Genomic DNA, 68,230 nt, shown 5'->3' on the forward strand with positions numbered 1-68,230 from the left:
CAAGAAAGAATTCAACCCATTGTGAATCGTATTACGTAAAATCCCATCTCATCTACAGATCAGGACTTACATACAATAAATGTACTAAATTGTAATTTCCCACGCCAATGATTTCGATATCTTGACTTGATGAAAGGCGAGAGAAACTTCTATTTCTCTACTCATAGGTCACATTTCGCAATATTTAATCTCATTCATAATCAAGGATTCATGGATGATATTTGTATAAAATTTCAGTTTTCTGTACTAATAAAATTGTGAGTATTTTCACCTACCTGTCAACTCGAGTAAGTTGTTTTAAACTAATGTAACGAATGCCGTGAATAGAGTTATTTTCCAAATAAAATTCAAACCATGATTTAGAGCTCCTACGATGAGAATCTTCCTTGTTTTCATTCTTTCTGATTGGACAAATAGAATGTTTTTGTCTTATTCCATTATTCTTGTGATATGAAATAATTTTATCTTCGTAGGATGCCATCCTCAACCAAGAAATATAATTGAAGAGTTTGTATACTGATACTTGAGCACACTAAGACAGTCAATCAGAGAGCTGTGAAACTGGAGAATCCTTGTAGACAGCTTTTGGCCAAAACAGTTTCGAAACAATGTGTTGTCTTCTTGGCCAACGTTAAGCTTACCAAATATGCGTTGCTAACAATGTGTAGTCTTCTTGGCCAACGTAGAGCTTACCAAACATGCGTTGCTAACAATGTGTTTTGTTCTTAGCCAAAATAGAACTTATCAAACAGGCCTTGCTAGCAATTTCATTTTATCAAATCCATCATTCGTCGACATGCCAATTTAATTTCCTGCAGTTTGCTAAAACAGTTACTAATTGGAGACTATTAATGATGCGTCATCAGAGGATAACAATGTTTGCTACTTGTCCAAACATAACGCTACTTGATGTTTGATAAAGATAGGAATTAAAACGTTTGTGTTCAGTTTCCATAAAATTAAACAACACGAATGTATTCTTGTTAGGAAGCTACGAAACGTTCAATCAACATAATGGATGTGTGTTTGATATTGAATTCCCTCTAAAAAAAAAACTGTATTCTTGTTTTTGTTTTATTATTCTTTCCCTTTCACCCTTTCTTTCCTTGTTTGGGGAAGAAAATTAAATTGAAATAGAATATTGATTTCTTTCCATCTGAACTATTCCAATTCTTCTGAGTCAACATAAACGTTAATTTCATAGTTGTTAGGTCATAAGGAAATTTGTAAGGTCAGAAACTACGAAGCCTATTTATAAAATAACTTTTAACCATGAAGAAAGCTAAAGTTTTGTTCCCCTTCATATAATTATAATGTCACTTTTTATTCTTTTAATCTGATAATTCATTTATTAGCTTTCCAAAATAGATTTAATAATTCGATAATGTCCAAAAAATTAATAAGTATGGTACAGACAGTTAATTATCGCTCGACTACAGATTTTTAAAAAAACGAGAGTTCTTTACTAAGCTACGCTTCATGTACCTGTACATCATTTACGACACAAATGAAAAATAAAATATAAAAGAATTACTTCTTTCACAGCAGGTTTCATACCGAAGATTTGACGAATAACCTCCTGGAATAATAATAATAATAATAATAATAATAATAAAAATAATAATAATAATAATAATAATAATAATAATAATAATAATAATAATAATAATAATAATAATAATAATAATAATAATAATAATAATAATAATAATGATGATGATGATGAAAGTGCGGGCAATGGCGATCGCCCAAGAAAAATGATAGTCTCTTACTGATATATGTAAAATTTATTGAACTAAAAATTTTAACATAGTCAATGATTTATCTGTTTTCAGTATAAAAAATCCAGCAATAATACAGTCTATAGCAGTGTTTCTTCCAGACATGTTTTTTGGGGGGCACAGCCCCCCGGAGCTCTGAGAATTCCCCGCGCACGAGACCAAAATAACACGTCTATAATATAATAATAAATAAAATAGTACCAGAAGTGCCCCCCGGAATAGCACGTGTGCCCCCCGGAACATTTTTTTCTGAAAGAACGACTGGTCTATAGTCTTTTAGATATTATATGAAACCCAAACATACTGTTTTGATCGGCATTCCCAATACTTCTTGGGAATAGCGATCACAATAAACTTGCTTATTAACACATAATATTTTGATATTGCCATAATATTTTGATATTTTCATAACATTTTGATATGTTCATAACATTTTGATATTTTAAATATCTAAAGCAGCTTGTCTTTAATTTTAATGGAATTATTTGTGATTTCGAGAACACAAATCACATGTGTATCCACTTGCAGAATCATAACCACTACACTCAGCGTGAACCCATATTGCACATGTGGTGCAACAGTACAATAACTCATTATCTCCTCCACAATCATCACACAAGAGACACTTCAGCTTCTTCGTGGCTAAGCGGTTAATGTACGTGCCTTTGGCGTGCGAGACCCAGGTTCGATTCCCGTCGGGAGCTCATGTGGTTCGGATTCCAAGTTAATCAGTAGGTCCCGTCTGATATGGCCTTGCTGCTGAAAGGGACGTTAAACTCAAATCAACTCAACAAGAGACACTTGTTATTTTGTTCAACACCTGGCCCCATAGTTCTGAGAATTAGAGTATTTTTCAATGATCACATGGTATTCCAACGGTATTCTCGAGGGGTTCAACAGTGTTTTGGGGGAGCCTGCTCCCCAGGCCACCCTCTAGTTGCGCCTATGCTCAATATGCATTTAATGTTTGTAATTTCCTCGAACTATTACTTTCATCAAAATTGTTTTCCATTGATAATTTAAGTTAAACACCTAGTCTCTATAATAATAGATTCTCATAACTTTAAATCTTAATAGTTTCCGTATTGAGGCTTAACTTTTTTAATATACTTACTATAATTATGTATGTTTAATTATGAGCACAGCAAATAAATAAAAACCCATTACAGGAATGGTGACCATCCCGAAAGGGAAGCCGATCACGCTGATCGCCATTCCCAACAACAAGCCATTTTGAAAACAGTTCAAGTTAGTTTCTCAGTAGAGATCTGCATAGGCTCGGGCTCCTACCTACAAAGCATATATCACTTCGGGCCCGGGCCGGGCTCGGGCAGTGAATTTTTAAATATACAACCATATTTCTCGGGCCTAACTTTGTAAATATACTGTAAAATGATATATTTGCACCGTTCTTTCAGAACTTTTAAAGCACAAGTATAAAATTAAACGTCTAGTTGCTGTAAATAAAAATACAATTTGCGTTAATTATTAAGTTTCTGTAATTCGGGCTTATTTCGGGTTCATTTGATTAACGCACGAGCTCGGGGCGGGCTCGGGCCTAAATGCTAAAACGTATTTCGGACTCGGATCGGGCCTCATTTTATAAATTCATGGGCCAGGCCGGGCCCGGGCAAAAAATTACGACCTGTGTAGACCTCTAGTTCTCAGACACAATTACTGTGTGGATTGAATTACAATCATAGCCAATATATGACATAAATCACATTTGTGTGGAACTATGCACATACAAGATAGTAATACACAAAATAGTTATACCTTGCTTTCAAATCATCCGTTTCTTACAAGGAAAAATGAAAAAAAAAAGTCGTTGCTGCTGATTTAGCACTTCATACATTTGCCATAAGACTGCAGAATATTCCTTAGGAGTGACAGATCGTATTACTAGTCATACATTGCTATCGCGTCTACAAGAACAGAAAAAGGGGTTATCGGTATTTTCAACTGATCGGTAATAGCTGCGCCTCTCCCACTGGCGGATCTACGTGGGGGGCGGAGGGGGCGACCGCCCCCTCCAAAGATCTTTTTTTACTTCCAGCATTTACCGTTGGGAGATACAAATATGCTCTTTTCCAGACCGATCCAATCTGTATGACAAGCCTAGCAGAGCCTAACCAAAATTTGTTTTACTTAATAGTACTTAATACAGACATATTTGAATTGTACTACTTCTGTCCTTAGTTCCTTGAGACGGTCACCATAAGCTCCAAAGAAGCGAGGATATGATTCATTCGTTGGACGAACAGCTGTAGTAAGGAGACTAAGACGACTCACTCTTTGAACTAGAAATGTATATTTTAAAATTGTGTCCTAGAAAAAGATGTGGAAATGAAATTCGGGTCCCGAGACTTCAATTACTTTTATCTTGAATAAAGAGAAATATAGATTCTTCAGCACTCCTTATTGAAAAGCTCTCTGAAACTGAGACATTTCGGTTCGTTGATTGATTGATATGTATTTATGTCATTTGTCAAAAGCCATGCTTTACAGAACGAGTACTAGAGTTTAAAGTTGGGTCTGAACTACTGTAGTGCGTTCGATGCTCACTCACCGGGAATCAAAACACAGGACCTCATGTATCCAAGATCAACGGTACATTTGGTAACTACTAGATCAACAGAGAGCCGTGACTTTTGGGGTTCAACACGTAAACACCAGGAAGGCACCATGGATTCATTGTGACTTTTAATGGCACTTCATCTTTTCTTGTGAAATAACACAAGCTGTTATTGTAAAAGACGAGGTCCTGAGTGAATAACTGATCTTCGCAAGGCTAAACCGATTAAGCTAGAAACTTGAAATTCGAACAGTAGATAAGATTTGTGACGTAGGGTATCACTAAGAAAGGATTCTTTTTGGAAATTCGAAGAAATTAAGGGAGACGGAGTAGAAATTATTTTAATAAAATTGCCATCTTCCCGAATTTCTTAAGGTTAGATACTTGAAATTTGGAATTTCGATTTCTCATTTAAAATAATTTGACACGCATTAGTAAAATGGGGAAAACAGGTGGAAAGAAAAAGGGGCGGGATTACAATTATTATAATAAGATATCAATATGTAAGAATCTTTAAAGGTTAGAAACATGGAATTCGTCAGGAACAAGGTAGATTTGAGCTTGTGCTGTAACATTCAGAAAGATGGACTGCAAGGTGATTAAGAGCGTTGTGTGGTTGTAATCTAATCTAAACCTACACCTCAGCGCATTACTTAGTATTTGGACAGGGGAAATTTGACACTGGTCTGTATCTTCAGATACTAAAATTAAAATATACATAAAATTAATAATTTTTTCGAAAAAAATAAAAAAAGAAATAAAGAAAGAAAGAAAAAAATAGTTGATGAATTTAATAAGATTGAAGATTAGTTAAAATATCTCCTTTAAGAATTGCTGTCCAGAATTAAATATATCTTTTGAAGGTAAAAATATGTTTAATGTTAATTATTTATTTGTGGCAGGAGATATGAAAGAAATAAAAATGTATTAATTTTAAAGTTTAGGTCGGAGAGACTTTTCTCTCACTGAACCGTTTCTTCCACCGACCAATAACAAGGATAATCTAAATTTTAGAATATAAAGTAAATTTTATATGTTACAAAATTTTATATCTGCGAATATATCCATGAAATCCAATATATTTAATAACGAAGTGAAATGGATCTGATTTTATAGAATGTACATCGTGCCGAGAAATATTGTTTCGTTATTATTTTCTGGAACAAGTTTATTTTAATGGTTCCAAACTACATACGTTTGTATGATCTTCAATATGACGGATGAAGCCTCGCGTCTCCGTATAAGTTATTTTCTTATAATTAATTATAGTAATATCGTGTTTGTAATCAACGAACCTGAAGTTAAAGAAAATAATTTTAATAGTATGTTTTAAAAAAATAAAGAAGGAAGGAAGAAAGGAGAATAGAATGAAGAAATAATAATGATAATATATATATATTGAATGAATAATGTATTAATTAATATGCAGAAAAATAATATATAAATGATGAATAAAATAATGTATTAATTAATTGATGCAGGGAAGGTTGAATCATAATAATTACGTTATTAAGGATATGACTCTAGAAAGGACGCGATGTGAAGAATCCTGTCAAAATCAGAAGACACAAGGATCATTAAGATATATGTATATATTTATGAAATATTTATAAATCAAGTTTACAATAATTCTAGTGCAAGTTTTATTTCAAATATTAAGAAGATTTAGTATAACATATCCATTTTCTCAGTTTCGCCGAGCTACGCTGTTTTCATTCCCAGGTGTTATTTCACATGTTATCCATGAACTTGTTTAATCTTTGTATCCTTCAGGTATTTTCCCGTAACACAAGCTAAATGGGATGGCGACCGCTGCGTGATGGGCCAACGCTTCAGACGTTTCCAACGTTTGTCAACACGTAAATGTTCTTCAATACAAGCTATTGTTGTAGTATAATAATAATAAAGGATTTCCGCATAACAACAAATCACATCGATGTAAATATAATATATATATATATATACCACAACAAGTAGCGAAACAATAACAAAGTATAGGAAAGAGCTAACTCAAGAGAGGGTTGATTTCTTTTGTCCTGTACAATATGGCGACCCAGCCAGGATTTGAATGTAAAAGAAAATGTGTTGATTGGAAGAAATATGAGAATAACATGGGGAAACTTTCATATAGTCTGTGTATGTTTTACGTTTGAAAAATTCTAGAAGTGTTTGGAAAATTGTATATTATCATCAAGCTTTAATATATATGTAATGTGAAGAAATAAAAGGTGGTAGACGGAACAGGGAAGAGCATAAGGATCTTCCAAGCTGTAATAAAAAAAAGACAAATATGGAAGAAGAAGAAAAAGTAATAAAACATGTTGTTAAAGATGAAAAGAAGAAAAAGAATAAGATAATAGTAGAAGATAAACTAGAATATGTATATGATGAAGAAAACAGAAAATATAGGCACATAGAAGGAAAAAACGAAGAAAAAGAGAAGAAATTAGTAAAAGATAAAATAGAAAATGTAAAAGATAAAGAAAGCAGAAAATATAGGCACATAGAAGAGAAGAAGGAAGGAAGAGAAAAGGAAATAGTGAAAGATGTAACAAGACATGTAACGGAAAAGAAGAAATTAAAGAAAAGTAAAAGTGATACAGATGATACGAAAAAGGAGAGAAAACATAAAAGTGAAAATAAGGAAGATACAAGAGAAAAGAAGAAATGGAGACACGAAGGTCATAGTAGAAGTGAACCAAAGGAGAAAGTCAATGGAAATCACAGACACAGACAGAAAGAAGAAAAAAATATAGAAGAGAAGTACCATAAGATTAACAAGGAAAAGAATAGAGATGGTAGAGGTAATGCACAAACAAAAGAAGCTGATCTTAGTACCGTGAAGATGATGTGCTGTCTTGCTGAACAACGTACGCAAGTTCATACAGAAATAAAAATGTATATGGACCAAGCGTTTTCACAACTTGCATCTCGATTACAAACGAAATTGGATAATATCATAGATGATTTTAGAAACCATTTAAGGAAGGAGATTGCAGAGTTCGATCATACTGAAGTACAAACACAAGTGGTAGATAAAGTGGAACAACAAAGTAAAAATCAAATGGAAGTGCTTAAGTATCAGGAAGAATATATTGAAGATAGAAAAACTAGGAAGGATACCGAACTAGTAAATGAATTGTTAGGAGATAATTCGGAGACTCCAGTAGCAAACCAATATATTGGAAAGGAAGAAAGGGAATGTGGAGAAAATATATGTGTCATGCCATTAGAAGAAGAACAAGTTTTCAGTGTAAGCATTCAAAAGAGTTTATCAGAAGAGAAAGGCGAAAGTACTGGGAAACATAAAATAGAATATGATCATCAGAACTCCGGAAAATCCCTAAAGCTAAGTAATCATATAAGAAAATTGTATTGTTCGGTATGTCATCGAAAGAGAAATGGTAGACATCAATGTATGAAAAGAAGAAACAAGAGAAAATTTAAAAAGAAAAGGAAAAAATTAGCATCTGGTAATTTAGTAGAAGAATATCGAGTCCGAGAACAAGAAGAACGTGGAAGGAAACTAGTCAGTCAGTGTAAAGATGACATAAGTCAGAGTAAGAAGTGTCTTTTAGAAGAAATGGAAAGTATGAGTAACCCATCTGTGGCAATGTGCAATCCGTGTGGTCGAAAGAAAAACGAAGTGGAAAAAGACAGAAATGGAAGGATTCGAAATAGAAAGAAAGAAATAAAGAAATCAGGAATCGGAACCCAGGATAGAAATAAAAATAAGAGGAAGAAACTTAATCTGAACGAAAGATGGAATTATCGGAGGAAGAAGAACCAGAGAATGGGAAAAGAAAGAAGTGGGAAAGCTCGGAATAAAAAGAAAGAAAGAAAGAAACAGAAGAATAATGAAAGAAGAAGTGACAGAAGATGGTGGAGAAGGAAAAAGATAAGAAATGAAAGACACAACGAAGCAAAAGTTTGGACCTATTTGATACCAAAGGCGCGGAAAGCAAGATTCCTAACAAGAAGAAGAAGAAGACGGAAAATGAAACAAGTAACACGATGTAAACGGAAAATTTGTAAAGCAAGTTTTATGCCTCATAAGAAGAAAAGGAAGAAAGTTCACATTAAAAGATACAAGGATGGTTGTGAAAAGATGAAGAGAGAAGAAACCATGAATGTAAAAAATATGTTATAGTGGATAGTTTTTGTTTATGTTATCTAATGAAGAGTTTAATTTGAGAAAATCATTAATGATTTCTTTAATGTTTCGTTTCGAGTTAATTCGTTGTTTTTTATTTTATTTATTTTATATTGCAAGCAAGTTTGATTACTGTTGGGAAATCAACGAAATTTTTTACAATGATTTGGTCCCTATATAGTTATAGGAATTTTGAGAAATGATGACTGAAGCAAATTTCGTGGACATTGAATCTTCGAAAATTTTATGCGGATGAAGAATATATATATATATATATATATATATATATATATATATATATATATATATATATATATATATATATATATATATATTAACTTTGGAAAAATTTTATTTAGTGACAATTTTTCTTTTAAACAAGGGGGAGTCTGTAATGCGCCGCTAATCTATACCTACACCTCAGCGCATTACTTAGTATTTGGACAGGGGAAATTTGACGCTGGTCTGTATCTTCAGATACTAAAATTAAAATATACATAAAATTAATATTTTTTTCGAAAAAAAAATAAAAAAAGAAAAAAGAAAGAAAGAAAGAAATAGTTGATGAATTTAATAAGATTGAAGATTAATTAAAATATCTCCTTTAAGAATTGCTGTCCAGAATTAAATATATCTTTTGAAGGTAAAAATGTTTAATGTTAATTATTTATTTGTGGCAGGAGATATGAAAGAAATAAAAATGTATTAATTTTAAAGTTTAGGTCGGAGAGACTTTTCTCTCCCTGAACCGTTTCTTCCACTGACCAATAACAAGGATAATCTAAATTTTAGAATATAAAGTAAATTTTATATGTTACAAAATTTTGTCTGCGAATATATCCATGAAATCCAATATATTTAATAACGAAGTGAAATGGATCTGATTTTATAGAATGTACATCGTGCCGAGAAATATTGTTTCGTTATTATTTTCTGGAACAAGTTTATTTTAATGGTTCCAAACTACATACGTTTGTATGATCTTCAATATGACGGATGAAGCCTCGCGTCTCCGTATAAGTTATTTTCTTATAATTAATTATAGTAATATCGTGTTTGTAATCAAGGAACCTGCAGTTAAAGAAAATAATTTTAATAGTATGTTTTAAAAAAATAAAGAAGGAAGGAAGAAAGGAGAATAGAATGAAGAAAGAATAATGATAATATATATATATTGAATGAATAATGTATTAATTAATATGCAGAAAAATAATATATAAATGATGAATAAAATAATGTATTAATTAATTGATGCAGGGAAGGTTGAATCATAATAATTACGTTATTAAGGATATGACTCTAGAAAGGACGCGATGTGCAGAATCCTGTCAAAATCAGAAGACACAAGGATCATTAAGATATATGTATATATTTATGAAATATTTATAAATCAAGTTTACAATAATTCTAGTGCAAGTTTTATTTCAAATATTAAGAAGATTTAGTATAACATATCCATTTTCTCAGTTTCGCCGAGCTACGCTGTTTTCATTCCCAGGTGTTATTTCACATGTTATCCATGAACTTGTTTAATCTTTGTATCCTTCAGGTATTTTCCCGTAACACAAGCTAAATGGGATGGCGACCGCTGTGTGATGGGCCAACGCTTCAGACGTTTCCAACGTTTTTCAACACGTAAATGTTCTTCAACACAAGCTATTGTTGTAGTATAATAATAATAAAGGAATTCCGCATAACAACAAATCACATCGATGTAAATATAATATATATATATACCACAACAAGTAGCGAAACAATAACAAAGTATAGGAAAGAGCTAACTCAAGAGAGGGTTGATTTCTTTTGTTTTGTATATGGTTTCCGCCCGTCGTGGTCTTTGCCCGTAATTATTTTCAACTCGTGAGTATTCCCAGAAAGTTATGAGTCTGAGTCTAAAGTTGAACTCTTTGGATTTATCAGAATCGCAAATAAAATCAAGAAAGGAGGATGAAGGAACTCGAAAAAGATTTTGAAATTGCTTTTTCTAAATCTTTAAATGAATCAAAAGGGCACAAAAACAATCGTAAAAAATGTGTATATATTTTAATAAACAATTATACGTATATTATAATATGACATTTGATTTGTTTGTTTAACGTCGCACGACTGTGCCAGAACGGCTAAAGAAGACGTGGATCTAATCATTATAGTGGAATCCGAACAATTTTTTTTTTCGTTCAACTGTACTCCCACCGGGAATCGAACCCGGGAGCACGCGCACCAAAGGTAAGCGTGTTAGCCATTTTTTTTAAAGTTAACTGATCCACCAAATGTGCCTCATTAACTTGCTTAACATTAGGTTTCTATTTATTTTACTCCTTTTCCCATTAACCTAGAACAACAAAGACGCGAACGCAGAAACATCGAGGACGATAAAAATTGCAAAGGCTCTCCCACCGGGATGAGAATGTTTCAAAATTAAATTTTAATTTGCATTTTTTTTTCAAATATTTGATATTGTCAAATATTACCAGTCGGTATGTTAAAGGAAATATAGTTTGTGTGCAGTAATGAACGAACATAGACCCTATCACTTTGGTTTTACATTTCTGATCTTTCGTTCATTTTATCGTAGGCTTTGTTAATCTTTCAAGAGGTTTCATTTTTTTTTTGTACTATTTATGCATTATAATGGCTTATATTGTAATTCTAAATAATTTTAATTCATATTTTAATTCATGTAAAATATATACACAGTTCGTGCTAGATTTAACAAAATTTCTGTTGAGTTTGTGTAAGAGAAAGTTTAATATTGATATTTTTTGTTATTACATTATTTGCAGTATTTTATTGAATAAATTGTGTATTTACCTAGTAATGAGTCATATGGTTAAGGAATATGCCAATATATTATATAGGATTTATATTCACAATTCATTTCTTTATATGTTACTGCTGTAGTTTGACTTCAAACCGTCGCTCTGGGTCCCTGTTAGCAGTATGGTACAAGGTTTAAATGCAGAGATGATTAGTATTGTGTATTTGAAAGTGTATCCATTTCATTCTCCTGTGCTTGATCTGTCACCTTGAATGAGCAGGCCTGTTCTTTGAAGGGAAAACAACAACATTCTTCTTTCGGGGGAAATTCGAAATTCATGTTCGGGCAATCACCACGGAGAAGAATCACGGAGCCACTAAAACAACCATTGAGTTCAGTTTGAATATTTTTCTTTTCAATTTTCAATCTGTTGAATTATATCCTGATGTACAGTAAATAGAAATGAAAGTAATATCTAAAGCTTGCTCCCGTATATTTTGAACTATTTGGAACAATATATGCTATATACTATCAAACATCACTTTATAATTAATTATTGTATTATTTTTAAGCTACCAAGAAATGTAAAGTATGGGACAAAAATAAAGACCACAACACCATTAAAACTAATGGCGATTTTGGTCATTAATTTTTGTCCTTTACATAGAAATATCATAATGAATTTTGTTATTTGTTGACATTTTGTATTATTCTTATGCATGCATACCTTTGCTATCTATTCACTGTACAAGACAGCGCATCTGATATATCGCGGTAACTATGTGTGAAGTGAATCATGATACCTCCATACCTCCGAAACGGAAGTGCGTATTTGATCTAAATCTACAGAAAGAATATACGTTCATTTAAAAAGCTTACAAATTCGGGTCCCAAAATGGAATCTGAGAATCAAGTTTACACGCTCCTCCAGCCCCGGATTCATATGCGTCTTATTTTTACAAACTAAAATTCTGGTCACCTTGAGGCTACACTTATCTTCCAGGAAGCGAATCGACCCCTCCAAACGATCCTTCTGGATCCGCTAGTGGCCTCTCCTAATAATGATGATAATAATAGTAATAATAATTCAATCATGTTTCTAGAAATTGTTAATAGGATTTTGTCAAACTCTTTTCTTATTTTTAAACAGGAAACCAATACCAACCTGATTCTATACAACATGCTTAATTTTCTGAAAAATAGTTTATAGTTTACCGTGGCTGATACTGCTTTCAAACCCTCTGACTCATAAATGTACCGTTGAAATGAATTTTATCTTGTTAAAAAACATAGTCTTTACATCCATAATATGCTTTACATTATTAAGCCCTATATGTCGAAAATATGGATACAAGTTGATTTTTTTTTTTAAAAAAAAAAAGTATATTACATTATAAGTGTTAACGGGAAAATAATCTTCGAAGGTGAGACATATTAATCGATACATCTCACTGAGCTATCATATTTATTGAAAAAATACAGGGAAAGAACAATTAATTTGTTATACTCAGGGGTAAAAATAGATCAGAAAAGGTAGGGAGACGCATGACTTCATGCTATCCCCCGTGCCTATATTTACCCATTGTAAGTTTTTTTTACAGTGAGGGACGCCACATATATTTTCTCGAAGTGGACGGACGGCGTCCCCTCGCGTTCCCCCCCCCCCAATTTTGCCCCTGGTTATACTTAAAATTGATACTATACGAGAACCATGACATCTATTGTGGAAAACTCATACAGAAATATTTCCTTATTAACTCTTAAATACACACAAAAAATTGCTTCTATATATATATATATATATTTCTCTACATTCATATCGGCATTTTCTGTTTCATGATTACCTGAAAATGGGCGCCTTTTTAACATAAATTTTTAAACGTAGCAGTAGGCTCGGGCCGAATTTTTATCATGTTATTTTGTACTCCCATTAAAGTGCTAAGGGGAGAGGGAGGAGGAAACCAGCAATAAAGTATTTCACATGCCTCTCATCCTAGGAAGATGAAATTTGACATATAAATTCCTCTTTCAAAATATGTGACAGCGTGTTCCATGTTTTCGAAAATTTCATCTATGCGGGCGGGAAGAGGGAAGGAGACAGTTCCTCAAACATCTTAATAAGCCATTTTTTTGTTCAAAAAAAGAGCCAAAGCTGGAAAATATTTCAACCGTTTAAAATGAACTTTTGAACCTAGTTATCACTTGGGTTAACCTGAGTTTTCATCATTACATTTTGAAATATATATCTAAAATTAAGGAAGGGGTTTAAAGTTTTCCCAAAGAATAATTTCGTAAACGTATTCTTCCTGTGTGAGAAATGGATTTGTTAGCTTTTCGATCTATGTATAAAGCTTAGTGTTCCTTATTAATACCGAGATAAGACGCGCACCTATAGTTTAAAACGGAGTCCAAACCAACGTAACACGTTCAAATTTTAATGCTCTTTCATCGGGAATCGAACCGAAGAACCACTGCACCAAAGGCGCACATTGTACGAACAGGGTCAACTGGGAGGGCTCTATTTATACCTAGACATATGTTGCAAAAATGAAGATTTATTACATCACAGCGAAAGAAACAGCAAAAGTGTTTGAAACCTTTATGAACATAGTACTTACCTTGAATTGGGTTTTTATCACATCATTTTTAACAAGAATTTTAGGAATTATAAAAAAAATGATCAAAAGATTGCGATCTTGATCAAGAATTTTAGGAATGATAAAAAATGGATCAAAACATTGTGATCTTGACCAATAATTAGTTTTTGGATCAGGTGCCACAAAACTTTTGAACGGCCCCTAAATCAAGTTTTTACTATTTTTTACAGAATAAGCACATCATACTGAGTTAAGTGATAGTTTGGACTTGGCTACACTATATGTAGTTCTCCAGATATAGGGTCTAAGGCCCACAAGGAAATTTTTGACAGAAATATAATGGATATTTTGATCCAATAAAATGTGTACCCCGAGGGGAAGTGGCTTCAAAAATTTATGCCCGAAATAGAGTACCTCAGGAACCTTCCATGTTAGGGAGATGGAATTAGGTACATAAAGTCATCGTTAAAAGAAAGCCGACACGTGCCGACGTGTGTCCCAAAATTGCGCTTTTGAGAAGGGAAGGAGCAATTTCTACACCTTTCTTCTCATAAAATCGACATTGTCTATCTCATCGTCATGGAATATAGCTGGAATGAGTAAATGATTACCGTGTATGTAACCACTAGCTGAATTAAATTAATTTTTTGTACTGTCCCACCGAGAATCGAAAGTAGGCTAGTGATTTACGTAGGCCAGTTCCTGAAGATATTCCAGTATTTCGAACTGAATAATTGTTTACCGATTAATTAAATTACCTATTGTGGTAAAGTAAAATGTAAGTTTATTATACAAAAGAGACAAAACGTGTCATTAAAACATCGGGACAAAATTTTATGTTCTCAAAACGAGACAATCCCGATTAATTGAGACTTACGATCACCCCTATCTGTGAGTTATTGCAGTCTTTTCATGATAAGGTACTTATCAGTACCTAAACTGATAATGCATCAGTTGAGAAAGCTAACCACACCCATATAAAATGTATTATGCGTTATCATCCTTTTTAAATCAATGTTTTATTTTCATTACCTTTCGTGAGTTGCCATTACTTAGGGTTTATGAAGTGAACCACATTATTACAGTTATTAGTGCTTTCTCCAAGTATTTCTAAGTAAGGGCTTACGCACTCAAAATTTGATGATAACTGCCATCTACTATTTTCGCTGCTTTTTTAAACACGGATAGGTGCTGATTGCCACGGGTGCTGACTGCCACAGCCAATTATTGGTGCTGACTGCCACGACTGTCACTGATTGCAAATATGAAGGTACAGGAATTGTATTAGCTTGTTATAATCAGCATGAATTGGGACTTCAAATAGCATGCTTAGTTTCTCTGCAGGCGAGCGCTTTCTCCTGAATTTCCCTTGTGAGGGACAGCCAGCAGTGCTTTTTTGATGGGACTTTCAAGAGCTGCTCGAAACAATTTGCACAGCTGTACACAGTTCATGCTGACATAGGGAGTTCAAGTGAGAATACATAAATCGTACCAATTTTGTACGCACCACTCCCTGACAAAACTGAAAGTACACTCATGTCCAAAATTATTGTCGCATATCTATAACTGTCTTCTTGTAAGAATATAATTTGATAATTTTGCAGATTACTTTTAATACTTATATTATGTGTATATCTAACCAGAAAATTTATATTTGTGATAAATTTCATAGGAAAGGAATTATAAATACGAAAATCATAATGAGTAAAATAAAATGTAACTAAATGGACAAGAAAATTTTATTTTCCTTTTATTGTTCTTATTTACTGCTCTTTTGACATGAAATTTACCACATACTTGTCTTTGCCGATTATACACATACTAACATTATAAGAAATACTGGGCGAATTCGTTATCAAATTATATTACTAGAACAACATTTATAATCACGTGACAATAATTTTGGACATGAGTGTACATACAGAGACCTGTTTACCTTTGTTAGGAGTTGGTCTGAACAACACGATCCTAAGGATCATCTAGTTTCTTTCATGCTTCTGGTGTCCGGTAATGTTACGTCTAGCAACTTTCTCTCAGGATCGTGGCAGTCAGCACGCCATCGTGGCAGTCAGCACCTTGATATTGGCAATCAGTGCCAGTCGTGGCAATCAGCACCAATAATTGGCTGTGGCAGTCAGCATCCGTGGCAGTCAGCACCCCACCTTTAAACACAAAAGTAGGGATTTCGTCAATAGCAGTGGAAATTTTATTGTTTAATTTTGAAATAACAGATTCTACTTCCTTTGAAGTAATTGGTGTTAGGAACATAGAATACGGTCATAGATATAGATGTTAATAGAGGGCTATGTTTTGGGAGAGATGTGTGATTGGGGAGCATTTTAACAACTGAACTGAAATGCTCGTTGAAATGGTCCGCAATCCTAGTTGGATTATTTAAAATTTCGTTTGAATTATCTATGTGTAATTTTATGTTTTCTTGATTTTGTTCATGTCTGTTACTCTCTTGATTTATTTTCCATGTGGCTTTACTTTTATTATGTGGCTTCAGTATCAGTGAATCGTAGTAGTTTCGTTTGTTTTGGCGTATTACTTTTTTTTTTGGTATATTTTCTTATACCTATCTTTTGTAAAGATCTTTAACACGGTTATCATTTGTCTTTTTACACTTGACGTGTAGTTCCTTTAGGGTTCTATTACTGGTGATAATACCAAGCAGTGGTAATCCACGGCTTTTTTGAGTCTTGTTTATTTTTTAAAAATTTTGTTAGGGAATGAAGATTCAAATATTTCATTTAAACTTTGAAATGAATGTATCATACTTTTCATCAACTGTGTAAATGGTAGATTCAGTAAAAGACCAATCTTCTTCAAACAACAATTTTGAAGAAAATTATTTAAATTGTTATCATTGAAGTCCAGTAAGTACTCCAGAAATTTTTACTTGGGGGGGTGTTCAAAATTAGAGGAGGAGTGTGCTCTCAGAATAGTGATATATTTTTTAAACAAACTCAAACAAGAAATCAGTATATTTTGTTACGCAATTATTTCAATACTACTACTACTACTACTACTACTACTACTACTACTACTACTACTACTAATAATAATAATAATAATAATAATAATAATAATAATAATAATAATAATAATAATAATAATAATAATATCAGCTCTTCGCAGTGGTAGGTTAAAGAAACTAAGTTCACACATTTGAGCATTTATTATTATTATTAAACTAAGTAATACAGTGAAACCTCTCAAAACGGACATCGGTGGAACCGATTATTTGTCCGTAAATGAGAGTTGTCCCTAAAAGGAAGGGTTCTTTCTCATAACACCACACCACACATATTTATGGCATGGAAGAATAAGAAAATTTGTCCTCTTATGAAGATATCCACTATTGAGAGATGCCCGTTAAGAGAGGTTTTACTGTATTAGGAATTAACCTCCATTATTTTACCCAGTGATTACATGAGAATTGATTACATACAAACTATTGTAATTATTTTGCAAAATTCTGCTATTATTTCAATTTATTCACCCCCAGCAAGTTTTAGTGCGTGATTTTTTTTTTTTTTTTTTTTTTGTCAAAATATTAATTGGAAAAAAATTCCCTCGTCCCATGCTGAAATCACATTCGTTTAGTAATTAATACTGTACATAGTTCCAATTTCATTATTTTAATATTCTAACTCTGTTGTTAACGTTAATCGTTGTAATATTATTGATCTCTTAATATCCGTTCCTGCCTCTTCCTGGCTGCGTTCTTGGCTCTGAATATCTTTCATAAGAAAATTATTTATTGATTTAGTTGTTTTTCAGAAATCCAGTTTTTCAATTTACAAATATTTTGTATCTTTCTGTTTTGTTTTCTTTAATATACCCTAATTTTAATAATCCCAGGGCTCATAGTGGTCTAATCTCTTGTAAATGGTTGAAAAGTGACCAAAAATGGCCAAAAGCACACGAAAAAGTGACCAAAATCTTATCATGCCCCTTTTTTCCTTGGTCAATTTCTCCATCACCTCTCTCTTTGTTTGTTGTTTTGCTTCTTCTTTATTTCTTCTTTCTAAGCTTCCTCCTTTCTTAGGTTTTCAGAGTAAGCTTTGTAGTTACGGTAAGCAGACTTAGCAGAAAATCACTTTATCTCTCAAAAAAGTAACTTTTAGTGACAAATTTGAAAAAAAGTAACTTTTAGTGACCAACTTGAAGAAAAGTAAATTTTAGTTAAAAAAAAAAGTGACTCGCTATGAGCCCTGTTCCGCTCAATGAATTTATGTGAATGAAAATATACTTCACAAAAAATTAAGCTAGCGCCAAATGCGTTCCTGTATAAGGAGTGCGATTTAAGTTAAGGGAACTTTGAATTTTTGTAATAACTTTTTTATTTCTTGAGAAATCACAACACATTTTAATATAATAAACAAATGATATCTGAAAAAGGAAGTAGTTTACTATTTGACGCTGTAGACACCCTTGCGGCCGATTTCTCGAAGCTTGAACAGGAACTTCTGGAAAAGCGCTTGTCCACTACTTTTTGCCACTTCTTTTGATATTTCCGACCACTTTGTTTTGCATATCTTTCACATCCTTGATGAAAGTAAGCTTTTTAGCCATTTCGTGTTTAACTAGAGCCCCAAAATGCTCAATGTTTCTAGCCTGAGGAAGTTCTGGCGCGTTCTCGTTTTTACCGACAAACCCAATACCAGCATCAGTAAGCGCGTCTCGCACTTTTTTCACATAATGCGAGGACATAACACAATGTCATGACCGGTGAACTCTTTTTGTATCCACAGAGACAAAATCTTTTCAATGTACTCTAAATACTGGTCACCGTTGATTGTTCCACTTCGAACAAGAACAGACGAAACTTTACCGTTTGCCGCGATCGCTTGCAAGATCAAAAACTTTTTCGTATACCTGTCTTTAGGTTTCACAAACTTGCTAGGATAAACTTGATGTTTACCAGTGTACGATACATAGTTGGAAACAGGTGCGAACGCTAAATTTTGGTAATAGTAGGTTTCATCATCCATGATCCCAATCTTGCTCGCGAACTTCTTGTCGGAGAGTTTGCGGCAGTTGATCTTAGAGCGCTTCTTCTGTTCGTCTGTATAAAGTGGTGCACTTTTACATGTTTTAACCTTGAATCCGTGTTCTTTCTTGATTATCCTTACACTGAATTCAGGAATTTTATACTTTCGTCCTAAAAGACGGTTTGATAAATTAGGGTTCTTCAAGAGTTCTAGTCTAATCGAACTTTTCACTTTTTGTGTATATTTTGAAATTGAGCAACCAGATTTCTTCTTTCGTGATGCTTCACCAATCTCCAGATAAGTTTTCAACATTCTATGCACTGTACTATAAGGATATTCACACTTAAAATGGTTTAAAGGAGCCCTAAAATCACATGTCCACTGGTTCTCATAGAATTGGATAAGCCTCTCGCGGAGAGCCTTGCCATGTTCGGCTGTCATTCACTTCCCGTTTACGTTTACGCGCTCACGCTTAGCATACACTGGTGAGATACTATGGCAAGCAAAAGGTGAAACTTTCATTGAGATCGAACGAGTGGTTTTCGTTTTATGAATGCTTTTTGCCAGTAACCTTAACTTAAATCGCACTCCTTAACACTAGACTCAGTCTAAAATATATGTAATTCTTACTTCAATCGATCTCTTCATTTCTATATACGTTTTGACTACAACCTTCTAACGTCCGTCCGTTGATACACCACTTGCAGAGCAGGCTCGAAACCAGCCACAGAGCTTTGGGGGGCCATGAATGTATTAGGAGGGGCCAAGTCATTAAAAATTCTCTTACAAATATCTAAATTGTGCATTTTGTATTGAGGTCTGGAGGGGACATGAAAAATTTCAGTAGTAGCACTTACCAACTGAATCTGGTATAGGCTTATTACTATATTGTCACATTTTTCCTTACTGAGGAGGAGGTAGGTGAATGACCGCTCAAGACGTTGCCAATTTCAGTCATCTGCATCTGTCCATCAATCTCTTTCCTCAGAAACGACCGCGGAATCCAGCAGGGTAAGTATCAGCGATCTGTTTTGTCAATTGTTTCGACCGAAACAAGGATCTTATGAAATAGAGGATCTGCTCATATGTAGCTTCATCCTATAAAATAAATTAAGCCAAAAAACAACAGAGCATCGGCACGTCTGATTGGCTACTCTCGTTTCCGCCATCGTCTGATTGGCTACTTTCGTTTCCGCCATGATTGTTGGCTCAAAACATTGCGATCCTATAGGGCGTAGTGGGCAGAGTAGGGGTGGCGAAACTGTGACGTATGACTTCAAGATTTTGTTGTAAGGGCAGATCCTCTATTTTATAAGATCCTTGGCCCGAGACAATGAGGTCATGTAGTTCTCGAAGCCGTACATGAGAAAGAGGTTGCTTCGCATTTTGAAGTGAAAAAAATAAATAAGAATATTGCCTTCCTTCCTAAACGCTAAACCTTTTTTAACTTGATGTAATAAATAACCTATATGATACCGATTGATACAATTGGATTTGGCGGAGTATTCCTTTTCCATCCAGGGGTGTGTGTAAAGAAATTTGGAGGGGTGTTAGGGGGGTGTTGGGGGGTGTAGATTACTCCCTGGAAGTCTCGTTTGTTGATTAAAATGTACAATCTGTTTGAAGGTTTGTTGCGTTTTCCAACCTCTTTCCTATCAATGTGGAGGAATACTGCGTCATGATGTGAATAACCGAGGCTTGAAACTTAAGTTGAATATTTCCCATTTTCTACATTAATAATAAACTGGTCTAAAGCTGTTTTATCTTGCCGAGTGGGAGTATTTATGATCGCAGTTAGGTTGAAAGTGTTTAAAATCAATTCAAGCTCAGTTTTCTCTTTTGAAGTTGTTAGCCAGTCTACATTCAAATCACCGCATAGTATGATGTTATCAAACGTTTTCTTTAGAAATGTAAGTAATCAAGGGCGCCCATGTTGTGGTTTCCAGGGGGGGCAAGTATAAGCGACATTTCAAATAGAGTTTCAAATTTTACTGTAACTAAAGTAAAAATTCTATTGGGTTTTCGATATTCCCAAGTATAATTTCCTCTTAGGGTGCAAACGCCCCACCTTGCCCCCCCTGATGGGTGCCCTTGTAAGTAATGCATCTAATTTTGTATAAAAAAAAAGTTAGGCTATTATTTCCATACGTGGATCTATATAACTCAACTACACAAATTCTAAATACATGTAAATATACTGCTACGGCTTCTAAGTGTATTTCCGATACAAACTTTGTTATGTTTATTTCCTTAACCTAGGCATTTTTGCGTGTTAGTATGCACACGCCGCCACACTTTGCAAATGACCGCGAAAAATTACTATTCTAAAGTCTTCTACGTTGACAGAATTTATGGCATTATTGTTTAACCAGTGCTCTGTTAAACAAGGTAGTTGAACCGACTGCAATTCTTCAAGTAAAAGAACTAAGAAAATCTATTTTATTTCCTAGACCTTGTACGTTATGATGCAGTATAGTTAATTTGTTGTCGTTGCTTACATTTCTAGTGGCTCTTTGGCTCTTTGGGAGGTAACAACAAGTTTAGAACGTAGAAATTGTGTGGGATTCCTAATTGACTTTTTACTCTCAACAGTTTGACTCGTTACAGTTAATCTACTCCCGACACATTCGCTCCCTGTACTAAAAAATCATCATTGTTTTCCCCGAGGTTGTTGATTGGTAACTTTTCTCCTTCTAATTGTATATTTTCGAAATTTTGCTGTGGACTACGGCTTGATACAGATTTGCCGCACAATAAATCAAGCAATCTCTTACACAAATAATTTTTACCCCTTATATTGAAATGAAGGCCATGCCTAGTATGATATTTGTGGGGTGGTGGTACTGATGACCAACACCTTAACATTGTTGAAAGGCAGGCCGGTAACCAGCCCAAAAATGTAGGGGGGCCCGGTAGAAGTTAGGGGGGACCGACACAACCATATTAAGGTTCATCACCATATTATAGTTCCTTTGCAAGTCTACCGTGAAAATTTTAGGGGGCAGTGAAAATTTAGAGGGGGGGCGGTCCACCCTAGCAGTCCCGGGATACGGGCCTGTTGAAAGGTTTGCATATCTTCATTTATTTTACTATTAGTTTTGCGCACTTCTTCATTCACAGCTGAGGAGTGCGGTAAGTCATGACGGTGGGGAACAGTACTCACTATAACATTTGTATGTTTTGTATGAAGTAAAGTATTGTGCGACGTATTCAAAACTTTTCTGCTTCGTTTTTTTACCACATTTGTACCTCCTATAATGACAACAATATCCCTGAATGTCAGGTTTTTCAAAGTTGTGGATAAAGGTTGCAGTATGTTATTTAGATCTGCACCTGGCTTTACAATGCCCATAAGATTCCAACCCCTTATCTATAAGTTTCTTTGTAATTCCTGGCTATCTGCCACCACAAAAATTTGGTGTGTGTGATTTCGAAGCTGGAATTGGATGATACCCATTGGTGGGCGTCACTGTGGCATACCAATAACTATTGGTAATAACTGATAAGAAAAACGTGTTTACATTATTCATCGTCAGTAATGGTTTATGGTAATGGTTAATAATACAATAAGCTGTCTGCCTGTAGCGCTTTTCAACTCAAGAACCATAATAGATAGAAACATGAAACTTTAATATGTCTTGAAGCTCTCAGAGGTATTATCCAAATGACCTGTTCCAGGTCCCTAGGTCACACCTGAGCTGTGATATAAGGGTGCAAATTCCCCATAAGAAAAACATGTGGGTATTTTTAAAATAATCGAAAACAACCAATATTAGAGTTGAATTCATAGTTTTTGGGGTCGCTGAGATGAATAGTGACCAGGGTGCGAATTACCGGGGGGGATGAGGGGGATTTTCCCCCTCAATCACATTTTGTTCCCCCCCAAAGAAGTCAGCTGAAGTATCCCCACCGGGGATGCTCGCTTTCCCCCTCAAACTATGCTTAGTATAACTCCAAATTTCACTGATTTTTGTTATTACTTGTAAATTTAATCTTCTAGCTGTATTTCGAAATGATCGATGTAAACTGTTCAGTTTTGGTCATTTCTACTTACCACCTAATTACCCATTATTTTCAACGTTGTTTAGTAGAACTATATTATTATGACTACGGTTGTTACTTGCAACTGTACCTTCGTACCCTTCAGTTCGTCATCGTTTGTGAATTTGAATGTACTAATTGCGTATAACAAAGCCACAAATAGATTTATAAATGTTCTTAGCGGTTGGCCAAGAAGAAGTAAACAAATAGCTTCTTCTACCATACTAGGCGAAGTTCGGATATGTCATATTCATCCTCTATATTTGTATCGATTATCATCTTATTTTAATTTTTGTTATAACATGTTATTTCATTTTCCAGTGTACTCTTTGTTAGCACATGGTCTTCATTCCCTAGTAGGTTGTGTGTATGCAACGCAAAAGTTGCATTTAATTTGTGATAATTAGCATAGTAATCACTGCTTTTACAGTTTACGGAAATGAACTTTTGAAACTGTAATCAAAATCTGAAATATAGGTATTCTCTCGTAAGTATATGTTAACGTACACGCTGGGGGATACGCTCCTAGTGAGCAGACATGTTAATGAAGGTGATTTTTAGGTGAATAAGCGAATAATTCAAGATTTGTTTCAGCATTTGTTAATACGACTGGTTCTCCATGTCATTGTCCGTGTCTGTATAAGCATTTCAACTGGAGCGGTTTTTTTTTTTTTTTTTTTTTTTTTTTAAAGTTAACCCTTCATTTTTCCATCTTTTCGCTGTACAGTTTGCTGTCCACGAAATTATTGTTGTCTGAAAAACTTCAGTGTAATGTTTTACTTTATTTGAATAACGTAGCCCATAGTGAATCAACTCATCTTCAACCTAACAGTAAAGTAATTTTTAAGTGTTGACTTCCCGTGCCCATCACGGAATCGATATTTGGAGAAAAAAAAGTCGTGATGAGCACAGCTTTAGCGGGAAGTAGAAGCACAAGCTCGAAATTTGAATTGAGAGATTTTAAATATTTGGCCTTCGATTTGACCTTGATGTGAGAAATCGGGACCAGCAACAATCCATTTCTTATTTGATAGGCTAATATCTAGATTTTCTTAAAAAAAAAAAAAAATGTCCGGTTTAACTGATAATTTTAGTGGTTTTCACAAGACTGAAGTAGGTTTCTTTTCTTAACCTGTATGTATTAATGCAAAGTGGAAGCTTTCAATATGAGTGGAAAAATTAACATATGCTTGTGATCATGGCTATCGCTCGAGCCGAATTATTAACTAAATAAACCTTAGAGAGCTACGGGGACAAGAGTGAGTACAACATTAAAACACATTCAGAAAGGTTTAGTGGGGTGTGTGCATGTCACACAATATGTATGTGCATAGTTATTGTCGGTAAATTTATTAAATTAATAAATCTCTTATTTATTACACATGACACACACACACACACACACACACACATATTATATATATATATATATATATATATATATATATATATATATATATATATATATATATATATATATATATATATGGTAAGGCATTTATTGTCTCATTTTGAAATTTGAACCTTTAGACTATGTTCTTTGGCCTAATTTTATCCCCCCCAATATAGGTTATCTAATTCGCACACTGATAGTGACAGTTTTAATCCAATTGAACTTCAAGGTCATAGTCCACTCCCCAGGAAGAGGGCGAAATTTTAAAAGTAATCGAAAACGACAGATATTAGTGTTGCATTTACAGTTTTGGAGGTCGCTGAGTTTAACGGTGCCAGTTCTCATTATGTTCAAGTTTATCCTCACCCCTTGGGATGGAGGTGGGAGAGGAGGACGTTTTAAAAATAATCAGGTAAGCTAGCTAATTAGTAACTACTGTAATTAAAGTTTATTCAAGGAACGTTCAGTACCTCATGTAAACAAATACACGTGGTGATTATTTCATTTTATTGGTTAAAGAGCCTTGGAGCATCCATGTGGAAGAAGAAAATAGTCCATTGTCAAGTAAGCTGTTTTTCAATGTTTTTGTTGTTTATAAGGCTCATTATCAGAAATGCAACTTCCTTACAGTTAAATAACCGAAACAACATTGTATCTAAGAACTAAATTGAATTAATGTAATAAAAGAGAATACGCATGCGTAGAAGATGGCTTTGACCCATCTTACGCGCGAATCACAGTTTACAATATGGCCGCGTGAGGGAAGTATGTAAAACACGGACAGGATACAAGCATGTGCTTCTCGAAAGAAGCGCTGACCGATAGCCAATCATCTGATGACTGGCGGAGTAATACCATTCTGCAATGTTTACATCAGGATCAGAAGGTTCGTTGAATGAACTTTAGAGGGAATTAAACACATTAACGTATTTTCTCCCGCTTACGCAGGACTCTGTGGGTTGCTAGTTTTAAATATTACTTTAGTGCGAATCTAAAAAAAAAAAAAAAAAAAAAAATCCAAAACTTTCCCGCCCTGTGTTCGAGCACAGAGTAGCACTTACCTAAATACGGGCCTGGGGCCGTGGATCAACTGTTGGAAACCATTGCTTTAGAGACTTGCAATTTCCTTCAATTTATTGGAAATTTAATGCTCTACAAGAAAGGTTCAATAACATTTTTGCGTATCTTGCATAGTTTTAGCACAAAAAAGTGAAGAAAAATGGCCGAAAACTGCTTTCAAGATGGCGGCGATTTTCCAAGGACTAGCTCGGGAGAGTAATGCTCCCGGAAATAGAAACGAGAAATACATTTCTGATTGGTTGGAGTAATCCACTTCTTGCCACGTCAAATTGATTTGTCTAGACAGAGGTTATTATTATTATTATTATTATTATTATTATTATTATTATTATTATTATTATTATTATTATTATTATTATTATTATTATTATTATTATTATTATTACGCTACAAGCACTTGCTTTTCATTCTCATTCTCTCTCCCACCCATAGATTTACAACTACTTAACAATACTTATCGAATCAGAAAAAAAAATTAATGTCGCTCCCGTAATGGCCCGTTTATTATTTTAATTTTCGCATTTCAGTCCAACAATGAAAGTTTTCTTATAAAAATTTAGTAACTGTTCGATTCTTCAAGCCACAGATATTGTTTTTATTTATTAAAGAAAACAAATAGGATATCTAATTAACTTGAAAACTCTCAATACAATCATGATTATTCATGTAGGTGTACGCAAGGGCGCCGATTTCTCTGTAAATTTAAGGGGTCCATTCAGATGCAGAAAACATATATGAGGATTTTAAGACAAATTGCATTCAAATTATGCCAAATATTGTAAATTTACAAATACAATGATGGGGCCCACATCAGCATTGGCGGCCCGGGCCCCCTCGGCCCTCCCAAGATCGGCGCCCTTCGGTGTACGGAGAAATAAGAAGTGTTTGTAACAGTGTTGAATTCAGACATTTTCACCCGGGGGGGAATGTCAACTCCTCGGGGGGGGAGAGTTGTTTTTCTGTATTTTTGAAAGAAAGCAGCATATTTAACAATTCCATTCACATGCACATCTTACCTAATATTGAGACTAATTGCTGATAAATATTCAATGCGAGATTATAATTTAAAAAAAAACAATCGTTTAATTTTATCTAAAACATTAAATAAAGACTGGCAAAAGTATTTTACACTAAAGTTTAACTGCTATTTACAGTAGCTATTTTTGTTATTATTTCCTATATTCAGTAGTTACTGCTTGTTACTAATGTAGAAGTTTTTAAAGGGATTTAAATTAACTCAAATATTTTTTTGTCCTAAAACAAACATACATAGGAATATCTTAACAAAAAGTTATCATTCTTTCTCACACTTCTGATTCTAAATCAAGCATATTAGCCTTGGTTTCTTCACTGCATACACATCAATAGTTTAGTTTACGAAATCTTCAGTAGGATTAGTGCCGTGTCGTGAAAAATCAGCGCTTGGCGCGAGAGTATACGACGGCACCCCCGTATATATGAGTGAGGTCGACAGACCAGCCGCGAAAGGTGAGAAAATTTTTAAAAACTAAACCCTGCTTTTCCTTGATTTTGAGCACTTTTCATTACTTTTTTCCTTTCATTTTATATATGTGCACATGTGTTTCATTCCTCTGTTTTTCTTTCCTTCTTTTCTTTTCTTTTTCCCTCCCGAATTTTGCGCCCCTTACTTCGGCGCCCGAGGCCGTCGCCCCGCTTGCCCCTCCCCCATAGCACGGCACTGAGCAGGATCTTCATCACCTTCAATAGCAATCTTTCACTTATGTACTACTATCATATTGATAAATTCTCTATAAATCTCTAACCCAGGAGGGATAACTGTTCCTCCCTGATCCCTCTAAATGACGCTCTCTGAATATCACCCTTTAACTGACTTATTTTTAATTAAAGACAGGTGTGTTTACTTTAACAAACGTAAATCACATTTACGTCTGTTACTTCCGATGCGAGAAATAGGATTTAGGTGTTCTATTTCAAATAATGCAAGAACTGTAAATTTTCAAGAATTGAAGTCTGCTGACATCAGAGATCATATGGAATGATCGAAAGATCTTTCCTATCTTTCCTTTTTTATCTCAATCTGTGCTAGTGCTACCTACTAATATATAATATAGGGCGAGAGTATAGTACCTACTAAAATACAAACCTTTCTTCAATAGTTGACAATTTCATGTTCTGCCAAACTCGGTCATAGCGTTAAGAAATACAGGTTTTATTGACTATTTCAGCGTTTCCCAACCTTTTTCAACTTGCGGCACACTACAGGTGTAACTTGAATTCTTCTGGCACACTCAAAATTTTAAGTTCAATATAGTTGTTTATTTTTTGAAACATTATTATTATTATTATTATTATTATTATTATTATTATTATTATTATTATTATTATTATTATTATTATTATTATTTGTAAATATAAAATACAGTGGTATTTTTTCTCTGTGATTACTGATCTCCTCACAGAGAAGAAAGCAAGATCTCTGGTTTTTCCCCGTGATAAATCATTATGCATATTTTCCATTCTAAATTAAAACTTGACAACAATTGCAATGAAATATAGGACTCAGGTTTCTAAAAATACAATTCCTTTTTCGAAAACTGTATCCAACCTTTCACAAAGAAGGAAGATCACTAAATAATGAACGAACAAACAAATCTCTTTTACTTTTAAATCACAAATGTAGGTAATTTGTATGCACGTTCGCTTTGTCGAAAGGATTGAATGATATTTTAAAATTTCAAGTTACGTAATTGTCTGCAATAATAAAGAAGCAATGATGGTCATAACAATGATAACAAATACTTTTTTCAACATTAAAAATGTACAGAAAAGTAAGTCAGTATGAAACTTAAAATTGTAAATTTATAATAGAGGTTGATAGTAATGTGAAATACAAATATACATTTTTCCTTATGTCTTGCAATTTGATTGTTATAAAATTAATAATTTTGTTTGAATTTTCTCGTGGCACACCAGCGGCCCACTCGCGGCACACCGGTTGGGAAACGCTGGACTATTTGGTATTCTATCTTAGATGTTACATGTTTAATATTTATATAGAATGGGTCTGCGTCATTTATATGTATATTGAGAGATCGGATTTCGTCTGCACGTGCACGGAAAGGAAAGCAAATAATTGGGTGAAGTAATTTCTACATTTTGTGACTGAAATTTTTTGTTTCTCCGGGGGGGAATGAATTTTCTTCGGGGGGGATATTCCCCCCCGGGCTACCCCCTGAATTCAACCCTGGTTTGTAAGGACAATGACCTGAAGAAAGATGTACTACTGAATATTGGGACAATGGCAGTCTACACAAACACAATCAATCCACTCAATCCAACGATGGTGCATCCAGCTTCAGAGCCTCTGCTAGCTGCGATGTCATTGATTACTTATTTCAATTCAACTGATAATATGGATTAAATCAAATGAGTTGTTAATGGATTTTATTGTAATTTAAAGTTAGGTACGTTGCTTGTTAGTCTTCAGCGAATAAAATTCAACATTTCAAATTTTACTATGATTCACTTATAATCTTACACACGAAAAAGGGGTTTAAAATCTACAATATGTGTTACACGTTAGCAGTTCAAAATCTACCAATTTTTTGCGTAATAAAGCTTATTTCTGAAGGCCATATAGCTTATTTTCTTTAGAGATAGTTAGCAACACTGGCAGTGATGTGAACGAGAAACAAAGAAACATCAGCAGGCGTAGCTTTTCATGTAACTATCCATGTGGACTATTATTTTCTGTGTACAGCATTTGTTTTTCTATTAAGTTTGTGTTGTTGGAAGTTGTTATGAAAGGAATAGAAATACGTGGAAGGTATGTTTTAGAAATTATCTTTATTTCTGAATTGTAATAGTGCTTACAATGAAAGTTGTCAATAAACAATTAGGTGGAACATTAGTAAAGTTTGGTAACAGGTAATTTGTTTTCTTAGAGATAGAGGAAACAAGTACATAGTTCTTGCGTGTGCATCTGAAAACGTTTTTTTCTAAATTGTAGAGGAACTATTTTAGTTACGAATTAGAAGTCACGATATATATATATATATATATATATATATATATATATATATATATATATATATATATATATATATATATATATATATATATATTCATTCTAAATCTTATACTGTAGCCATTTTTTGCTACTAAATTGTTAATCCACAAGGTAAATGTGTTGTTGAAGGAGCTCATTCATTTGGGTGGCAGCCCTTTAGCTCTTACCGACGTAGATACCGCATTTAAAATGTGTTCCATTACTGTGCAATTATATGTACGTAAACAACAGGGTTGCCACACTCGAGACTCGCGATGATGCTAAACACGGGTCTGAATTATGCTAGATTTTTGTAAATTATGCCAGATTTTCAAATTATCTTTCCTAACTAATTTTAAAGACCCCCTAATTATCTTCATTATTTTAACTGTATTCATGTACGAAGCTAATATGATGCTGTCAGGAATGATAATGAAATAAATTGGTAAATGGCACATTATAGGGGAGGAAGGTCGAATTTATGTTTTATGAATGGATAACATTTTAAGAAATATATATACAACAAGCCGCTTCCGACACAGGCCTGAAGCATTTCTTTTAGTGTATTACTAGCTGTCACCTGAAGCTCATATTCCTCCCCTCTCAAGTTGTAAATTGAAAGGGACAGAAACATCCCAGATTCAGGTTTTAATTGACAGTAATAAAACTATGGGTAAGTAAATATGTTTTGTAGAGTCACGTTTTGCTATTTTTGAATATTTCTCTGAATTCAACAATAAATTACAACCGCGGAAATACTGATTGTTCCAACCATCTCCTCAACTAAGAAGAATAATTCCCGACGGTCCTTCAACCATCTAAATTTTCGTTCTTTTTCTGTTCATCAGAGGGAACAATGAAATAATGCTAGATTTGGCCAAGATGCTAGATGCTAAATGCATGTGAATTATGCTAGATCTAGCACCAAGATGCTAGATATGGCTTCACTGGTAAACAATTCACTGATCGTAAGCATTTAGTAATGTAATAAAACTACTAGATGGTAGGACCATGTAGGATAAATAGGCATGTTTTTCTGCATAAATAATCGTTTAAGGAGATAATTGATTAAACATGTTAACACCATCGCTAACGCACTTATTCAGTATGAACACATTCCAAAGCGTACCAGCTGGCTTTGTGTTGCCTTGCAGAATTCATACAAATGTTGCTTGTAGTGACCATCTATCTGATTTTGGTGCGTGTTCTTAACACGAACAATCGTTTTCATCATTTTGCAGACATACCATAAAATGCGCCAAGTAAAATAGACTAGGGGTTTTGTTTACACCCAAGTAGGGGCATTAGTGCCGTATCTCCGGACCAATTTGAAAACAAAAAAAAAAAAAAAAAACACCAAAATGTATTGCATTCGGTTATATTTTGTTGGATTACATTAAGTTACGTTACGTTACATTAGGGGCATAAAAACTGCAGTGCGAAAACAAACCAACCTGTGCTAGGTGTCCACTAAAAAGCACGAATGCTAACTAACCGAGTCAGATCAGGGCGAAGCACCTGGGCACGCGCGGGGGTGCATCCGAAGGGAGCAGACGCGTCAGCGACGGTGGGCATATGTAAACGAGGGTAGTGACAACATGTGGGTGTTGGCAATCATAACAAATTTTAATAGCACTTGTCATGGTTTCATACTTGCAACGCTTCACTTGTTAACATACAATACTGCTTTTGTACACTGTGCGGAAATATTTCCCGTTGAGTTAGAAGTCACTTACCGTCAAAACTGAGGCTTGTAAACTTTTCCAATTTCAAGAAGAAAATCGTGTACAACAGTTTCCTGGGGTTTCCTTATCCTTTTTCCACACTGAAAATAATATGTTCGTTTCCTCTCTTGTATTTTCAATTCATTTCCACATTTACCACACACTATTCGCCCGTTCAGCAAACCGTGTCTTTTACAAAATTTTAATAAATGTCGTTCGTTATTTTTATACAGTTGCACATTACTAACGCATGATATGTCACTGCCTTGACATACACGCGTCATTTCCATACTGCCTTTCGCGCTACTATCTTATAACAAATGTACCTCTCCTCGAAATATTCCTTCCGCCTCACCATACAGTACCGCTTACAACATCAAAAACAACAACTTTCTTCACTTTTAATATTTTACTTACCTCACTTTCACTCGTTCCTCCTCGCTAACTTAAATAAATTCTCCAATTGACCCGGTAAATTTCCTAAAGTTGGTCCGGCGATACGGCACTTAACCCCAGGAAGGTAGATATAAAAATATTTTATCACGTGGCTGGCATATATATTCTTAATCTGCACGTGTCAGGTTTGCCAAAGTGAACCCAGCCCGAAACTACCCACCTGTGTTTTTTGATCCTTTTATTTGGGTATTAGTACAGTCAACCTGTATAATATTGTTTTATTTTTTTACTAGATTTTGGACGTTTATTGGTGGAATTAAAACACTTTCGTGTGTTAAGATATACTACGTACGTACATAGTCTTAGTATTTTACTGTTTTAAGACATCACAAAATTCTGAATATACAGGCTGAATGAATTCTCATCTTAGTTTGAGATAATTAAAGAACAAATTAATGAATAGATTGTGTTTATATCTGAAATGACAAACCCAATTTTACATTTAAGCCTATAAAGCTCTGTAACACAGAATGTAATAATAAAATTTCGATTAGCTCTGTAACACACCGACCTAGATTGCAGGAATTACCGATATGAACTATCCTTGGCACAAGGCTAGGCCTCTGATTGTTTCTTTATATGTTTTTACTCTGGAGCGGTGAACAAAGGGGAATACGCAATGGTAGGGGTCTAAAATTTGAAACTTAGCACGGCGCCTAAACAGTCTGATCAGTTTGTAGCTTTTTCGTCACATGGTTAGTCATTTATCCGTGGATTTTGTTTATTTTTTATTTATTTATTTTATTTGCGTGGGGATGCGTGACGAAGAACTCGCAAAATTCAAGTGATATGATATAGTTTTCGAGGCGGCCTGAAACTCAGATTCAGCAGTATCTTGCAATAACTTTGCGTAATTTGGAACCATTCATATGTTCATGTTAGCGCAGCAGCCAAAAGTGTTACTGCCAGAAAGGGGTACTCAGGATTTAAATTCACCATTATCTCATGAACCTACTAGTACGATGCTTTCATCATGTGATTGTAGCCTTTCCTTCCTGGGAAACTTGCAAGAAATTTATGTGAAATGATGATCGATTATTTCAAGTGTAAAAAAGGTAACAAATAACCACAGTCGTATCTACTCTTTGATGGTCGAAACTCACTAACATGATAAATCTGTTTGTGATCCCAGAAGTAAAAGCTAGTAGGGATGAGATGACATGGATGTTCCGGTTTTTTCTGGAAGTTACGAGCTTATTTGTATCTATTGTGACATGTGGAAAAGAGAGTAAATAAATAATATACAATAGCATTTTGTAAATAATTAGCATGTTGAAGCTATAACATTTAAATCATACAGTGCGAATGGCAAGCTCAGATAGATGTTTATTACTTGTAATACTTTTATATTGCAAAAATTCACTATTTACAAGGGTCACTACGAAAGTTTTGAGATGTGAAATAACTTACTTAAAATCAATTTAACACTTACATTTTCTCAAAGTATTCACCATTACACTGTATACACTTTTGCATCCTCGAAAACCACTTTTGAAAGCAGTGTTGCCAGTCTTTTTCTTCAAGTGTTGAAAGTTCATTCTCGTAAGCCACTAGGCCTACAGCTTCTTCAGGGCTGCAAAATCTCTTCCCACGCATGCGATCTTTGATCCTGGGGAGCAGAAAAGAATCACACGGGGCCAGGTCAGAGCTATACAGCGGATGAGTCATAAGTTTGACCTCCGTAGATTCTAAAAACTGAATTGTGATGTTGGCCGTGTGTGCGGACGCGTTATCATGATGAAGCAGGATCCCACGCAATCCAGTTCTTGGACGCCGTTCCCGAAGCTTCTGGAACACTATTGTTAGGCAAACAGTGGTGTACCACTGAGCAGTAACAGTCCTTTGTTCTTCAAGTGCAACAGTTACAACATGGTCAGATTTGGAGAAGAAAGTTCTGACCGTCTTCTTCCCCACACTTCGCAGTCGCTTCACTTTCGGGGGTGGATTTTCGTCTGGAAAGATCCAAACTGAGGACTGGCTTTTATTTTCAGGGTCAAATTGATAGATCCAAGTCTCATCACCAGTAACAATGTCAGAGACGCGTCGAGAATTGCCTCCATCAAATCTTGCAAGCATTTCTTCATACCATTCCACACGCATGCGCTTCTGCTGTTCAGTCAAAGCGTGAGGCACCCAACGAGATGAAACCTTCCTGAGCCGAAGATGATCATGAAGAATTTTTGTTACTGCTGGCGATCCAATGTTCACTGTAGATTCAATGTCCTTGAAGGTTGTTCGAGGATTTTCTCGAATCATTTGTTCCACAGCGGCAATGTTTTCATCTGACACAGCTCTTGCCGGACGTCCAGCTCTCTTTTCATCTTTAAGCGATGTCCGGCCTCTTCTGAATTCACCAAACCACCGAAAAATGCAGCACGGGAAGGAGCAAGGTCCCCAAATGTTCCCTGCAAAGGTCAAGGCTTTGTGTCTCGTTCAAAGCACTTTTGAAATCGTAAAGGATCATTGCCCGAAAATGTTTCCTTTCGAGCTCCATTCTAGACAGCCGAATACTGCTCACATCAACAAACAAGTGAAGACGATACGGCCACGCCGATAAGGGAGGCGAAACTTGCTTCGCTTCTTCCCTCTGGATACCACAACCGAACGCAATTGTTGGAATTCAAATACTGTGCCACAACAATGCGTATCTCAAACCTTTCGTAGTGACCCTCGTATTATTTGGCTGGTTGGTTTGGAGGTGAATGTTTCTTTCAGCACTTAGGCTATACGAAAACGCTACGGTATATGCTATGCACGCTGGTCTAGTAACTAGTGTGCCTTTGTCGCACGTGGTCCCGAGTTCGAATTTCAGTTGGAGTATTGAAACTTAAACGCATTATGGTGGTGCGAATTTCATCTAAATCTGTAGGTGCATGTCTCATATAGCCCGAGTGCTGAAAAGAGATGCTGCACTTCAGGAAAGTTTCAGAATGCTGGTCCTCACACATAGGTGATGGTAGGTCAGTGGCTAGATTGGTTCCTTTCTTATCAAAGTTCAATACTCAATTCACATAGTAGTGCCGAGCGAGCGATAATGGGTTATTAGCAAGATTGATTGTATTGTTTATTACAACTCAATGGGGATGGGGACCAGTGTTCTAGAACTCTGCCCTAAACTTCTTTAAATAATCGAACATATGGACATTAGAGAACAGGGTGTCTATCGGTTACGAAAGTCATGAAAGTTTAGCTTTTGGGTTACGACTTTTTTATTTTTTATTTTATTTTTTTATCTGTACAAATATAACTAGACGAAAATTTTGTTCTATGAAACGTCAAAATTCACCACCAAAAATGTGTGTGGTCGGCTTTAGATGCTAGCAAATCGCAAGCAAAGCACGCTTGAAAATACGGCCTAATTCGCACCCAAATTTTCTCTTGAGAATGTTGTGAAATTGTATTGTTTGGTAAAGAAAAGATCACGAAATTTCATTTTGGAATTATAGTAGACACCCTGGAGAAGTACGTAATTCTATCACCAGAATAGAACAAGTAGAGCGTTACGTGTACATTACGTAAAGAAGTTTGGTTTGTGTTGAATGATATTTGCACAATTAATATTGAAACTTGAGATTGTGGTAGATTTCTGTCACTTCCATCCTGAATAGAGAGTTAAGGCAGAAGACGGTATCTGTTCTTAGAACGCTACTTAAATCGATTCAGGGGGGGGGGGGGAATCTGCTTATCGTTATCTCTTATCGTTTTTACTGTGTATAGATGAATATTGAAGCCGGAAGTTGTAGGAGATTTGTATCACTTCCGGTTTTAGTAGAGGTATAAGGATGGAGGTGAAATGTATTCTTGGGATACTTAATTAATTGCAGTTATCAACATTAAAACCGGAGGTGGTTGTTTCTACCACATCTGGTTTGGATATCACCTCCTCAGCAAACACGATTCCTAACTTTAGACTCTCTAAATGCTGGTCAAAATTAATGGTGATCCTTTAATTAATTTTTGAATTGTTTTGTTGGCAGCATCTATACAGGAACTAGACAGCTATTAAAAAGTAATCCAAGTGACACAAACACTTACAAAAATGGAGGGGAAATCTGCCATATCTGTGCCACGCTAATAGTGATGATTATTGCAAGCAATAGAGCCAAAACCTGGATCAAAAAAATGAGGACGTTAGAAACTTACTGTTAGACTTATAACATGGACAAAATGGCATGCACCAAGAATTAAGCATATGAGAATGAACCTACAAAATATGTGCACGAAAGTAAAAATACTTGAAGCACAATTAAGAAAAGAACAGGAAAAACTGAGCAAACTTACATTACATAACAAACTGCAAATCGTACCTTAAGAAGTTAATGATATTAACAGTTCCATCTGTTTACATAAATGAAACGTCCGTATTCAGCCTAATGGATGATGAGGTAAAAAAAAAAAAAAAAAAAAAATCGTCTTTATAACACTAGAGATCAAAACACAAGGTCTTATTTTACTAGATTATCACTGGTACAACAGGGCTTCAGACATAGTAAATAAATTATTCAATGCTTTGCTCAATCATATAAGAACGGAGATAAACGTGAATAAATTTAAACACGTATCTAATTGAGAAAGAATTTCTTAATGTAAAAGAATGCCTAGAAATATGTGTAACAATGTACAATATTTTTTTCTATAGTTATAATTACTTCTGGAAATTTATATATATATATATATATATATATATATATATATATTAATCTTACACAAATACTATGTACATGTGAATTGAACCCTCCAAATATCATGCATTGGTTAGATGGAGTAAATAAATGAAATTAAATTAAATGATATACACATGTACGGTAAATCAAACTATTTGAAGTTGAAAATCTCTTGAGATCTTTATCAATCAGCGAACAGATAATTGTTGTTAAATTAGGATAATGTTGTTACCTGTAATTAAATTTTAACATTTTTATCCCAAAGGAACTTGAGAATTCCGAAAAAAAAAAAAAAAAACGAAAAAAGAGAACATACATACAAAATCCAGCTTGGTTGGACTTTTTAATGAACTTGGTTTGTTTTCCAAGCCCTGACTTTTTGAAGTACTAATCTATTAGCGCCTTTGCAGTTTTATGATATTCTCTGTGTATTATTAGCATATATATGGCTACAAATGCAGTGTATTTTGGCGAAATTTGTCTCTTAATGTTTAAAATATTCATATTTTATTAGTTACTTGATATTTTGTAACATTTATTGTAGTATTAGCTGAAATACCCGTTCTTCGCACGGGAAGAATAGTTATATAGGAAATATTTGTGTCCCCTCCCCATTAGGATGCGCATTCCAATGAAAGTGTAATGATAATAATCCGTAATATACTCTACTTTTGGCATAAATTTTGAAACACGGTGGCTAAAGGAGACGATGATAATGAGGTGGGTGATAATAGTAAAATGAAGGAAGTGGGAGGAAACTGGAGAACTCTGATGAAACCCACTCCCCAAAAAAACTGACTTGCTGCAGGCTGGGATCGAACCAGAGACCCCACATACCACAGGTGAACGCGCTACCACTAAGCCACCGCGGGTCTTCAAGAAATCGGTACAGTACGCAGTTGTGAGACTGTGTCTCAATTTTACTCGATAGAAAAAGTATTTTGTGTCCTAGATCTGTTCTAGAGTCTTTCTGAGTGTCTCAGTAATTTATATAAAATAATTTTTCATGGCTAATTCCGTCTAAAACGTATCTGCCATAATGTGTAACACTGGAATGTGGTGTAAGCGCCAGGAATAAAAGAATACGATACATCAGGATTTTGTTTACACTTACGGAGGTGTTGTCAAAGTATTTTTCAAGTGGCGTGCATATTCTGGATCTGCACATGTAGTTTAGTGAAAGTAATATTCTTTGTATGATATTAATAATGCTGTTGTGAACGATTATATAGTTGCTTCCCTCCGTGTTGGACATACTACATGTGTGAACCAATATTATAACTCAAGGGTGAAATACCCACCTACATTTTAATGTGCAAACTTTGCATTACATTTCAGCCACCCGGAATTGAACCCAGGTCTTTCGCAGTAAATGCAATTACGCTATTCCTTTTGACCACTAGAGCGTAATGGTTTCTCAACTCAAGTTTTGTAATATCTTATATTATTACTACTTTAAAAAAATACCCATTCTGTAAAGATTTATTACACAGAATATAATTGCATAGTAATACATTAATTAAAGAGAGGAGCGGAAGAAAAAGGTAATAAATACAAAGCGTGCATTATATATATATATATATATATATATATATATATATATATATATATATGTATATATATTGGACCAAGAAACCTGCCACAGGACTATGAAGAAACGGTATAAATCGCCTGGATAGTGAACTTGAGTATCACACACATTAGGAAACACTAACAAAATATAGAGACTTAGTGGTAGAGCGCTCTCCTGTAGTGTGACAGGTTCTTGGTTCGATCCCCGACTACGCAAATTTACGGTGGACAATATCATGTCTTTGGGTTTCCTTCCACCTTATTCATTCCACTGTTTCGTTAATTATCATCATCACCCTCTTCCTTAGCCTTAGTGCGTAATGTGGAACGTTAAACTCAAATAATAATAATAATAATTAAAATAAAAACAACTGAAAGTTTTTGTTGTTTTGAATGTGTATTTAATACCCAAAGTTACTATATACATAGTCACTAAATTGTGTTCTCGGGTACATAGTTCAAAACTCAAAATCGTATTTTGCACTCCCAACTGCCACTCGTATTTAGAACATCGTTCTACCCAATATTTCTGTGCTCTCAGAAATCATCTTCAAGTGCAGGCATGACCCTAGCCAGTTTTTTTCATTATTATATTACTACAAAACCTGTAAATAGCAAAATTGACACCGAGCATTCCGCGGAACAGTCCTATCTCTATTCAACACTTCTGACTTTTCTGCAAACATACTTGTTACCTTAACTCCTGTAACTATTTCTTAATGTCCACCGCTGTTAGTTGTTTAAGACTGTTTACGGACTTGCAAAATTGTAGAATAAATATCACTTACTCCTTGTGCACTCAGGCACTAAAAAAATCAATTGAGGTAATTTATGTTTGAAACCACCTTCGTGTAATATTCACACTTAAGCACTTCTTTGTTCCTATAACTAACCAGTCTTCCTAGTTAATTTTAACATTGACACTATTAATTTTTGTTTTAATTTTGTATTTTAAATTTTAATGATCGCAGTAATAGTAATTCCATTTCCTTTTTCTTCCAGAAAACGTCTTCCTAAGCTATGGCGTCTGTACTGATTATCAAGATTAATGTTGCCACATCAATGTTGATATTTAATTCCTGTGTGAAAATAAAAATCATAACCTGTACAAAACTTTTGTGTATAATATTAACATTTGAAAGAAATAATAATAATAATAAAATAAAATGTACATATATTTAATTATAGTTAGCTATTTGCTACATTGTTCCACCTATGATTCAGGTTCCCGTTATCAAAGTTCAGTTCAGGTTGTCTGTTAAAAAAAAAAAAAAAAAAAAAAATCTTTCAGTGTTACCTCAGCAAGAGTGTCAGACTAAGACTTCGACTGTGTCTATTTCATGGACTGTTGTTTGAAGATGTCTGAACAGTTCTCTTGTAGGAGGCTCTTCACTTCTCGTATGCCTTAAGTGTTCCCTAATCCTCAGCTTGATATTCCTTGTGGTCATGCCTATGTACTGTTTGTCTTAGTGCAAAAGGCTGTAGAAGATAACTGATCTTTGTAGTAATTTTTGTAAGCAGAAAGCAGATTTTAAAATTAGTCTCAGATTTGACTGAAAATTTGATACCAAAATTATTGCCTACTTTCCTCATCCTTTCAGAAACTCCCAGCTAAAGAGGTAAGGGGATTCACTGGAATTCTTTTTAACCTTGTTTCAGGTCTTATATGGGGTTCAAAAGCTGTTTTTTTTTTTTTTTTTTTTTTTTCATTCATTCATTCATTCATTTATTGAGAATGTAATTATCGAATTTGTTTTTCCTTCCCAGGTGGAATATTGCTGTAAATGATTTTCTAACTCTGTTTTTGTGTGAAATATCTGAAAGCTCGTAGAAATTCTTTCTGATGTGGGAATGTGCCAATTCTTTGTATACAAAAAATTCCCATGCTATTTCTTTACTATAAACTGAAGTGAAGGATTTGCTGTTGAGACGTTGATTTGGATGTGTATAAAATTGAGTCCTTCTTTTGATTCTTTTTCAACTATTAATTTTATTTTCCGTGTATGTGTTAAATTTTGAAATTAAGTCGGAAAGTGTGTTATCTTCCCAATAAAATAATAAACAGTCATCGACATAACGGAAATATCTAATTAGGCCTAATTTATATTTTTCCTTCTTCCAAAATTGAGATTCAAAGTTGTCCATTAGCATGTTACCCAGTAGGGGGAAAAGTAAACTTCCCATGGTCAATCCGTCTTTTTGTTTATGTATATTTTTGTTATCTTAGAATCGAAAGTAATTATTGTTTCAAACAACATTCTAATATTTTGATCTCATAAATTACCAAATCTGAAACCTTGTTTTCTCTAAGCGTATGTTGAGCGCACAATATAGCTAACTCTATTGGTGTTGAATTATATAGAACTAACGCATCTATTAAAACTGTTTTGAATTTGCGTTTACTATCAAATATGTATCTGTAAGAATTTCTAAGCCGCTTTTAATAGAATATCTAAGGTCCGACCCTTATCAGAAATAAATTTCGCAACCCATTTACCTATTCTATATGTGGCAAAATTCATTTAATAGATTGTTTACTTTACTAAAGGAAGTTGACGTCATTTACAAAAATGTTTTACTATACTGAAGGAATCTGTGTTGATTTCGAAGGAAAGTTTTTCCTTACATTCATCTTTCTCCATAACAGTAAACTTATTGCCCTTATCGGACTTAATACACCAGGAGTTATGTTTAAAAAGACATTCTTTAAATTCAATTACCAGTTTCATTAACCTTGGGTTGCGTGTTTTTAAGATTCATAGCCTAGAATCTTTTCTCCGTCTCATCAGAACAACAAGACCTGAACTGAACTTCGATAGCTGGAACCTGCATCATTGGGGGAACAATATAATAAATTGCTAACTACAATTAAACATACGCACATCTAATTTTATTATTATCATTATTTTTTTTTCAAATGTAAATAATGTATTTAGAAGTTTTGAACAGGTAATGAACACAGTGCTTTTTATTCACACAGGAATCAAATATCAACATTGATGTTCATAATCACTGCGGAAGCCATAGTTTAGAGTAAGACGTTTTCTGGAAGAAAAGAGAAATGGAATTACAATTAGTACAGTCATTAAAATTAAAATACAAAATTAAAACAAAAACTAATAGTATCGATGTTAAAATCAACTAGGTGGAATGGTTAATTATAAGAAAAAAGAATAGGTGCGTAAGTGTCAATATTGTACAAAAGTGTTTTCAAACATAAAATACCTCAATTGACTTTTTAGCACTCTGAGTGCACAAGGTGTTAACTTATACATATTCTACAATTTTGCAAGCACGTGAACAGTTTTAAGTAACTAACAGCGGTGGACGTTAAGAAATAGTTACAGAAGTTAAGGCAACAGGTTTCTTTGCAGAAAAAGTCAGAAGTGTTCAATAGAATTGACAGGAGTATACACTCGGATATATATATATCTTCTGACTTTATTGAACGCTTCTATATATATATATATATATATATATATATATAAAATATAGGTTTTAAAGTAAAAATGTGACAAAAAATTAAAACGAAAGAAAAAAAATTCTGGCTAGCGTCACGCCTGCATTTAAGGGTGATTCCAGAGAGAACTGGATTATTATGTAGAATAAATCCAAACACAAGCAGCAGTTGGGGTGGAAGGTAAAGATTTTGAATTTACTATACTTACGTTGTTTATCTGTGAAAGTACTTTTCGTTCTACATATTCTGGGAAACTGCACATGGCAGATTCCAGTCTGACTTTTTATTATTATTGCAGTAAAGCCACGATTATCCGCGAATTCGGTGTCAAGGTTGCCGCGGATAACCCGAAAAAAGGCTAAAAATGAGGTGCAAATACGGAAAAAAATATTTCAGCATAAAAACTATGTTTTATTGTACAAAAAACATAATAAAACTTTTAAAGTATGTACAGTACAGAAGAAACCTTTACGTCTAAATCACTAATTACTACGGTTTATGCATATCAAAGTAGAGCTGCAATTCGAAACGTGTACTATTGTTGGAAATATTGATTTTTACAATGCAATTCATTTTTATGTTTTAGAACATACAGTATGTATTTGCATGCGGAGTCTCAGTCTCCGCAGCGACTACTTACAGAAAATAATTAAGCACGACTGCAGCAGAGTTCAAAAAAACTTCGCGGCACTCGCGGATAATCGGGCCTTTACTGTATTATTATTATTATTGTAGAACATTTATATCAGTATTCAGTATTTAACAATATTTCTGTTTTAATTTCAGGGAACTCGAGTGTACCTTTGCGTACATAAACATGGGTATGATACAAAACTCATTTCTTGCATATTTTGAAGAATGAACATTTAAAAAGCATAGTACTACGCTCAAGAGTATAATAGTTGCTGAAGAAAGCGGTGAAGGAGAAAATATACCTCAACTGATCCAGGCTACAGGTCCTATTAGGACTATTAAGTCGTTGTCAGTTCCTAACAAAGAAAGTGTCCACAAAGAAGAAGTTTTCATCTAAAACAGCGATGAAAAGGTCCAAAGTCGGAGTCGTGAAATCGACAAAAAAACAAAAGATAGGTGATAAACCTTGTGTACTTCGTGCGGGCGAAAGAGCATTTAAGAGCAGTGATGATATCAGCATGAGTGGTTCATCAAGTGATGAAAATGATTCTGAGGACGAAACATGTAACGAGATATATCAGAATATACATAACACGTATTTAAATACTGATACTGAATCTACTACGGGAGATAAAATAAAGGCAGTAGGAGATAATAGTGAAGAAATGCCTGAAATAGTGAAGAAAAAGTCCGGAGAAAATGTAGAGACAACGAACGTGAGTGACAAAAACCAATTTCTTCCAATTGTTATTAAATCATCTACGCGAAAAGCAGTGAAAGTTTCTAGTAATGTTCATCTTGACAGTACAAATAGCTGTACGAGTCTTTCTTCATCTAGTGGTTACAGATGCAACGAAAATGACGGCAATGGTGATAACGAATTCCCTGGAAGAAATAACTGGTATATAGAAGATCGTAAAAAGAAAATCTCAGATGTACGTAATAAAAATAAGAAGTTGATTAATGCAAAAGATACTTCAGATAATGGAAATCAAAATGTAGCAGGTCAATTTGTAAGAGCTCCACAATATGATATTAAAGAACACTTTGTGTTCGGTATGCCCTCAACAAGTGAAACCGAGACGATTTCGAAAGTTCCTTCAAAGACTCACAAAAGAAAGAAGAAGTCTGTTAGAACAAATCGTCAACAACAAAACACGGCATCGGATTCAAACAAAGACACGATGAATTCAAAATCTGAAGTAGTCAGTCCCGCTAATGATCATACACAGTCTTCAAAAACAGACTCTACCACAAAGAAAAAGCAGAAAAAATCGGAGGAAATTAATGCAGAAGAAGAAGAAATTGACAGTGAACAAGAAAATCATCTTCGCAAAGAAGTGAGGACATTTTTAACGAGAGTTTTTAAGAAAATTAATGAAGAAAACTCTGCAAATTCCAGTGAAAATCAGAATAAGAAGAAAAGACGGAAGAAAAAGCGAAAGAAACCAAAATTTGAAGATGATGGCAAAAATTTTTTATCTTTTAAGGTGGCACCTTCAGTGACCGCCAATGAATCTGGGGGAGATCAAAGCACATCACTACAAGGAAATGACTCGGCGACGAACGTGGACAAACCACAAGAAACTGACACACTCGATGTAGAAGACAAGGGTGCAAATTCCAGTAATGAAAAGAATAATAATAACCATTCAGATGAAGATAAGAGTACGGATATTTCATCTTCAAAAGACAAGAAAGAAGGAGCAACACAATCTTCGAAAGCTCACCGATACATTTTATTTGTTGGAAATATACCTTATGAGTAAGTAAACAGCATTACAAATTTCTGTCATATTTTTATTACTGTTAAGTTACAAGAGGATTGAACTGTCGCTATCTGTTAAATATTTACTGACTTACATTTTTACATTCACCTCCATTTCCCTGAAGACAGATATAGAGCATAAACATTGTGATAATTCAAAAACTATTAGGTTTTTCTTCTAGCACTAGAGATTGTTTTTTATTTCTTGTTTACGTGTTTCTATTTCTTATGTATTCTATTACTAGCTGAAATGCCCCTTCCTCACACCGGAAAAATTGGTTTCTGGAAAATATTTGAGCCCCTCTCCTTGAGGGATACACATTTGCTTGAAATATAAAAATCCATAATGTCACCCCTTATGCTTATGGACACTAAACTTGCACTTAAAGGACATCGGGTGTGCCACTATTCATCTCGGCAACCTTAGCAGCTGTGAATTGGGCACTTGTATCGGTTGTTTTCGATTATTTTTACATTCACCACTTCCCATTCATCGCTCTTCCCCTTTTCCTATAGTTGTCAATGTTATAAGATCCTTGAGAGACCTAAGATTGATGATGATACCAAGTATTATTTTAATTGGTTTAGTAGTTATTGCGTGATGAGGTAACATACCAGGGGAGTTCGAAAATAAGTTTCCCCAGACGCCTGAGGCTAGAGGTGGGGATGCAAGACCAAAAATAATATGTGGCGTTCAAGATTCAGACGTACCTTTGTTTTTCCACAAGTACCACGTACATTGAAACATTTGTCATACCGGTTTATAAGCTTCGAAAACCCTTCCAGGAAAAATTCAGGGCTTTGCATACGGAGGAAGCGTCGAACAGCTTCTGTGACTTCAGCATTGCTTCCAAAGCGTATGCCGTCGAGAGTCTTCTTCAAACCGGAACTGTCCTCCGCTATTTCATCGCTGGTGATACACGTGCAACCACCCACTACTTAGTTCTTCCCATTACTGTTCGCTTTTCTGGGGAAAACGAGAGAGGAAACTTATTTTCAGACTCTCCTCGTATAAACTCACAGTCACTTTCGTATAAATAGATTAAGATACCTTGGATATATTGTGTCAAACGTAGTTCGCAAAAAGTTATAACCTGAAAGAATTGACGTAACTGAGTTTATAAAATATATTTACAGTTTTTCGATGCAATTGACTAATTCACTCTACTTACAGGTTTCTGTAATTCCTGAATCTTTAAAGTTCCAAGCTTTCGACTCTCCCCTAGAGTCTTGGTCACGGAGGTTAAAAACAGGAAGAGAAAGAACAGAAACATCAAGGATTAAGAAGGAACGAACTTATCAAGAGGAAGAACTGTGTGCAAACACGTTGTCAAGTGCGTCAGCGGTCTGCAGATGATGTTAAAGCAAACTAAAATATGGCGGAGTCAATTTGTATGCCTTTCCTGTATTTTGTTGGGAGGTTGCCGATTCATGTTATTTTTATTGTCATGCCAATGCTGTGAAAATTTTCTGATAATCGCCTCCCATTCGTCAGTCAGCCATCCCTTGTGTAGATTTAATTTTGGCTATCAGAACATAACAACTGGTGTATTAAGGCGGATAAAGATAATAAATACGTCGTTATCCCAAAAGATAAGTACAGGGAAAAAATCTTTGACAAAGTGCAAGGAAGTGCTATTGTTAGATTGGAGTCTAATCCCTTGCAAAAAGTCATAGCTCATACCAACAAGACAATTACCAGATCTCTAATTTTAGATGATTCAACAAGGACAACTCTTAAAATATCTGATCCCGGATTACCTATTTTATACGGCCTGTCAAAAATAAATAAGGCAGAAGTTCCTGTTAGGCCTATTATTTCAGGTCAACGCCATCCCAAGTGTAAATTGGCCAAATGGCTTGTGAATTATTTTAAGAGTTTGCGTAAAAAATAGTTTCGAGGTAAAACAACAAATACGTAATTTAGTTAATGCAAATAACCTCAAAATAGCATCAATTGATGTTGTAGCCATGTATCTGTCCATTCCTTTGCAATTAGTTTTTGAATCAGTTACTAACATCTTGTACAGTAAAAACCTTTGTACTCCAGAAATGAATGAAATTCTTAATCTTCTTGAATGTTGCCTTAAGTACAATATATTCGTATTTGGAGGTATTATCTATTATCAAGTTGAAGATTTGGTTATGGGAAATCCTTTATCACCATTGTTAGCTAATCTAGTACGTCTTATGGTTGAAAGTGGAATTTTGAAAGAACGGAAACTTGATACGATATGATATTATAGATATGTTGACGATGTACTTTTCTTGTACAAGGACGATTCACAACTGGATTACTTATTAAAGAATTAAATAATATTCATAACAATTTGAGATTCATGATTGAGAAGAAAAGGACGGTAGTCTTATGTACCTAGGTCTTTGTATAAGAAGGCATAACAACAAATTCATTACCAGTGTCCATCACAAGCCAACAGCAGCTACACAGTACATTCATTATAAATCTGCACATTTAGCAGGTACCAAAGCAAATATTTGAAAGAATTTCCTTTTGCGAGCCATACGTCTTACTTCTTTAAAATCAGATTTACAGACAGAAATTGAATACCTGATGAAACTGGGTAGTCTGAATGGGTACCGAGCTTCATTATTAAATAATTGGTATAATCGGGTTAAAAGGAATGTAAGTCCAATAAACCTGAAACCGACATAAAGGATAAAAAATGGATTAGATTGCCTATTTCCCCCAGATAGACAACTGTAGTAAATAAAATCTATACACAATACGGTTTTGTACACCTTTAAAACCACCTAACACTTCAGAAAAGAAGACGGATCCCAATGAAAAATCGTGTATTTACGAAATAAAATGCAGTTGCCAAGGGAGTTATATAGGCAAAATGAAAAGAAATTTAAAAGTCCAAGTAAAGGAACACATTAGGAATTCGAAAGCGAAAAATCCGATGTCAGGTTTATCGAAACATTTAAAAGAAACGCAACACATGGTAGAAGATTCAAAAATTTTATTTGGAGCTAGAAATGAAGTAGAGAGACTGGCTTTTGAAAATTTATTTATTCATTTAAAAAAAAAAAAAAATCTAGACAAGGATGGCTGAGTAACGAATGGGAGGCGGTTATCACAAAATTTTCACAGCATTGACATGACAATAAAAATAACATGAATTGGCAGCCTTCCAACAAAATACAGAAAAGGCATACAAACTGACTCCGCCATATTTGGTTTATCATCATCTGCAGACCGCTGACGCACTTGACAACGTGTTTGCACACAGTTCTTCCCCTTGGTAAGTCATTTTTATTCCTTGATGTTTTGTTCTTTTTCTCAGGGGGCGTGGTGGCTCAGTGGTAGAGCGCTCCCCTCCGGTGCTTGGGGTCCCTGGTTCGATCCCAGCTCGCGCCGTATGGACTTTATGGTGGACAAACACCGTGCTTGTGGGTTTTCTCGGGGTTCTCCCGTTTCCTCTCACTTTCTTCATTCCACCATTTTACTTATTTCTCACTATCACCGTCTCCTTTAGCCTAACTGGCATAACCGTGGGACGTTAAACTTAAAGATTTCAGTTAATTTTTTCTGTTCTTTTTCTTCCTGTTTTTAACCTACGTGATCAAGACCAGGGGAGAGTCTAAAGCTTGGAACTTTAAAGATTAAGGAATTACAGAAACCTGTAAGTAGAAAGATAGTTACAATTCCTAAGCGTGGTTTTGCAATGTCTGATTATTTCACGTTTAAACATTATTTTCCCTAGTCTTAGTTGTACCTAATAACTCACTTTTTTTTTTTTTTTAACATTTAGAAAACAAACTACTTACAAATTCTTTTGATTCAGACATTTTGTAGTTTCATTTTTCATTGACCTTTTAAAATTTTTGCGTAGGTTTGACGAAGGACGTAGACACCTATTGAAACAGTAATCAGATATGCAAGAAATAGTAAGAAAGGTCAAAATCTTTACTGCTGGAAGAAGAAAAACCGAGTAGTTTCAAAATATTTCATGTGTGTATGCGCTTAATCTGTTTTCAGAGAACATGCAAGTGAATGAAAAAATTGAATAAGTGTTCCTTATGTTCTTTAAGTAACTACTGACTTACCTAGAAGAGCGTCTAGATGGATTTGATTCCATGTGGTTTCGACTGGATCTTTCGTCATCATCAGTGGATAGAAAACTTTTTCTCTAAATACCTCTCATATCTCAAAATTGTGTAGTACAGAATATGGTATGTTACAGATTTTTATCCGAGAAATCCATCAACACACATTTGTAGGTAAATCAGTAAACGTATTGTTACATCCAAGGAAACTGATATACGGTAGAAACGTTCGCTTATTTGCGCACAGTAGAACCGAATGAATTTGTCTCTCGATTATGATCTTTTTTTAGCTGCTAATGTCTCAGTCATTATATGTTATTGACTTACAATATTATAGACTTATAGTATTATATTGAGTATTATTGAGCCGGTGATATAGTAGCTTACAGTCATCTCCAATCCAGTAATTCTTGCCTTCAGAAAATGAATGTGTGGAGTTTTTTTTTAATTTTTATTTATTTATTTATTTTATTTTGTTTTAGAAACGAGAGCTTTTATACTCTCAGACTTCTCGAGAATCATAATCAGGAAACATAGTACCTCATAAAAATAGGACATGAGAATGGTTTCAAAAGTCTTTTCTAACAAAGTGGTACAAACATGTTTAACAAAAATATTTACAACCATCCGCTCAACAACCAATCATGGTAAAATGGATTGGTATTTCTTTGGTTGCGCATATTTATCCAAAAATAAACAAAGTATTTCAAAAATATAATACTAATACTTCAGAAGTTTCCCCAGAATTAATTGGGAAATACCCAAGTAACTTCAAATCTTATTTTTTCTATTCTTAACAAGTTAGTGGGATTTACAATGTCACTTGCTAATGTGAAAAATTATAGGTATATGGGTCAAACCAAAAGGAAATATTTATACCAGAATAATTTATGTTCGTGCTACTGGGACTTTCAGTTCTCAACAGTTATCTGAACTGTCATTACATGTTAGAGAAAATGAGCATAATATTGCTGATGCACGTTTAATGGAAAAAGCAAGAACTACAACTGAATGCAAAATCAAGGAGTTTTTTTTTTTTTTTTTTTTTTTTTTTTACATTACATTCATAAATTAAACGCTTTTTTTTTTTTTTTTTTTTTTTATTTCATACTTTCACCAGTTGCAAAGAAAGAAGAGTTTAAAACCAGTAAGCAGTGCATAATGATAGCTTCATAGTTACAGTGGTGTTCATGTGCTATAGTATTTTCTGACGTGAAGTGGCGCGTTTTCACCTTATCACATGCTTTTACGTTTCTGGTCTTTTTCAAACATAAGTAAGCTAAGGATGAGGATGAAAATCGTGTTCCTCGAAAATACAAATTGATTCTTGGTATATATGCGATGAGTATGAAGCTCTTAGTTTACTCCGTATAATCTCAACTTCCGTTTCCTGTAGTTAAGTTCAATGAAATATGTTAAACGTCGAATTTTCGCTGGCTGCTGCCAATATTCTCAAGACATAGGCAAGGGAAATACTTTTACAGAAGCTCGTTTAATCCATATGGTAGAGAATTGTACCCACTTGCCTAGGCTATAACATCACTTTTCCACCACCTATCATGTTCAGTATAATGGTTCTGAGCAGAGTTAATCGATGTAAATCAAAGTGATTTGAAACGGATGATTTTTTAAATCAATGATTTAAATCACATTTATTTTGCTTAAAACAAGTAAAATGCAGTATTTCTTAGCTGATCGAATGTTAGTCTGAAACTATCATCTTAATCCGTACTGTGTGATGGTAAGATCTTAATAAAGCAAGTTTAAACAAAGTATCTAATTTTTTAGGTTAAAGTGAATGACCCATGATTCTGTGACAATGTACTTCATTTAGTCATTTCATATCATTTCATATTAGGAAGATGCAGATGGGGGGGGGGGGGGGCAGTGTTAAGATGGATCTCGCAGAAGTACGGATACAAAGGAAGGGTACATGGGAAAAAAAGGCTCATCAAAACTTTTACGAAAAAGCCGATATGGACACCACTTGTTTGCGCTAGTTTGTACTTCTAAATGCACTACGAATATTGTGAAAAAAGTAACTCGTTGCAGAGAAACTTACACGAGAAAAAAAGCCATACAAAGAAAGAAGAGACCCATCCACATTTTAAATTGCTTCTTCTGGAAAAAATGTAAAATGTCGATTAGCCCCTTCTTTCCGTGTACCCTTAGAAACTAGATCCAGTTGACTAATGAAAGAAGTCAGTGGAGAGCTTTTGTGAATGCGGCATTGAACCTCCGAGTTACATAGCCATAGAGTTAATTAGTTAGTTAGTGATTAGTTGAAAGAATTATGTTAGGACTATGAGCTTCATCATAAAAGACGCATTCATATATTCTCAACTTGTAGGTTATTTGTGAATGAGCAGTAAGGTAGAGACGGAGCAACAGACCTCTATGATGATAGTTGCCTTCCTGGACTCGAGAAAACTGGCTGTCACGAGACTCGAATAGAATCCAATTAATGACTTTGACAGTACGAGTATGTGTCAGTACTATTTGTCCTCTATGGCCGTGTATATGTTGCTCTCACGAGTGTCCTTCGTTCTTACTTTTTGAGAAAGACAGAATGCCGACGTCAGCAGAAGAGAAGCAATTTTGTATGAGAGAAAGATACCCACCCCGAGAAATAATCTTTTCATTGATTTTGAAACTATAAAAGAATGAACATCTCCAATTCAGCACGAATGTTTTCTCAGAAAGGACAGAAAATGATGATGGCAATACAAGTCCTACATTCACCTAATGCATCCGAGTAAACTAGGTTATAAAGTAAGGCAAAATAAGATTCGTCAGTAAGGTGGAGGGTTAAAAAAAAAAAAAAAAAAAATCTTTTTCCGCCTATGGTAGTTATTAAAAGTAAAAGTGTTCATAAAACCCAATATATCGTATGAATATGAAGTTCGAGCATTAAATGTTACATTTATGTAAGATGCATGTGAAACACTGTTGCAAGTCACATAAAGAACCTAGAGAACAAAGATGTTGATATTCTGCAAGCTTATACGTTTCTTCGAACCTGCAACAATAATTTTAGTATTAGGCGCTTCATGCACCAATATCCTTCTTGTTTTGGTGAATACTAAGGTTAATAAGCTTATCATGAAACATTTGTGTAGTGTGGTTCCTAAGATTATTGTTGCAAGTTCGAAAAAATGCCTAAACTGACAAGAGTATCAACCAACAATTATGCTTTGTTTGCAGTCTACTTTATGTGACTTGCTACATACTTTTCAGAAGCATCTTACAGAGATATATTGTTTGATGCTTGAACTTCATAGTCATATTTCATCTCCCTTAGCGTTACGGGCGTAATCGTGGGACATTAAACTGAAAGATTTTATTTATTTATTCGTAGTCACATGACATACTGACTTTTATGAACATTTTTACTTTTTATAACTATCATAGGCAAGAAGTGGCCGATCTTTATCCACCTTCTTTGGTGGTAGCAAAGTAGGTGCTTAGAAAACGCACCCATGATGGTGAGAATTTATCTCTGAAACTGTTTGCGGTTTGTTTTTAGTCGGGTGATTTAAGTGACTGAGTGTTGGGTCTTTTCTTTTTAAGGTGCGTTGCAAGATGATACGGCCAATGCTTGTATAGGTACTAAAAGCGAATGGAAAATAAAAATGATGGGATTTGTAGTGTAACACTGACAACAAGTCGCAGCAAATGAAACAATTACTACATTTATTATATGGAAGAATAGCTAAAATGAGTTAGAATAGAATAATTCCATTAATGATATGAAATAATACAAGAAACAATCAATATATGAACAAATGCACTGTTGCAAAATGATGCAAGCACTGTACGTAATATCCTGTGTATAAACCATTTTTCAAAAACTCTATCAAATGTGGTATTCATTAATTTCTGTTAGATGAAAATGTCAATTTCATCCCATGCAGCAATAATGACATCTTTCAAATCTATCTCCAGCATACACTAGCTAACACAACACACCCCAAGTATTTTCCATTGAATTGAGGTCCGACGAGATTGCAGGCCAATTCGCTATGCACAGTGTTGCGTTCTTTGTGGAATTAGCTACATTAATAATAGCATTATCCGGCTGAAACATCCACAAAGGTCCACTGATCACACTAGCGAAAGAAAGTATGTTATCTTCTAGCATAGTTTGATAGTCAGTGATCTTGACACGGCAAAAGAAAGGATAGCCAAGTATGTTTCAATCATGAGCATCAAACCCACCCCACCGCACTGCCGTTTGGAAAAGATCTGTTATCATTTCTCAAATCACGTCAGTAATATGCCACCCATTTGGCACATCCAAATTAAATTTCATTTCGTTATAGCTGGCCACCATTCTCCCTTCTAGTTCACATGTTCTTTCGTCCAGCATATTCTCTTGTCTTGTAATTGGTTGTGAGCCGAGGCTGAATTTTCTTGTGTTGTAACACGTTGCACTGCTGTATAACGTGCACAGAGTTAATTTGTGAACACTAATGGTGGAACCACGTGACATGTGTCCTAGGCTTGTGCTGTCACCACCAAACGTACGAACTACATTTCTTACTTTGTTCAGTGTTAGTTTCCGTGGTCTTCCAGTCGACTTCTTTACACTATAATTTGTCCCAGATTCAAATAATTATGCACCAGACATGCGGTGCGCCCAAGTTACCTACCTATAGCTCTGGCCGACATTTCTTCAGTATTATAAGCGATAGTTCGCTCCTTTTCATACGCTGATAGAGCGCACCTCCGATCAATTTTCTTACTTGTCAGTTCTGCATACGAAAAATACTTTACACACCCAGTGCTGTGCTTACGTGACCATCTTGGAAGGGTTTATAGCGTTACCAGTCTTTACCAGTGGAAAGTAACGCCTCCTATCACATGGTAATCGTGTGATTTTGCAACAGCAAAATCCGGCTTTTCAGTTGTTGTTGTTGTTTTTGTTTTTTTTTTTTTTTTTGTTTTTTTTTTTTTTTCAATTTCTTTATCCAGCACATACCAGAAAATTGTAATCTTTGTTACGTGGAATAACACCGATGGTCGTATCATTTTGCAGCACACCTTATTATTTAACTTGCATCCTATTGTTTCATTAAGTAATTATAAGATTATGATGTAATTAATACTGTGATGTGTGGCTTGTGTCAAAGAGTTATTGAGTAATAATGAGGAAATACTTTTCTGAGATATGGCGCAATGGCTTTGAGGGAAAATCTGACAATTTATATCTTTATTCAAAGTATCAACAAAATAATACTACATTAGAGTCCCGAAAACTCGGCCTAATGTAGACCGAAGGGTGACCGAGTTTGTGAAAATGCCGGATTACCGGGAATGAGGTTAGAAAAGAATGAGTGTTTCCTCAGAAAATCAGTACTGTAGTTCTATGTATTGGTTACTTGAGAATACAACAGAGAATACACTGCCCAATTACCCTTAAACAAAGGAAAAGTACGTACTTTATGAACTATGCCTTTACTACACATGAAAATGAAAATTAATATATACCATCAGTAATTTACCTGATAAGACAGACCTCAGAAAAATACCTGACAATGACCTTGAACAGCTCTGCACGCGGGGTTTTTTCGCCCTGCCAGGATATGGCCGAGTTATCCGGACTGCCGGGTTATCGAGTACCGAGTTTTAGGGACTCTATTGTAATAACAGTAATATTACCACCAAAATGCAATTATTTCGCTTGAAAAGAGTTTTTAACCATGTTTTCCAAAAATAGTAATGATAATCCATAAGGATACAGCACAAAGACAAAGCCTTTTAAAATTTATCAATATGGAAGAAGAAAAGAAACTAAAGTGCAACAGTAATCACTCAGAAAGAGAAACCATTCATTTATATACTTGGAATAATTTAAGAAAGAGTACAACAAAAATCTCATAATTTGGTCTAATCATAGAAATACCAATTAGGTACTTGCTTACTATTGGCTCACTGATCAGTTATGTTGTTAGTTATGTTCTTTCATTCTCTTCTTGTACGAATTTATTGAGTCTCTGTTATTTCAGTGCGACTGTGGAAGAAATAACGAAGCATTTTGAGATAGTAGGGAATTTGAAGTCCGTAAAATTACCTGTCCACAAGGATACCAGGAAGCCACAAGGATTTGCATTTATAGAAGTTGCTGATGGAACAGCTTATAAGGTAACAATATAATGAGACAATAAATTTTCATTGTTCTCAAATTCTTAACGGAATAGATTGTCATTTATTTTTCATATACAAAGCTAGTTGTTCACGTGATTCCATGTCAGCATTAATAAATTACCGTGAATTTACAATCTGGTTATTTAGTTCTTATTGATAAATAGTCTTTTGAGGAAGGATACAGTAAATATATGTTAACTTGTACTTTATGTATTATGTAAGTTTATTTCCTTCAGAAGAAACCTTCCAAAATACTTTTTTTTAGCTTTTCTTTCTTTCTTCTGAACTGCTTCTTTTCCTATTCCTGTCCTTGTTTCCTTGTTTATATTTCTTATTTACTTTGGCATCTTCACTAATAATAAAAGTGGTCGCGTGTCCAATTTTTTCCCATTTGGTATATATATATATATATATATATATATATATATATATATATATATATATATATACCTTCCAAATTACCATTGCTTTTCTGTTATCATCACTTAGTTCTATTACGTACTCTTTACAGCTCCTAAGTTTGCTAATATCATGTTAATTTTTAATTTACATTTCTCACCGAAAACTGGAATATATTATTTGCAAAGCCAAAACATTTAACCTTTCTTTCTCCCAAAACATTGTTTTCACTGGTTGTTCTAAACAAATTTTGATTAATTACATTTTGCTAAACAAATTGCTGTTCCAATTACATTTTTCTCTGTCATGTCTTTGTGCCAACACTTATCAGTTCATATATGAATTTCTTACTACCCTTTTATACTTGCGTAGAGCTCCTTCATGGCTAAGCGGTTAGCGTACGCGCCTTTGGCGTGGGAGACCCGGCTTCAATTCTCGGCTGGAGCTCATGTGGTTTGGATTCCACGTTAATCAGTAGGTTTCGTCTCATATAGCTTCGCTGCTAAAAGGGATGTTAAACTCAAAATCAACTCAAGTCATTTAATATTTCCATGGCATTATTCTATACCAATCTTCTTTAGTCCTTCCGTCAAATTATCCAAGTTCAGTTACCGATCGAAATCCAACCACTGTATTTCAACTTCGAAAATATACAGAAGAGATTATGAAATTTTAACTTGTGACTAGCTGAACCTGTGCTCTCTACACAGCGCATCATTCACACATGAGCAAGAATCTTCTTGTCATTCCTCACAACATCTGTACATGTCCCCTTACAGACATAACTGAAAGACACGTTGATAAAAATCGGCAAGGAGTACCATAAAGGGAACATTTTTTCAATATCTCGCACCGTTTCCAAGATTTGAGCCTATTTCCTGTTGGAGTTTCTAAGCCATGTATGATCAGTGTTTTCTTCTTATATGCAGTATGTAATAAGTAAATACATTACATACACAATTAATTATAATATAAGTGGTATATGGTGTTCATTGAGCAAAACACCCCAAACAATAAACATTCATCTTAGACTGCAGAAATTGTTATCCTTTGTTTTTCATTATCATTTGGCCATGAAATAAACGCCTGAGAGATATGCAACCACTGTATACAACACTGGTGTTGGAATGTATAACTCGTAGGATATGATGCTTTTTTAAAATTTCAACACTTCTACTATACCCCTAAAAATGTAATAAACAAATAACGATCACATTTTTTAAATATTCAGTTAGAATTGGAATTACACAAAATTTGGAATCGACCAGTGAAAACGCCACGTTTCTAGCACTCGTTGTTTTTCGAGATCTCATTGTCATTGGAGACAAACATATAAGCTTTTCTTGGGGACAAGCATATAAATCTAGCATTTTAATATATAGACTAGCTGAACCTGCGCTCTCTACACAGTATATCATTTGTATATGAGCATAAATCTCCTTTCCATTCCTCACAACATCTGTACATGTCCCTATAGGGGGAGATTTTTTCGATTATTTTTTCTGAATATCTCGCACCGTTTGCAAGATTTGAGCCTACTTCGGGTTGGAGTTTCTAATTCATGTATGACCAGTGTTTTATTTCTTCTTGCATGCAGTATGTAATAAGCAAATACATTACATACACAATTAATTATAATGTCAGTTATATATGGTGTTCATGGGGCAAAACACCCCAAAAGTAAAGATTCATCTTAGACTGGAGAAATGATTATTCTTCCTATTTCATTATTATTTGGCCATGAAACAAACGCCTGAGACACCTATATATAACAATATGATGTTGGAATGTATAATGCGTAGGATATGTTGTTTTAGTTAAGTTTTTTTTTAATTTCAACACTTTCAGCGTATCCGTAAAAACGTAATAAAGAAATAATTGCCATGTTTTTTAAATATCCAATTAGAACTGGACAATCTACGCAAAATTTGCAATCGATCAGTGAAAACATAATCTTTCTTCAGTGTAGTTTCCGAGATCTCATTGTCGAAAGGATTAGCCACAAACATATAAACGTCGACAAACATATACTTTAAAAAACTCCAAAGAAGGCAGCACAATTCATTTGCATTGATTTTGGAGATGGCTTATTAAAATACAAAGGCTTTGAACAATAATTTCAAAACATAAACTTTATGTAAAAATGTATTTAAATAGTTTATTTAAAGTACGTGAAACTGAATTTATTCACCTCTTTGTTAAACGTGAAATTACAAACAATCGTAAATCGAAGGGTTGAAGTCAAGAATTAGAGGTCGGAGAGCTCATGCATTTTTATTGCAATTGTAGCATTTTAACAGATAGTTTTTTTTTTTTTTTTTTTTTTTTTAACACAATATGGCAATAGAAAGAGATAGAGTTTTTAAAATCTGTAGATATAAAGTATGATTTATTTGGAAAGTTCGTTCGGAATTGCGTTGGACAAGTAATATTGAGAATAGTAAATAAGAGATACAGTACATGCAAAGAATGTAATCGTTTGTTGTTGATTTTTCTAATTATTTTGAAATACGGAAACTAAATATGACATATTTTTCTCTGATACCGGTACACTATTTAAATTCTTCCTGGTTCATGTAGAATTAAAATGAATCTTTTTGTATTGCTGTTGGAATAAACAATTCATTTTAAGAAATTAAAAACAGAACAAAAAATACAGTATTTTAAACAGTGATCATTTTTTAAAGATTTTCTTCAATTGTAGAATCAAAATCTATTCTGTACCGAACAATATTTCTATACAATATTGTTCACTTTCAACATTAGATAGTATTGTTGTTTTCTGAGATATTGTTGGTTCTTAATATTACAAAGTGTTGTTATTTGTTGAAGTATTGTTGGCTCTCAATATTGCATAGAGTGTTGTCTATCGGTTTGTCGAAGCATTGTTAGTTCCTAATATTGCATAGTATTATTGAGGTATTGTTGGCTCTTAATATTACATAGATTTCTTGTTTATGAGAAGTGAACATACAGTTAACGCCATGAGCATATATTTTATGCACATTTAGTGTATTTCTGGGAGCCATGTGCATATATGTTATGCGCACTTCACGTATTATTCAATAAGCCAGTGAACGTTGCTGGCCCCAGAGTAAAGCATCTGATTATGAAACATGTCAAAGGTGTTAAAGGTGAAGTTCGAACCAAGTTAAGTGTTTAGTGCTCTCCTATCGGGAACTGAAGAACCCGTGACATGTACGACAAAGGCGTGTAAGCTAGTTATTAGACCAGCCGGAAGGGCTGATACTAATACCTGATGTATATACGTGCAGTATTTTGCGCTTATTCTGAATATATATATATATACATACAGGGTGTTAATGAACTATACCGACAAACTGTAAGAGGTGATTCCGTACATTAAAATGAGTCAAAAAGTTCCTATGATCCTGTGGGGAAAAGTGCATAGTTTCAGAGCTAGGGCTGTCCAAAATCGGAAAAGAGCCCAATTTCAAGAGGCCCTGTTTCGAATTCGAGAAGTCGTGGAGTGGTGGTTCTTATGAATGTAAAGGAAGTCAGGCATACACAATTCACAAATGCATATTTAATTGATGTTCAGTGGGTGTGCAGAGTATTCTCTGCAGGGTGAAATTCCCAGACATGCCATCAACCGAATTTTTAGATATGCTCTGACTTTATGATTGGTCCAGAGTAGGCAAATGATAAGCCTTGACAGCAGTGGACATGGAATCCTTTAGCAGGATGTCGGAAGTGTTAAGGATCGTCTGCAACACGGTCTCTCGTATTCGGGAAAACGCATGATGTGATGTTTTCTTTTACGCTTATAAGTGAAGAAAACGTGAAATATAGCGTGACGAAATACATCGCATCATACGTTATTCCGAACACAAAGAAACATGGAGCTGCCGGTTCCTAACACTTTCGACTTCCCTCCGAAGCACTGAATATCGATTGTTGTTAAGGCTTACCTCCTGCCTACTTTGGACCCTCCTTGGAATCAGGATATATCTGAAAACTCAATTGAGACCAAATTTGAGAATTATGCCCTGTATAGAGCACATCCATTCAAAATTGATGTAATATGCATTTTTGGTTTGTGTATGCGTGACTTCCTTTACGCTGATAAGAACCACTATCCACAGTTTCTGAAACTCGAAATAGGACGTGTTGAAATTCAGCTTTTTCACGATCTTGGACAGCCCTAGCTCTAAAACTATGCACTTTTCGGAATAGGTCCGTATGAACTTTTTATCTTATTTTGATGTGAGGAATCACCTCTTACAGTTTGTCGGTATAGTTCATTAACACCCTATATATATATATATATATATTGGAGCAACCATGTATCCTTTCTTGCCTTAGCAGATTTTTGTTTTATTTATTACTTTATTTTTTCATGCTTGAGATTGAATTTTACATATTTCTGAACATCAAATACATTTTCATAGATCATATATTGTTTTCTCTTTTTAACACAGAAAGCTCTGACACTTCATCGCACTGTTTTTCGTGGTCGGTGTATTAATGTTCGAGACAGAATGGCTGATCAGACAAGTGGGAAGAAAAGAAAGAAGAACCGTAAGGAAAAGAATTTAACTCTGAAACAGTTACGAGAAGGTGGTAAATTAAAAATAATGAGGTAAAATGGATTCTATGTAAATGAAATAAACGATTGTTCATTAAAACCATCATTTATTTATTTATTTTATTTTTTCATTGTATATTGTATAAATATAGAGTATAGTGTAGTCAGCTATGAATTCGTATGAACTTCTCTTGTAGAATAATTGCAATTATAGTTCTTATTACTTACAAGTAGGGTTACCAGATTGAACTGAAGGCAAGCCTCGAAACCAGCGGCATTTGTATAATTTCGGACACAAATTTGAAACTGGAAATTTTTGCATTTTGTTATCATACCACCGTTACTACATGTGTCTTATTTTGTTAAAAACAAGTATTCTTTTAAACTAAGCCACATAGTACCGCGACCCGGATAATCGAGAGTCGGCTGCAGTTTCTTTCTATTTCTTTTCAACTGGTAGAGACAAGTTGTGCATGACGTGCAGGAACTTTGCTGTGTTAAAGATGTTATTTTTTAGTTTTTGCAAAATTATTTATGGAAATGTTCCGAAATTTCCACTTCCTACATATCCGGGCTCTATAATTATGAAATTCACTACGACATATATAGGTAAGTAAACCTATTTGGGTAAAAGGTTCTGCGCCCAAACGGCCGCGCCCAAATGTCATGGACCCGAAAATTTTGATAGGTCAAGTTCATCTGAACACAAATTTCGGCCATCACAAATTCTGTTTACTTTCAGTTTCTAAACACCCGTTCGACATGTGTATTACTGACTGATAGTGAGAATATACGCCATTACTTTGAACAAATTTAGCGCATCGGCTTTTTCGAAAAGCGCGCTCCATAACTTATTCTTCCTGTCAAATGTTGATATTACAGATTTCAAAATAGAAAAACTCATTGCACAGGCTACTTCCATAGGAACAAGTTTAAGTTTCATTTTCACCTCTGTTAAATCAGTTGATACCACGCGATTATACAGGCGTAACAAGTAAAGAAGCTAAATCTAGCCTCTTGTAACAATAAAAGTATAATCCTTATAAATAACTAACAACTAGGCACAACATGTATTATCAGGCATAAATGCCTAAATGGCATAGATAATTGTAAGTAATGTAATATAAGCCTGTAATGTTTACTTGGTGCTTCCATATATTCTGCCCCTATTTGCTCAGTGGTTTCAAAATTTCATTATACAAGTGTAACAAAACACCAGTAAAAATTTGGAAGCTCTTAAAACCACTACAAACCACAGCAAACTTTGTGGTGGACAAACACCGTGCTCGTGGGTTTTCTCGGGGTTCTCTCGTTTCTTCCCACTTTCTTCATTCCACCATTTCACTCATCTCTCATCATCACCGTCTCCTTTAGCCTAACCGGCATAATCGTGGGACGTAAAACTTACAGATTTCATTTCAAACGCACGAACTTGTCAGATAGGTTATAACATTATACTAGTATATTTTATTTTATTTATACTGTCCACACTTTAAGCAAAAACATGAACAACTGTTAATTCTCTTTTTATCTTCTTCAATTGTCATTGCTGAAAAGAGTTGACTGATTTCTGTTTATAGTTTTTCGCTGATATTGAAGCTTCCACCTCTAGCAGTTGTGAACTCAATTGGTGGTAATTTCCTTCGGATCTTACTAATTGGCACCCACAATTTGCCATTTTAGACATTTGGCAAGAAGTCATAGATCTATGTGAATGAAACGAGTGAATAAAAAGATCGTTGTTTTCGTCACTTACGTTTTCATTTCCCCGATCCACCAGTTATTGTCACAAATGCAAGCTACAGCATCTTATATTTTCAAGGACAACACACTTTCTTCTGGAATTGCTGTAGTGCTGCAATCGGTAAACCCTTCTGAATGTGAGTGTTTATAAATCTGACTTTTGTTTAAGTTAAAGGTACAAATCTTTAAAATTGACTTGTTTGTGGAATTCGCTTGCAACAATTAAATCTATGTAAGTTATCTTAACTTCAATGCAAAAATGACTGGATGGAGATCGTTTGGCCAAACTGTATTTTAATTGTTTTTGTTCGTATTCTTTTATATTTTGCTTAAACAGTAAGCCAAATAGGACATCCTATTAATAAATTATTCTTGATTATTTTATAAATTGCATAAGCTCAAAAACCGCGTTAAGACAAAACAGCATTTATACATTTTTCATAAAATTATTTTTTCTTTCAAAACACGATGAACGATTAGTTTGTACTAGTAAAATGCACAATTGAACTAAACTATATGTTTTAATATCTAACATATAGGATGTAGTTATAGAATGAACCATCAGTTTAATTGCTAATAAACCAAATTTCTTTATATTAAAAAAAAATGAAACTCAAAAACTAGTCAAGTCTTAGTGATCAAATTTTAACCATTTTTGTGAAATTTTATTTTTTTCAAGTATGGCCCTTTTGAGAAATTTAGGTTGAACATAGCTATGAAATTTCAAAGAGAAACTTAAAACTTCTACTGTAGTTTGGACTTAAAACGAGAGTTAAAAAATGTGCTACTTGTTTGTACATAAACAATACGTGAGTTTCAACGTATCTTCCTTATTCACAAAATTTCATCAGTAGTAACAGAAGTCTCGCTTATCAACGTGTAATAGTTCATTTGAAGGTTGTGATGAGAATGTCTTTACCTTCATTAATTTTAATTTTACGTTATAAAGAAAAATGTAAGTAACGACATTCTTAATTACTATTGATATCCTTAGATTTCTGTTTCTACTTGGTCAGAATTTTACTTCATTCCATTATTCAGTTTTATAAAATCTCCCACGCGAGAAAAATTTCAGAAAGACATCTAATTTATATTCCAGTAGGAAAGCATTCATGGATAAAACAGCACATTTGAAGAAACATTAGCAAGAGGAAAGAATACGAAGAGGAAATATTTAAAGTGGCTGAACAATATTAAACCTTTTGTTAACAATAATATAATTAAAAGTTTGGATAGATGTACCTAAATCATTAAAATAATGTTCTAATCAATAATTTGATTATATTAAAGTAGCTTGTAATCCAGAGACTAATATTGACAAATATTTAATGAGTTATCATAATTAATTCACCGATATTGTCGAGATATAGGGTATACGAAGTGGTATGCGCTTGGAAAAAAGTTTACTAAAACATTGGAAATACAAAAAGAAATGTTAAGTTCGTTTGAAGAACTTACTAGGAACACTAAAAGCTAAAAAAATGTTTCGAGGCTTTCTAAACATTTCAAAAGTAATATACTCGATACAGGAGACGTAGAAATTTACCTAACACGGATAGTAGAAAAATCACAGATTAACGAAATTTGGAATTTTTAAATTCAAAGGAAAAGGCAGCTAAATATTGATTATGGTCTTTTCAACAACTGACGATGTGGTTGGTTTAAACTGTATGACACAGCAGTCGGAATGGGTATCTTGGATACTCCCACATAAGCCAAACACAATCGAATGGAATATGATGGTTCAAAATAACACCTACGTGTTCGTAGTAAATATCAATATAAATATGCTAAGCGGTTAGCATACGCGCCTTTGGCGTGGGAGCCGCGTTCGATTCCCGGCTGGAGCTCATGTGGTTCGGATTCCACGTTAATCAGTAGGTCCCGCCTCATATAGCCTTGCTGTTGAAAGTCACGTTAAAGTCGTCAAAAATCAACTCTATAAATATAAATATGACAGGTAACTAAGAGAGCGAAGGGATTGGTTCTAATATATATACAAGAAACAATGTATTCATAATGCATTTGACTCTGAAAACTTATGTATAGTGAAATTTGTCTTCAATGAATTACACAATGGTGTCTATTCGTGTTTATACTTAATATTTTGGATTATATTAAAAGTCCATTGAAAAAAGAATAAAAAATCCTAATATTTAAAAATTGTAACGTATAAATTAACTGTACTGTTGTATTGAAAATATATTTTCTATTAATAATATTAATATCCTTCTATTGTTAAAAAAATAAATAAAAAATTAAGTACTCTACTTTTGAGATAAATTTTCGTTTAATATATGTTTCATTTAGTAATTATTTACTTTTCTTAAAACCATATTTTATTATTTCAAAGATAATTTCTTCACTGACCGCCTTGAATTGAAGTTCCTACCTCGCTTATATAGTTTTTGAGCACAATACCGTATTGAATTTTTTTTCAAGTTACAAGAAAGCAGAGTGCAACTTCCCGTTCTCTTTATGTAATATAAGTAAATTTTTTTCTCTATACGTTATCACTGGATTAACAACAGGCGTAGTATTAACCCTTTGTGTTCCAGTGGTTAAGCCATGAAACCACTTTTTTCTTTTTTTTTTTATTAATGCTTTCTCTGTTTTCCGCTGGCTATACGCTGAAATCATGTCACAGGGCTACTGTTACCATCTGCTGCTCAGAAATGCAACTATCTCACCTAGACCTATAGAGACCAAAGAAATTGATACATGTATATCATTTATGGTGTGTATGGGCTGGTGCTTTGTCGTACTGTAACGTTTATCAACATTCTATTATTTTCATCTTGGTTCTCTTCAAGATTATCGCTGCGAGTTTGGTAAGTACATATAATTTATTTATTATATGATAAAAATATATGTCATCTGGAATGAAAATTGAATATTCACATTGAAACCACTGAGACCAGAGCACATATTTCCAGAGTGTTGTTACTTTTGTGTGGGGAGTACATGATGTAGTCTAAAAAGACGTTTATTGCAAAGGAGCTAACTACAGAATTATTATATAGTATTTTAGAAGACGTACAAAATGATGATGAACCATGTATATACGGTGTACTTTGTGTAGTACAGTATTTAATCATCATCGAACAAAATAGCAATGTGGAACATGATATTTTGTCATTTTATGCCTGAATGACTAATAAATAAATAAATAAAAATTAAAAAAACTGCTTTCCAAAATATCACAAAAAGGAATGAGTTTCAAAGAAGCTACAATTTGTTTGATTCTTATAGTGTTCTCTAACAAGAGGTTCACAGTCGTCTATATTTCTTATAGATTGTAGTAAGGCTTTTCAAACACCCAAGCTGTATAAATAAACGTTTTTTCCCCCCTCCGGTTTTCTTTTTAAATTTTAAAAGGAATATTCAGCAAACGTGTTTCTAATCCTCATCCATCCATTAACAGCAATGGTGTCTGGTCTTTCCTCGAGTTAATACTGTCAAATAAATGAATACTTGCAGTCAAAGAATATTTTGCAAGCATTTCAATAAAATACTACATTCAACACTTAACCACTCTCTCAATGTCATATTAGTCCCTACGAATATCAATGATTTCAAGTTGAAAACACGTACAAAAACAACAATGAGAAATTGTAAATAATATTTGTATATATTAATAGTTTTGACAAAAGCTGCGTATTGCACCAAAGAGATCAGGTCAAGAATTGCGATAGCCAAAGAAGCATTCAACAAGAAAAGATCACTCTTAACTAGCGGTCTTAATACTGGACTCAGGAAGAAGTTGGTAAAGTGCTATATATGGAGTTTTGGATTTTATGATTCAAAGACTTGGACATTACGGAAGTTACAGAAGAAATATTTAGAGAGCTTCAAAATATGGTGTTGGAGGAAGATGGAGAAGTTAAAATGGACAGAGTAACAAACGAAGATATTTTAAAAAAGATAGGAGAGAAGAGGACGCTTCTAGCCACCATCCATCGTAGAAAGGCCAATTGGATTTGACACATCTTGTGAAGAAATTTTCTTCACACCGCCATAGAAGGAAAGATGGAAGGAAAGCGAGGAATAGGAAGAAGAAGAACACAAATGATCGATGATTTGAAAAATAGAAGAAAATATTGGGAGTTAAAACAGGAAGCTGACAATCGAGAAACGTGGAAGAAACGTTGCCAGGCCCAAACTGAAAATTAAGAAGAAAAAACTCATTAGTCTCAGGACCTGTCAAAAGGCAGAATACCTAATAACAACACTAATTAATAGTTTCTGTCACATTAATTAGATATATGCTAAAAACTCCGTTTACATAATAATATTTGTATACTTTGTCTTCAAAGGTTTAAAGAAAAACTACACTGCTTGACGCTGCATCTCACGAAGGATTCTTGGCAGGTAAAAGGCTTCTCACTTGATTACTATCTACTCCCATGGCTGTTGTTCCTAGCTCTCTGGATTGCGATTAGCTGTTTCTTTTTAACCCTTCCTCCTCTTTTGAATTTGTCTCACAACGCCAGACCGAAATTAAGAATCGAATCAGGGTCGATACGAACCAAAAGTAATCAATCGACTCCACGGGTGCATAAGTGAAGTATTAAAGCGATTGTTCTTAAAAGAATCATCGATATGTGTAAAATAACGTTTCGATCTCATTTTGAAATTCGAAAATAAAATATTTCACAGTGAACATAATTCGCTGTTCACTTCTATAATTGCAAGTTGCAACTTCTTTACACTCATCACACATTTGTTTCGTTCTATATATTACACATTACCACTGATCTACTGAAATAAAATAATAATTTACTATTAAACCAAGTCAAAGCATCTTCTAAAAATTTGAAATTTCTTATTATGTATTATTTTCTGGTCACTCAGATTACAGCAGAAGACAAGACACTTCCAGAAGCAAGCCACAAATTGCAGTTGAACATACTCTCGTCATAAGTAGAACTACAAATCCAGGGAAACATTTTTTCGTTGGAATGCCTTTTCAGTTGAATTTTGTTCCAAGGCGATGATCACATATTTGCTGTTGCCCATACGTAATATAGCCCAACTAAAATTGGTAAGTTTTTCCTTTGGCCATTTCATATTTTTTTTTTCTTTGATTCAGTGATTTGATACAAGATTAGTAGCTAGGTAGGTTCCTTTCTGTATCAAAGTTTAATATTTAATGCACATAGTATTGCCAAGCGAGCGTTAGCGAGTGAAGGCGAGTTAGAGCCCCGCAGGGCACGTTGTTTTCTGTCTTCGTTACGCATCGGTTCCATTGAACGACTCATTGAATGAAATAGCCAAAGTAAAGACTTGCTCTAAAATTGATCAAAATGACTTGATAATACTCCTAAAAGCAAACGATCCCGTTTCGTGTAGCATCGATGCCTTAAAGTCCAATCAATAATGTAACTAGGCTTTGGTCCACGTTTTCTTGACTGAAGTACTGAAGTTTGTGGGTAAGTAGCTAAAACATTAACATAATTAACTCAGTATTATGCAAGCAAGTATATTCCAAAGAAAGAAATTAGGAATAAAAACTTAGCAACCACTTTTTATTGTTAGTAATTTATAAGATAGGTCTGATATTATTGGCGGTAAAAATCATTATTGTTTTTGAAGTGTTGCAAATAATAATTAAAATTTGTTTCAGATACATTGATGTTTCCCATCAATAAATTATAAACATATTTTTAAAATCTTTCTTTAAGCCTATATGGTTCAAAGTACAAGGGTGCTTTATTTTTCAACTTCCGTTAAGGCACTAGAGAACCACGTAAATTGGCGAAATGTAGATAAGAGAGATCTGTTCATTGGAACTCGCACATCCCCCATGTCAAAAGACAGACCCGCCGTTCAACCATTTTCAGTAGGATGCAAAAGCGCCCGCCAAGTGTGAACTACATGGAACTACATGATGCAATACGACTTCTCTAGGCGGAATGGCATAATACAGCCGTAATTTATCGTCGAATGATGAAAAGGGTTTGGGTACAAAACCTCGCGGCGACAACCTCGCCGACCAAAACGTCGCCTGGCCAAAACCTCGCGGCCTAAAATCTCGCCGGGCCGAAACCTCGCCGCCCAAAACGTCGCGGGACAAAATCTCGCCGGGCCGAAACCTCGCGGGACAAAATCTCGCCTGACCAAAATGTAAATGTTCCAACAGATGATAAGAATGACGGTAAAAAAGACGCTGTTTCAGAAGAAGTATCATGGGTATTTGACCAAGTCCCGCGATACCATATGAAAATTCTATTTCTGTATTAGAGGATTTCAATGTGAAGGTAGGGCGACAGGATGTTTTTAAACTGGTTATAGGGAAAGAAAGTCTGCATAAGGAAAGTAATGACAACTAACGGGGTTAGTTTCGTGAACTTTGGAACATCCAAAAACTTAAAATTTTAACAAAAATCTAATAATATTTATGAAAGTATGAAATAATATATGAGTTTTTCGACGTCCCTTGATTATGTCCTGTAGGTTAAAGGAGACGTAGATGACCAGGATGAAGGAAATGATAGAATAAAGAAAGTGGGAGGAAACGGGAATAACTCGAGAAAGCCCACGCACACGATGTTTTGTATATTATTATTATTATTATTATTATTTGTAATGTGGAATTGCATATTAAGAATTGGGTAAATTTTAAAGAGAAGTTTCATTCGCGGCAAGGTTTTGGCCCGGCGAGATTTTGTCCCGCGAGGTTTTGGCCCGGCGAGGTTTTGGGCGGCGATGTTTCGGCCGCGAGATTTTGTCCGTATCCCGATTAAAAGTTACTGCGGGAACTTTATAACTGATTGCTGTGTGCACAAATTCTAAAGAGAGCTTAAAAAAAGACCGACGCACAACGAAGGTAGCTAAAGATGGAAACCTGTAGCGGAAGACGACCTTGATGAACGATTACATAATGTGATTCGTGAAAGGGATACTTCTGAACTATCTGATCTTGGGATTTTTCTCAGCAGCCACCTGGAGAAATCGAATTACATGACGTAGTTCACACTTAGTGCGCGCTTCGATTCAACTTGATATATTTTCATGCTTGCTACTCCACAAAGAGTGAACGCCAGAGTCTTATCATGTAGTATAGGGGACCATGGTCGGGTAATGCTGTACCATGCATTACCGGAGTACATGCCCTTCTGGAGCCCGGTAATTCGATGTATGGAGAAACATATAGAACTTCAACATGACATAAAACAAAGAACATTTGAGGGACCTTTTGAAAAAAACTGATTGTTTAATTTTTATGTGAGTGTAATGTAAGTTTATGAAAGTAATTCTTGTACTCCGTGACCAATGTTTCTGAAACAACTAACTGACATTTATAATTCCATGCTAATCTGAAAGATTGATAGATACAAAACTCAAAGTAGATTTTATCAGCACTATTCAGAGACGTTTTCATGTGTGATTAGCGTCGTACTAACAGTTCTGTATTTAGAAACTCACTAACTAGTTAGCCACGATTTATACCGAAAAAGGCTAGCCACGACTTTTCCGTAAGGTTGTTCAAACACATTAAGAGAAATGAAGATAAGAGATAGTATTAAATATAATGCAGCGAACATCAAGCAAAATAATAGTCTTAAATGATAAAGATACAAGTATGCAAGGTTTAATAATGAACTGTTATTTAATACTGAAAATATTAACTGAA

At 34.4% G+C, this 68,230-nt stretch overlaps 1 protein-coding gene across 2 annotated transcripts; it reads left to right on the plus strand.

Annotated features, from left to right (window-relative positions):
* Window positions 1-24,586: 24,586 nt before the first annotated feature.
* On the plus strand, window positions 24,587-59,131 carry LOC145676528 (uncharacterized). Of its 2 annotated transcripts, none has more exons than XM_081747358.1 (4): window positions 24,587-24,710; window positions 42,071-43,682; window positions 53,765-53,900; window positions 58,745-59,131. In XM_081747358.1, exons 2-4 carry the CDS (start codon window positions 42,322-42,324, stop codon window positions 58,907-58,909), a joined length of 1,662 nt encoding a protein of 553 aa, XP_081603484.1. In that variant the 5' UTR covers window positions 24,587-24,710; window positions 42,071-42,321; the 3' UTR covers window positions 58,910-59,131. The 2 variants fall into 2 exon arrangements, with proteins under 2 accessions (XP_081603484.1, XP_081603483.1); XM_081747357.1 differs by lacking the exon at window positions 24,587-24,710 and adding an exon at window positions 29,030-29,186.
* The last annotated feature ends 9,099 nt before the right edge of the window (window positions 59,132-68,230 follow it).

Source organism: Thermobia domestica, unplaced genomic scaffold (assembly GCF_964235325.1).
Source record: "Thermobia domestica unplaced genomic scaffold, izTheDome1.hap1.1 HAP1_SCAFFOLD_197, whole genome shotgun sequence".
Taxonomy (NCBI): Eukaryota; Metazoa; Arthropoda; class Insecta; order Zygentoma; family Lepismatidae; genus Thermobia; species Thermobia domestica.

What these genes read in the sequence shown, in the direction of transcription:
- LOC145676528 (XM_081747358.1), top strand. Translation starts at nt 42,322, where the DNA reads ATGAAAAGGTCCAAAGTCGGAGTCGTGAAATCGACAAAAAAACAAAAG. An exon ending in GTTGGAAATATACCTTATGA is followed by an intron (nt 43,683 to 53,764) that starts GTAAGTAAACAG and finishes CTGTTATTTCAG; the next exon opens with TGCGACTGTGGAAGAAATAA. An exon ending in CTGATGGAACAGCTTATAAG is followed by an intron (nt 53,901 to 58,744) that starts GTAACAATATAA and finishes TTTTTAACACAG; the next exon opens with AAAGCTCTGACACTTCATCG.